At 39.2% G+C, this 72,089-nt stretch overlaps 2 protein-coding genes across 2 annotated transcripts in view; one reads left to right on the top strand and one right to left on the bottom strand.

The window, feature by feature from the left end:
* Window positions 1–2,765, bottom strand: part of LOC135462582 (putative cyclin-dependent serine/threonine-protein kinase DDB_G0272797/DDB_G0274007) — a 4,545-nt gene extending 1,780 nt beyond the window's left edge. Inside the window, exon 1 of the mRNA XM_064739806.1 lies at window positions 2,713–2,765. Coding sequence (XP_064595876.1) covers window positions 2,713–2,765 — 53 coding nt within the window. The remainder of the gene's footprint in view (window positions 1–2,712) is intronic.
* Window positions 2,766–17,100: 14,335 nt separating this feature from the next.
* On the top strand, window positions 17,101–46,140 carry LOC135462581 (ralA-binding protein 1-like). The gene is made up of 14 exons (XM_064739805.1): window positions 17,101–18,086; window positions 22,473–22,551; window positions 22,911–23,052; window positions 24,133–24,258; window positions 26,420–26,623; window positions 27,217–27,335; window positions 28,140–28,270; window positions 28,885–29,086; window positions 37,622–37,840; window positions 37,882–38,355; window positions 39,567–39,756; window positions 40,917–41,000; window positions 42,728–42,930; window positions 43,885–46,140. The coding sequence occupies exons 1-14, from the start codon at window positions 17,959–17,961 to the stop codon at window positions 44,017–44,019; spliced, it is 2,436 nt and encodes an 811-aa protein (XP_064595875.1). The 5' UTR covers window positions 17,101–17,958; the 3' UTR covers window positions 44,020–46,140.
* The last annotated feature ends 25,949 nt before the right edge of the window (window positions 46,141–72,089 follow it).

Raw genomic sequence — 72,089 nt, 5'->3', positions numbered from 1 at the left:
AAGCTATGTGATCAAAGAATACAGGTAAGCAGAGGACAAAGAACGCATACCCTAAATGACCAAAAATTTCAAATTTCAAAAATGCACTTTTGGAAGCAAATAAATGTCACTAAATATTATTTTTGGTATTGGGAACTCAATTTTCCAGTAGAATATCCTCCCATGTTCCAAGCAAACCTCAAAACACCTTTCTAAAATCAATAGAACTCTCAAAATCAAGAAAAATGGGGAAGTTAGTTATGGGAGAAATATAATGGTCATTCAGGTCAATCAAACTGACCAAGACTCGCAGGACACAACCTTAGGATATACATTTACATGTATAGGATATACATTACATGTATAGGATATACATTTTCATGTATAGGATATACATTTACATGTGTAGGATATACATGTACATTTACATGTGTAGGATATACATTTACATGTATATCCAGGAACTTCTTGGATTATCATTGCTCGAGAAAAGGTCTGATTTATTCAGTGATGTACATATACTTGTATGCAGGTGTATACCTATTGTGAAGGTTTTGGACTTCAGGTAAAGATACAGGTATGACCAGCACCACGATTCACAGTATGATCAGAGCTGCATGTAACTGTATAACCTGTGGTAACCAGATAGTCTCATTGTTTTTATATGTGTATATGTGTCAAGCAATGTACACAGTGTAATTCAACACCGTTTTTACTCTGCGGCTGTAAACCTATACATGTATATGGGGGATTTGGAGGTCTTTTGTAATACAATATGAGCATAGTACAATGTATAAAGCAAATACAAAAGTTGAACACACCTAGATATGTACTTGAGATATACCATGTATATTCCCTTAGGTTATAAGCATGTATTTGCACATACGCTGTATTAAATTGGGACCGGTAGATCCAGGATCCATCCTGGGTCGAGGTCACGCCTAAGACCTTAAAAGAGGAAGTTGTAACTTACATGAACTCTAAGGACTCCTTCGTTGTCATATTACTGAAAAATTTGTTAAGTACGACGTTAAAAACCAAGCACTCACTCACTCACTGTATTAATTGGCACATCTGAGAAACAAATGAAGACAACATGTACATTTACAATTCGTATATATATATATATATATATATATATATTATATATATATATATATATATATATATTATAGTGTATCCCTACTTGTTATTTGGTGTATATTTAGGTTTCATTGTTTGGGTGATTAGATTGGGGCAGCGACAGTATAGACTTTCCGTGCTTCAAACCAGGTACATGTAACATAATTCCTCCACCTTTTCGAATAATTTTCTTTCAGCGCATTTTACACATGCAACATTTCTAATTTGATTTCGGTAACAAAACTACATTGGTTGGATTGGCCAGAGCTTCACATAAAGTATAAGTTTATCCTGTTAAGTTTATCAGTTCACACAGGATGATGCCTTCAGAATATGCTTGAATATACACCTTGCAAATGCGTGAAAAGGTTGAAGAATTACAGTAGGTGCAAAATGACAGACACAGATATACATTATGCATGCAGAACATGTGTGCTGTCCTTGTATGCCATGTACAAGTTTCAGTAACAGCGCTTCAAAGACGAATGACATGGGAAAGTCTGCCAGCAACCTGATCATGGGTTTGCCCAGTTTCCTCCCACCATATGCCGGCCACCGTCCTGTAAGTGAAATATTCTTGAGTACGACGTAAAACACCAGTCAAAAAAATACATTTAAATAAATACAAATATATATTTATGATCATTAATGGCAAGTCTACACACTTGTGATTTTCTTCTACAGGACTTGTTTACTGGTAGCATTCTGGGTGTAACCCGAGGCAGGATGCTGCAGCTAGTAAAGCTTGGGCATGTCAGGATGTGAACACATGCTTGTGCCATGTTCATTTCCTGTTGCGGTTCCTGGGTTTTTTGATAGTTTTCAGGTGAACTGCTGAGTGTGCATGTGCTTCAGCATTGTGTGTGTGTGTGGTTAGTATTGTGGGATAGAGTTAGTGCTGACAGCAGGTCATGGCAGAGTTTGATAAGACTGTGATCTTTTAATTTGCTTTATAACGATCTACAGTGTATCTGTGGGCAAGGTGAGGGTTCAATCCCAGCCAGAGCCTTGAACAGAGAGTATGTAGATCCACCGCTGTCACTGTTCCTGTCACTTTGCTTGACACTGTGTCTGGCTCTACTTAGACATGTACATGTGAGTGGTCATCAATGCTTTTGTAGTCATTTGCATATTCCGGTAGAATTTTACTTCTTTGTGTATATTGTATTTCACCTAAAGTTTAGTATTTTCCACATGCCACGTTTTCTTTATTCCATACTGATTCATTTACCATAATGATGTATTGTTTTTTTTTTTTTTGTTTTTGGGAGTTTGGTTAATTTTCTTTATCAGAAAGGCTAATTGTTTGCAACAAAAGTTTCATTTTAAGACCTTCATGAAAGTGCTTTTTTTACATACCAAATTTTAGGTGAAATTTAGTATTTTTGTAATAGTACTAGTATTTTGAAAGGATACACAAAACACTAGGTTTTCATTTCATGCCTCATTAAGTGTTAGGAACTTAGGGTACAGTTTCCTTCTGATGTACACCTACATGGATCACCTATATCATGCAGTATCCCTATACAATTCTAAGTCTTCATCACCTTTAATTTGTTTTTAATGTAATATTTTGCAGATTCCCTGCCCATAGTATGCCAAGCTGTTTACCTTGATCCCCATGAGTCACCCCATGTGAAGAATCCCCCATCACCTTGTTCCATAACCACTCCAGTGCTCCCTAGCCTCCCACAGAGCAGACAAGATGAGTTTTGAAAGTCCTGACAATGAGAAGGACTTCCCAGGTCTCTATGCTCCAGATCAAATTTCAGGTATTAAAAACTACCACAACAAGAATGTCCATGAAGTACAGGAATTGTGTACATATGCTAGGGCTGGCTTTACACTCATGAAAACCTGCGGATGGTCGTGGGTTTCCCCCGGGCTCTGCCCGGTTTCCTTCCACCATGCTGGCCACCCTCGTATAAGTGAAATATTCTTGAGTATGGCGTAAAACACCAATCAAATAAATAAATAAATAAATACACTCATGAACTGAATTATGTTTGTCTTATGTAACATAAGTTTGTTGTAAATTTTTCTCTCGTTAATTTCTTGAATTTTTAGTTCATTATTAACGAGAATAAGACAAATTCCTTACCAGTGTATTGACGTAATTCTTTTATGCTTGGACTGGCTTACACCCAACTGATATTGTCTTAATGATAGCACAAGGGCCGTGAATTTGTTGTATCAGGCATGTAAATTTCTGTAAACTTGAAAGTTAATTTGAAGGACTAAACCAGGTGTTTATAGGTAATTCTTTTACATAGATAGTAAATCCTCCAGAATATGAAGTTTCACATGTAATACCCGTTTAATCCATTTCACATAAAATAAAACGAATTAAACCTACCTATCCAAACAAAATTTTGATAAAAAAACAACAGATTTGTTTTCACGTTATTTTGTTTCAAGTATGGTTGCTATTTGTATGTGCCTAAAAAATGTATAGTGCTCACAATTTAGGGCAGGTGCAGAGATCCTCTTGTGAAAAAGACCTATCTGAGCATACGATGTGGTTGTCTCCCCTTGTATTAGATCACTTGTTGTGGCCTTGATGGCATTTTGATATGGAGACTCTTGTGCATGTTCTGTATTTTTCTTGTTTCAGTTACAGAAGAAGACCATGATAAACAGAGTAAGAAGAAAGAGGGGAAGAAAGAGAAGAAGGAAGGAAAGAAGGACAAGAAAGACAAGGGTTTATGATGTTTGAGGAGGAAGATTCGGAGGATGAACTTGTCATCACTGATGATCTTTCCATGATCAAGTAAGTCATCATCATCATCATCACCATCATTATAGTAGATCTATGACAGAGCCGGTCAAATAACCAGGGCCCAGTTTCACAAAGCGAGCAGGAGTAAGACATGTTTTTGTCATACATTTTTGCCGTACGATATTTTGAACATCAGTATTACTGTACCACTGTCCTGATGTGTGATTATCATACATGTACGACTGTAGGATGTGAAACTAGGCCTTGCCCTGTCACTCTGCCTTTTAGCCCCTCCATAAAGCTACCTCCAACGTTTAAACATCCTCATGACCGTGTTCGGTCCTTTGACACTGAATATTGCAATTTATGAATCATTCATCCATAGATACCATTGTTGACATGGTCAAAATTTCAACTTTTTATATCCCAACAGTATGTTCTAAATTAATATCTGTAATTATGTATTGAAGTCAGAAATGGCTTTTTCTGTGTTAAAGAATAACACTACCTGGTACCACAATTCCTGAACCTTTTCACGTATGAAAGAGCAACTTTTAGTGCAGTTTGTGCACATTTATAATTTACATTTACATGGTGACAAAACCACTTTCGTTGGATTATAATTTTGTCAGTCTACACACAATAATGCCTTCAGAATATGCTTGAAACAACACCTTGTAAACATGCATAAAGATTGAAGAATTACAGTAGATGGTGGGTCAAACAGGTGAAATGATGGGGCTCATTATTTGATAGGCTCGGTCTATAACCAGTACAAGCCAGACTAGAAGTGTTCTAGAGGCAACCCAGTGGTTTACGTTTGGAATTGTAGTTGTGACTCCTGTTGATAATGGCAAATATAGTGAAATATCAAGTCAACGTGGGTGTCACATAATTACACTATTTACACTACTTGTGGTCTACAGTGCAGACCACGAAAAAGTCAGGGAATTACACTACGTGTAGATTTCTTGTCTTCATACATGTGTATGTTTGATCAACAGAGTTATCCCCCTTGGATATCCCCCCCCCCCACCTGTTTTTTTTATTTACATCAGCCTGAATGTATTTTACAAAGCTCCATACACAAATGAAGTGCATGGTCATTGTATATATAAACCAACATGTCAGATGAATGCCAGTCAAAACCACAAGTTTATTAAGCCTACATGTACGTGTTCAGAGCTTCGTATCTTCACCAGAGGCAGGGTGTTGATTACCAAGCCTCTCGTTTCCAACGAAATAAAAACTACACCATCAATATCTGACTGCCTTTGTGTGAGTGAAATATTCTTGAGTACAGCATAAAGCACAGATCATATAACTAAATCAGTCAATCAGTCAATCAATCTATAAATCAATATCTTCAAGTCACCGATCGCTCACCGATGGAATTTGACCTGGAGTCACCTTCTGACTTTGTTCAGTCACTTTTATACCTTTATACAACAATAACAGGTGACGGCTTACAATTGCATGATCATTCTGGACTATGTTGATTATCAATGTGTATCAGATTTGTGTATCAGATTTGTGGTCTTTTTCGGCAGAGTTTTAATACATGCAGTACACAGAAGGCACTAGAAAGCAAAGGGTATGTACATACACATACCCAGGTATACCAATTCATAGGTTTGCAGTGATGTCATAGCTGCTCTGAGCCAATCATAATCATGAGTGCAAGGGGTGAAAATTTAACCCAGCTCAGATAGGCAGTGAGGAGAATGTTAACATAAAAAAAGAGTAAAAAAATAGCTAGTTTCAGTGTCCTAAACATTTTGAACTTCAAGAATAGGCAATTTTGCCCGTTTTGCCCCATGTTGTTTATCAGCCAGGAACCTGGGTGCTCAGAACTCTGAATATCAGACTGTCTGTAGATGATATTAGTTTTGACCATTTAACACCTTCTAGATGTATTTAACCTTTGATGAGGAGTGAATTATGCTTTGTCTTGATGTGGAGAAGTGCTTGTAAATAAACTGTATAAACAAACTGCATACTTACATGTTAAACACTTGTTATCTGCATACTGTATAATGTGATAATGTATATGTACCAAATTTTTGATATAGGGCGTATTAACCAACATTTGAAAAAATGGAGACAGAATTGAAGGGAATTCACCTTTAATTGTAATACTTTTGCTTATGAAATTAAGGGGGAATTTCAGGGTCCACCTTTTGTACAGTATACAGGTACATGTACATTCTATTATTTATATATGTATTATTATAACAGGCTGACAATGTTTATCCCTTCTGTGAAGGCCTCAGTGTTTAATGAGAGTCTGTTGTAAACATAAAAACATCTGTTTGTTGATGTCTGTTTTCACAGGGACAACCCAGCCATAAATTTGATGAAACGAGCAGTGCAGCTCTCAGACCCCACCCCACCCAACCCTGTATTTCCTGCAATTAAAACTCTCCACTGCACATGTGTGCAGCTTAATACATGTGATAAACTGATGTCGTAAATTATAAAGTTTGTTAATTTATGTCACCTGCAATTATATGTGCATGCTATCAGGTTTATGGACGCTGATGATCATGGCTGTAGATGCTGCTTTGTTGGTTTCCATGGCAACATGTTCTGTTTTCGCTGATATTTGTAAGTGATAAATTTCTGTAGAGTGACGTATTAATCTAGGCTGAAGAATGAAGACAGGAATTAGGTTGTCAACGTGTTATCATAAGGTCTGTTTGTTTTTTGCCGTATTTTTGGAAACATAAGTCAGGTACATGTTAATTTGGATCTCTCCATCAGTCTGTCTGTTTGTCTGTCCGTTGTCACCCTTGCAATGAGTGCTTTCAGTCAGACATATCAGATATGCAGAAGGTCTCATCCCTAATATAAATAGTACTGTTAGTTATACATGTATATGCGGTCGCAGTGAATTCGAGTACAACTCATGCTGGCTTCGTCTCCGGCTGTACTTGGGAAGGTCTGTCAACAACCTGCGGAAGGTTGTGGGTTTCCCAGAGCCCGGTTTCCTTCCACCATAATGCCGCCGTCATATAAGTGAAATATTCTTGAGTACGGCGTAAAACACAAACCAAATAAATAAAATAAATATACCTGTATATGTTGTGTGTCAGGTGTGAGTTACATTGTTGACATCTAAGTTGACATGAATTATTCAGGGGGTTCCTGTGGGGTAGGAAGTGGTTTTCAATGAAAACTGTGTAGGGCAAACAGTCACACGATGCTGTCAACCCCTTCAGTATTGTCAGCAAGGCCTCAAGAACAGTGAGGCTAGAGGAATCTACAAATTCCTTGTTCAGCGCCGCGTTTGAACTGGCACTTTGTCATTTACAAAATTAAAACAATATGAAAACATAATTCCCAGGGGTAAGTACATGTAATACCCCCTTCTTGAGCCTCCTCATCAGTATTCTCCTCTACCTTACACCTATGACAGAGTGAATTGATTTTCTCTGCTGAGTATATTACAGAATCAGATTCTGTGACATTTATCTTTCAAGACCCATCCCTCAGGACCCTCCACTTGACATATATCATGACACTCGAAGTAGGTGTGCTAGCATTGCATTGATTTCTGGGTAAATTCGGAACACGTGTCTGAAGGTGCAAGTAGACCAAGTTAGGGACAGGATTTCTCCTTTCGTCAACAGGAATTTTGGAGAGGATTATTTTATCGTGCGTTCATTTTCCAGGTTCTGTTTTAGGGAGGTGTAATTCCTTTCTGATTTGTGTATGAACATTGTTCATGGTGTGTTGAAGTTCAGGAATAGTTTGTGGTGGATTTTACCAGTTTCCTTTTTGGGGTTTCCGTGGATACCATTGAGTGGCTGCTGTTTCTGTGAGAAATATTAGGTTAAGAGTCAATTGTTTGTGATGCAACAGCGGGTGTGTGTTTGGCGAATGAGGCAGGGGATTTTGGAGTGATTCATGGAGTGTGTGTGTTATTAAGAATGTGGTTTCTTGCACAGCTGCAGGTTGGTGGAAGAATTCTGTGATTTTTCCTCATGGTTGTATACATGTACATTAGTTTCAAACTCAGGTAGGTTTTCTGAGAATTGTTTTAGTCTGACAAATGACATGTGCTTATCTGCAACCATCTGATTGGTCTGTTGTAGATACTAGGAATATTATGGATAACTTACAATTTCATGTAGTTTTTCATTGACTTACGCTTCTATTGTTCAATCTCTCTTCCCGGTTTCCACTCACCATAATGCCGACTGCTGACATTTAAAGTGAAATACTCTTGAGTACGACATAAAACAATACGGTCAAAAAAATCAAATCATATATTGTTCAAAATGTAGCACAGAAGGGTGATCAGTTGATGAAAAATCATACATGTACATAGTTATGTGTGGTTTAATTATTGTTAATTATTTAAAATTTGATTTGAATCATCTTAAAAATCATTTTTAAATATGTTTATCTTCAACATATAGCAGGGTGATTGATCAGCAAAAGATTGCGTGAAATTACAGGTGATTAATGGAAGCTGTGTGGTGTTCTTCATCTGGCACACCAACATTTAGATCTGTGCGTAGTTTGCAGACATTGTCAAACTTTTATAAATGAAAGTGACGAATACCTGAAGAAGGACAAACAAATGTCTTGAGTTGCCCTTTATTTTTCTAAAACACGATCGTTAGTTGGGACCAAGACAACCCCAGCCTTAACTGAAATGTCAGGCCTGATCCGCTATGTCAATATCCCAGCAGGGTTACGCCATAACCTACATACCATCTAGACATGCTCTCTACCTGTGCAGACACATGATCGTTATAAAGGCTTGCTAATTACAGGTAATTCGTTAATAATTGCAGGTGTGGTAACGATTTAATGCGTTCAATTATCATTTGATCAGTGTCTGATGATAATTTGTCTAACAAGTCATTACCTTTCTGTAATTTGTTTTCAATTTTTGTGTAAATTTTACTTATTTTTCTTCTGGCAAATTTCAGATCTGAACTAACCCAATAAAAATTCCCACTGAAATTTTTTTTTTCAAAATTATTTCTGTTTCTTTTCATTCTTCAACTTTTTTTATAGAACTACGATATCTAATAGAAGGCAGATTACTATTACATGCAGATGTGGGTAGTGACAAGAGGCTGGTTAGATATTATAACGCATGGTTAAATTCATTTTTTGACATTCCAAGTATTAATCTACATCCAGTTATGTAATCAGACACCAAGAAAATGAACTACAGTTCTATTCTTGCCAGATTATATATATTGCATGCATATTTAGACCTGGGCTGAAATTGACCTCGAGGTGTTTGTTTTAGCGATCACCTCCTGTCTACCTGGCATGTGGTTTGCCCATGTCTTTGCAAATGCTTTTAAACCATCTTTTGAATGCCTGTGGTGAGGATAATACCAAAGTTATACCTCACACACATTTCAACAGACATTACAAACAACCTTATCCACTGCGGATGGTCGTGGGTTTCCCCCGGTGACTACCCGGTTTCCTCCCACCATAATGCTGGTCGTCGTTGTATAAGTCAAATGTTCTTGAGTATGGCGTAAAACACCAGTCAGATCAAATATTCATTTTTCAGTGACCTTGACCAAGCTTTTCAAGGTCATTTGGGGGTCATTTAACTTGTTTGCAGTGACAGGTTTGTTGATTTAAACATGACTTCTCTTGACACATCTACATGTATGTCTTCCAACAGTTTTCATCAAACTTGTACGACATGTGCAACAAGTGATGTAGAAGAACCATATTGCCTTTCATTGACCTTGACCTTGACCTATGTTTCAAGGTTTTGGGGCCTCTGCCTCAAGCAGCCTGTCTCTTGCAGTGGGAAACTCGTAAAACTCCTTCCCGCCAAAATGGTCCAAAGCTGTGAACTCATTTGTCCTTTCCTTTATTACGTCGGTGACGTAATTTATTATCGTTATATATTATTTATTATAATTTATTATCGGTGACCGGAGTGCTTATATAACACATATAAAGTAAACATGCACTGAGACGTCACAGAAGAAAGCAAAGCGTTCAACTGTCATTTGGGCTGCCTGTGTAGCTTTTCGTTGAGTCTTCGATTGTGGATTGACATGGTTGAGGAATATTTACACATGCTTTGCACAGTATTTTTGTCTTATTAGCCTTCACCAACAACTTATTCAAGTACATGTGCATTTGCAGGTTCATAGTTAATGTGGAAATTAATTAAGTGCACTGCAATCTACTTACCTGCAACCTAACACCTAGATTATAATGTCTGTATGGTAACTGTGGCAACTGTGTGATCAATTTTGTCTCTTGTATTGTGTGATGTTATAACCTGATTTTGATCAACTGCCAGTACTCACCTCTTACCACCTGTTGCCTAGGTTACATATAGATCTGTAGGTGCTCCACCAATATTTCAAACCACCGTACAAACACATTATTTTTATAGGTCAAGAAAGAAAAAAATCAATCTTCAACTTGTCTAGTGTGTTGAAGTGACAGGTAGCATGTGTTTGTGATGATTGATTGAAATCAGGGCATGGTTTGAAAGGTCATGTGTTTGTTTGTGTATATGGGAAGCTACTAAGATAGCTGATAAATACGCCAGCATTATAATATATGGGTTTATCTTAAATTACCAGATTAATAGTTAGTTAGGGAAAAAGTTTTGATACATTAATGTTTTGATAGGTCTTTTTGTTTCAACTCCCCAAAATTGCCCATAAAGACACACAAGCTGCTAGTTGAATCTCAACCTTTTGACTATAAATCATTAAGATCCCCCACCCCCACCTCCCCACCTCCCCTTGTCCGGCTTTTACACCTTTTGAGATCAAGCTTCTGCTACACAAGAATATTTATTTATTTATTTGATTCGTGTTTTACGCCGTACTCAAGAATATTTCACTTATACGACGGCGGCCAGCATTATGGTGGGAGGAAACCGGGCACAGCCTGGGGGAAACCCACAACCATCCGCAGGTTGCTGACAGACCTTCCCACGTACGGCCGGAGAGGAAGACCGCATTGGTGAGAGACTCCTGGGTCATTACGCTGCGCAAGTGCGCTAACCGACTGAGTACACAAGAATAGAACAAATTCATGTTAGCCTATATTTATTTAATGACTATTTATTATACACCAAAATTCAATTAACTCCCTCGTAGGGAACAAAATGCAGTTGCCCAAGCTGAGAATTTAATACAAAAATTTAAGATAGTAAATCTCATAGTAATATTAGGATGAAAGGTAGAAGAATTTTTACAGGTAGAAAAGATGTGAATGCAAGATGAAGTACCCTTATATTAAGTCATCACCCTTTTTAACCACCTCTGCAACCAATATTAGAGAAATAATTTGCACAGTTTTATGAAGTCTGCATCCAACTTTAGTCACAAAAACAAATCAACTTTGGTGTTATGTTCATAATAAAATTTGTATGTATAAATTGCACTGGAAAAAAAGTGCTTCAGTTGTTGCAAAACTTGAAGATTTATAGTAATGCTTCTCTATCACCATAACTTTGAAAGATAGTGGTAAACATGGTTGGTATATAGTAAGTAAATACATGGTGCTTCTCTATCACCATAACTTTGAAAGATAGTGGTAAACATGGTTGGTATATAGTAAGTAAATACATGGTACATTCAACTTCTCAGGCTTTCAATCTGTCATACGCAGTGCTTAAAGCTCTATATTGTGTCAGTTTGTAGCAAATTAAATTTGTGATATTAAATTGTGATTATTATTTGTGATCCCAAGCTGTTTCAGCATCTGTATTAAAACCAAATTGGGTCTTACATCTAACTGTCAATCAGCTTGGACATACGGCCTCCGGATCAGTTTCGGGATCACAAGGCAATCTTAGGCTCGAGTTAAAATTACAGTCATTAATTTTCCTACATTCCTTTTGGTTATTTTAGATGAAAATTGCTTTACAGTATCTTACCACAAATTTATGGTGTCAGGCAATATTGGACCCTCAGTGGCATGAGAAATAACAGTTTTAAACTGATTTGAAATTTTGACTAAGGTCTAAGATTGCTTCATGGCCCCAGGGCCATTCTCCAAGAGCTCTTAGACTTTAGTCAAAATTTCAGTCATTAAATTTGGTATATTTCTTTGGGTAATTTTAGCTGAAATTTGTTCTACCATAACTTACCCAGAATTTATTGCTGTCAAGCAGAACTGACTCACAGAAAGTCTTAATTCTCAGGACTCCACCAAAGTCACTGACTGATGTGATTACTGAGTTTTAACTTGATCTCCAGATGTCTGGTGTTATGGAGGCAATGGGTGATAATGAGATTCTAAGTGGAGAAGAAACATCTGGAGGTCTGTTGGTGTGATTGGGAATGTCTACACAGAAACCACAGTTTGGTTTAATGTGAAGAACATGGCATGGTACATGTGTATGCCAGAGAGATACATGCCCACGTTGGTTACCAACACTGACAGGGCATCAGGATTGGATCCTGTAACATTAACCTAGTTTAAGTCAGAATGTGCATTTAAAACTAGCTTTGACTAAAAATGTAAGTCGGGTTGTCAGGAGTTCAATTTAGATAGATTTGTTACCATACATGTGTATTAATTAGATTGATGCCACTGAAAAAAGTGCTTAAATGTTTGAAAAGACTAATGATTTCAGTAGCTCATTAGGGTCTCATTCCCTAAAGTATTTCTAACCTGTCAAGGCATTTATAAAGGTGTATGTAATTACCCCCCTCTCTTGACCCTCATTCAACCCCAATTAATTATTACCCCATATATCACTTGGTAACCCTTATACATGTATGTCTAATTAGTGTTATCAGAAACAAGCCTATTTACTAGTGTTGTGCTAATTTGACATGGCATTTTATAGCATATGCTTCAAGAAGAATAGTTGACTATACACATGGTTAGATGGCTGATTTTATGTTGTCTTTTTTTTTTTTTTTGTTACAGTTTTTGTAGTTACCTGTAACACATGTGTTATTAAAGCCTGTGGGTTGGTTGCTGGTACACCTGGCTTCTAGGCTTCACAGTATGAATCACAGTCAGATAAAGAAACCAATGAGCCAAGGCCAATTTTAGTTTCTCTTTTACAGACAAACCAACACCAAAAGTTACAAAACAAAATTATAGATCGCGACACTAAAAATTACAAAACAGAATTATAAATCGGAAAGGGAGGGGAGGGGAGAGATTTGTTTTATAAACTCCTGGCAAACCATGTGCATGTAGTTTTCTTTACATATAAATATAGGTTTTGGGGTATTTTTTTTTCAAGTATCCCATCTCCCCTGTATAACTACATTCCTACATTTTCTGATGAGACATCTAATTAGCTGTTTTCCTCCCTGTTTTTACCGCCTCCTTATCAGCTATAAAGTCTAATTAGACCTTTGCATCCTGGGTCTTCAAGATTGATTCCAGCTGGAAGGGTTTCTCATCAGTCAAAGTCAAGATAATGTGTTCTCTTTCCTTCCTGGCCTTAATTGGAGGAGCATCAAAACAGTGGTGTGAATAGAACCTTACACATGTGGCTTTGTGTGTTAACCCTTCAATGTTATCATCACTAGAAAGAAGGAACTTGCCCAGAGCACATACTGTATTAGAATCTGTGTACACAAGTATTCATTTACCTCAACTGGGGACAAATCCAAGGTTTTATAGATAGGCATGTTTGGGTAATTTAGTGTTACCAGTGGAAAGAGAGAATTCATATAGAAGGCATACAGTGCTCATGTGATGCTTGTGGGTACTCACCTGAAACCTTAGGGATATATATCTGAGGGTTTCACACAGATACCTGTTTGGTTTTTGGCCAAAATGGTTGAAGTCTGATTGAAATTATTATGTCATATTGGCCATATTAGGTCACACCAATTTCAATTTTTCTTTTACTGGCAGAATTTGTGTATTTTCAGTGTAGGAGAAGGATGTTTTTCTTGACAGTTTTTTTTTTTGTCAGTGAGTAATTTATTCATGAAGTTCACAGGAACTATGTACAGTCTTAATCAATGCAGGTGTTCAGATGGGCTTATGATGAATGGATAGAAGTGAAAGGGCAGTGGGAAGTTCTTAAAGGAAGCAAGATTCTTCTTTAAAATAATTGCATTTTTTTTTTTTTAATTGATGATATCTTGATTGATCATGTATTACCTTGATGGGGGCGTGGTCAAACCAGCGTTGAACAGTTAAAGCTCTATGGACCCTTTAGCAGGTCACAGTCATCAATTATTGCATTTTGGGATTTTTTTGTGTGTGTTTTCTGTTATAACATTCTTTTATGCTCAGTGTCATCTGAAAGATAATGAATCATAAGAATGTTAAAGGATGATACCTGTGTAAGTTTTTTTTAAAGAGAACATAATTTTGATTAATACCATGATGTTTTAGGAGGTTCTAAGGCTATACCAAGATAAATTGCTGTTTTACAGGCAGAATGGAAGATGAAGTTGTATAAAAATCAAAGTTGAAGGTCATCTAATTTGTGGGTAATGAGTACTATTCCAGCAATGTTTCCTGTTCTGGACTTATTTTTGTGATCAGAAAGTCTTGAAAAACAAGGAAATCATAAAAACAGCAGGATCAGACAAAATAATAAATTGAATTTTCAGTTTTATTTTTATTCCATTTTATAATTTTTGTTTTTTTTAGTCTGGCTCACCTGAAAAACAGAAAGTAAAATTGGCATTGCCTACTATACCGAAGATCAGTTTCCATAATCTTGTACTGGTTATGAATACCAATTAAAGTCCAGGCTCTCTAACTTGTTAAAATCTATGTGTTTTATGTTTTTGATTAGTTCTGTGACGGTGCAGCTGAGCCCAAGGTCAGTTTGGATTTCACATCCTTGTACAAAGTACACATTATAAATATCAGTTTCCTTGTGTTTATAGCAGCGTTGAGAATTCAGTGTGCTGTTATGATAAACAAGATACGAGGAAAAAAACATTATATGCAGATTATCTTTTCAAACATATCATAAATCTTACTTACATTCATCTGTTACCATATTTCTCCTAAGTTTTGGGACAATATGTACATGTAGCAGGAATGTTGAGTTTCCTCTTTCTCACACGGTTAGACCATCTAATGAACAACATAACTCATATCTTTACTTGTCCAAAAGGCTGGTAAAAAAAATGTGTGATATTGTACTTACAGCACTACTAATATCTGTCCCCAAAAAATTAAAAGAATTAGGGTAGATTATAATGGCCTTTGGTATATTGGTCAATTCTACGAAGTTTTAGTTTCTGTTTCACACCCTTAAATTTATTGCACCTGTGAAAAGATCAGTGCCTACATGTGCATGTATATATTAGCACAAAATTTCTGAGAATATGTATGATAAATAAATATATGTGCAATAATATTCAAAATCTAGGGTACATGTAAAGCCAACAAAAGATTAAAAGATAAAATATAAGGGGAGATAACCACTCCAATAGCATGTTTGGCTGAAAGTAAGCTGCAAACAACCCTAGGTTAAGTTATACTGTAGGGCACAAAAGATGAACAGGACAGAATATGCAGAAGGTTCCAGGTTCACAATATTTTCTTATGTAGCAGTGTGGGAGAATATGCAGGTGGGCTTATATGAAAGCATAAACAAGTATGTAGTAATAACATTCAAAACGTGAAATTAAATCCAGCTTGTTTTATGGTGTTTATTTAAAAAACAAAAAAAAAAAACAAGGGGAGGTAACTATTCAAGCAAATGCATGTTGGGTCATCCATATAAAGCTGGAAACAGCCCAAGGCTATGTCATAATGGAGAGCATAGAAGACAAGGCAGCATCTGTTTATGGACGTTGTTTGACGGGCAGCTTCCTGTGTCATGTATGTTAATGTGCCGATGATGTGAAAGTCGTTTACCTGTGCAGGTAGAGGGGTCAATGAACCCAAAACTCACCTCTGTAATATGTTGATATACCTGTACGTGCAACTCTCAGGTGTTATCATTTATGTTACCTATGCTTAATGAGGTACTGTAGTAGGGAGCGTCCAGCGTCCAGGTGAGAAGGTGTGGATGTGTATGTGTAATCATGTACAGGTGGTAATTGATAGGTGGTAGGAGTGATAGTAGATAAGCTGAGAAAATAGTTTGTGTTGTTCATTGATTGTGTATATAGGTGTGTAGTCACGGTTCAGATCTTGCGGAGTTGTGACAAGGCTTTAATCAAGGAGCAGAATTCTCCTCAGTACAGTAGATATTGTCAGTATATTAGTTTGGCCATGTAGTAAATTCAGAAAGCCTTGTTTAAAGCCTTTTTGTGCTATGACTTAACGTGTTTTTAATATTAGGAATTTTATGAATAGTATCCCCTTTGCTTTTAGTACAGCATTGCTTGTTGTGCATTTAACTAGGACAAGCTGTTGTCAGAGCTGATATGACAATTGTTGGACATTTTAACGCTGAATTCCTTAGCTATACAGAAGTACATGTGTACTGCATTCAGATAACGTCTATTTTTACACATAATTTAATTATTTATTTATTTATTTATTTGATTGGTGTTTCACACCGTACTCAGGAATGTTTCACTTATACGACGGCAGCCAGCATTTTGGTGCAAGAAAACCGGGCAGAGCCCAGGGGAAAACTCGCGACCATCTGCAAGTCGTATTATTACACATAATCATCCTTTGCGGACAGGAAGATGGTAATACCCCTGCCACTGTTTGATGCGACACCATGGCCGCTAACACAGGGGTATCACTCCTAAACACACAACTAGGAAACTGTATTCCTTTAGTACTTCCTGGGCTGCTTCTTTATAAAGATTGTAAGATAATTACAGATGGTAGAGGAAAGTTTCTTATGCTGTCAGTTGTTCACTCAAAAACCAGAATTTATGAGGATGGTTTTTCCCTCTATAAGCATAACAGTGCTCCTTATAAATTTTCTTGTGCTGTCAGTTGTCCACTCAAAAACCAGAATTTATGAGGATGGTTTTTTCCCTCTAAAAAAGTAACAATGCTCCTTATAAACAGTTGGCTGCCTTATTTTTTTAATGTCTTTGTTTTTGTGCAAAACGGCTGAATTGAGATAAAATTGGTTCATGTAATGAAGGACATGTTTTTTTTTAATGTGGTCCCTTGAATATGGGTATAATGTAGAGTTTACCCAGGCTTCCCCCCCCCACCCCCTTTTGCTTGTAGAATTTTGAATGTCCTGCAATGAATTTACATTGAGAATTTTCAGAAGATGATTGAAAAGGAAATGGTTTTCAGAGTTACTGTAATTCTCAAAGCTTTTCACATGTTTGTAAGGTGTTTATTTAAGCGTATACTGTATTCTGTGTGGACTGATAAAACTATTGCTTTTTTTTTTTTTTGAAGCCCTGAAATTGGCAAATTCAACCAATGTGGTTCTGTCTTCAAAATCAAATTAAAAATGAGCATAAATTGCAGTGAAAGTTGCTCCTTTATGTGCAGAGAGGTTTTATGTGGAGTAGTTTTGTCTGGGATAAAATGGGTTTTGTATATTTTCATGTAGAGATTTATTTTGCCATGTTCCATAGTATATGAGAAGTTCCACGTTGTCTTTGAATTTGATGAATTATTTGAATGTCCTTTGAATAGTGGCATTATAACTAGCACCAGGATAAGCTAGATGTGACCTTTAATAAGAAAAAGTATTAAATTTTAATGGAATTGATTCGTCTGTGTACCAAAAAAGGTGTATTACATGCAATATTATTTTTCCATACGGTGCATGGGTGATTAATTATTGAAGACGGAGGAAATAATGTAGGTCGAACAAAGGAGCTAGCTTGTTAGACGAAAGGAGTGGTTGGCAGTAGAACCATGCAGATTTACAGCCCAGGAAGTCTTTATTACGCTGGGCATGGTTAGGAATCTAAGTACTAAGGAGGAAGTTACAAATACGTAAATGATACAAGTGTGTGCACATGTGTGTGAGTATTTGTGTATTGAAATTGTTGGTAGAATACAGCGCTGTGATCGACATACCTGCAGCTACCTGGAGGGATTACAGCTGTGACATGACTGGAGGGATTACAGCTGTGACATAACTGATGTTGTTCCTCGATCACAGGCTGTATTATAAAGGATGTGCCCATGACACTGAGTCAACTCTGACGTAATCAATCAAGACTCAGATCATCACCTCGATCATGGTGTAATTTTGTGGTTGGAGAACTTTAACAGTTTATGAAAAGTGAATAGCCATGCCGTTGAAAAGGGATGCAGACAAGAAGTCTGCCCCAAGGCAGGTATTCCCCGAGATTGGGTGTCGGCTGTCTGTGGGGTCGGCCATTAACGAGGAATCTGTGGAGACAGTGACAAAACAAGACAGGTATATGTAATCAGTTATCTTTTCTTCTGTCAAATGACTTTTCTAATTTATTTATTTATTTGATTGGTGTATCACTGCGTACTTAAGAATGTTTCACTTATACAACGGTGGCCAGCATTATGATGGGAGGAAACTGGGCAGAGCCCGTGGGAAACCCATGACCATTTGCAGTATTCTGGCAGACATTCCCACATACGACAGAAGAGGAAGCCAGCGTGAGATGGAATTGAACTCATAGTGAGCACATTTGTGGAAAGAGTCCTGCGTCATTGCGCCGCACTGACATGCTAACTCCCTTAGCCATAGAGGCCCTGAGTTTCTAATTGTTTATTATATTACCATTATGCTGTTTATTATATTACCATTATGCTGTTTATTATGTTACCATTATGCCAGCAATCATCAGCTGGGCTGGCCAAGTTGTCTAATGAGTCATCTGACAAGATGGCTACAGTCCTAGACCAGAGAGGATGTATGGTCGTGAGGGTTAAGCTGTGACTTTTATTCATTGTGAAATTCTGCCAACAAGGAAATTAAGGAAAGTAATCGCTAGAATCCTGTTAAAACAAAAACACTCTATAAATATCTGCTGACAAGTTGTTATGTACCTTAATCCCTCAGCCTTTTTTGCATATTAATGAGCAACTTTCAGTGCAATTTACGCATACGTTTTTATTTGATTTTGGAGACAAGACTGTGTCGGTTGGATTGGCCAATTTGAGGACTTCACAAAAAATATAATTTTATCAGTCTACGCAGAATAATGCCCTCAGAATTGGCTCTTATTAAGTCCTTGCAAACATGCAAAAAGGGTTGAAGAATTACAGTTCCTATACAATGAAATAAATTTTTTTTTTTATTTGGCAAATCAGTAAGCTCTGAATAGGAACGGCTATCAATAGTTCTGTTGGTCGCAGTAAATGACATATTTATGTACCTAAGCTATTTACAACCAAGGAAATTACACACACCGAAAAAAAACCCAACAAGACAGCATTGTTCCTTCATGGTGTTTTTACATTATATGAACATAGTTACTTGTTTGTTCTATTTTTTTTTTTATTAGTTCTCAATATCGATGACAACACTTATAAATATTCATGAGATTGTTCGTGAATATTCATATATTAGACTTATCTACCAGTGCATGTGTGTAAAGAATACATTGCTCTGTTTCTAGTAGAGGTTAAGCTTTTATCCGGCATTCCTGGGTCATGTTTATGCTAATGTGTCTTTATGACTGTGCACATTCAGGGACGTTAATTCTACCAACATCGGAACTTCCTCAGATATGTACACGAATCATATATGTAGACCCCTTTTTTTTCCCCAGAAATTAATTAAAGCTATTCTATGGTGATGTGTTATTATTAATTGGAGAAAATAGAAAGAACGTCATAGAGTGTTGAGAAAAAACTAGCCCTACAATGGTAGGTGTGGTTCTGTGGTCATAATGGGTGGCATAATTACCACTGGGAGAAAATGAGAATGAAGACAGGCCTTGTGTTTTTACATGAGCCGTTTTGATAAGATTGAAATAAAATATATTATTCTTCCTTACATGCATGTAGGGGCCTCCGTGGCTCAGTCGGTTAGCGCGCTAGCACAGCGTGATGACCCAGAAGCCTCTCACCAATGCGGTCGCTGTGAGTTCAAGCCCAGCTCATGCTGGCTTCCTCTCCGGCCGTAAGTGGGAAGGTCTTCCAGCAACATGCGGATGGTCGTGGGTTTCCCCCGGGCTGTGCCCGGTTTCCTCCCACTATAATGCTGGCCACCGTCGTGTAAGTGAAATATTCTTGAGTACGGCGTAAAACACCAATCAAATAAATAAATAAATAAATACATACATGCATGTATGCTGAAATGGTAAGGAATTAGCTTATGTCGTAAAGAGTGAATCTCCTAATGTACACTTCAGCTTGAGTAGAAATATGATCTCTTTCAGCCTGGGGAAGTAACTCCAGCCCAAGCTGCATAGTTCATTCCTGCCATAACAATGTCAGGTGTATGGCATACATAGAAAAGACACAATTTCAGACCACATAGTCAACAGTTAAATAGGAATAAACACGTCCTTGGTGTACATTTGTGTTGAGTTCAGGTACATGAATTTCTGGCATGATAACATTTTTTAATTAAGGCACATCTAATTAGCGTTACTTAGACTTGACACCTCAGGTCATGCTTATACATGTAGATGAAATATTCAGACTGAGTAAACATTACCAGATCAGCTGATAACAATGTAGCTATAGTGATAGCTAAGTCATGTTCTCATTAGACGAGTTTTAAGTCAAACTCTTGTTAAAGGTGAAAACAGTCATGAGACCGGCGTTTTGTGACTTGTGAAAATTGGTAGTCAACCTCTGTTGACATTAATGTACCAATCGCTTTGTAGGCCTCACTGTGTTCCAGAGGGACAAGTGACATGCACTTCTTTCCATTAGAAACTTCTCAAGTTCATAAATGTTCAGCTCCTCAGTTTTCTCCATCATTTGTCTATTCTTAATATCTTTTTAGGAAATTTTTTTCAGACATCTATGTTATAGTAAGTGCGAATCTGCAATAGTTGCCAAACATTTTCGACAGGTCACATGATATGGCCAAGGACTTTTCTATTTACCTTTGGCAATAAAAGAGTTTGAACTCAGAACTCCATTTTGATGGCAGATACATGTTTGACATGAAGTGACATTAAGGAGCCGTTTGGGACAACATACAGAGAAAGAAAAACCATGGTTTAAACTGATAATGATAATTTTTAAAATGCTATAGACCACACAATGCCCAAGAATAGAACTTTTATCCAGGTTATAGCGACTGGTTACAAATTAACCATTACCTTCTGTAATATTTGCATGTAAGTGCTTCATTGCCAAGCAACTGGGGATCGGGTGGTAGCTCAGTGGTATGTAGATCTCCCAACCACTCACACATGAGGTATGAGTTCAATCCCAACTATGGGCAGGAGATTTCGGCATTAAGGACCACCTGTTTTCCTCCAAAATGGCATGCAGCTCTGTATGTCAAACAAAAGATTGGTTTTATAACCTACATATCACAATTTTGGTGGTTATCCTCCACTCCTGTCCTAGAGGGTTAGTCCACTCCATGAAATGGACTCTCCTTGTAGGGTACATGTATATTTGTAGCGAGATATCATCAAGTATTGTGTCAAAAACCAATCATATAAATAAATACATCAATTCCAGCTGACCACAATGTAGCTACAATACGCTGTGGTTTGAACCCATATACATACATGCAGTCATCACTCAAATCAATACTGTTATCATGCAGAAGAAATGCTCATAGCTAAATGTTATGTTGGAGTTATGTCCCCTTGAATGAAGCTGTTATCTGGCCGCACACCACAATTAATTTCCCATTTACTTACATGCTAACCTTTGGCCTCGCAGCACTGTCCCTAAATCTGTGAGCCCCTAAGGCCCCAGGCCTCACAGCCATCGTCCCCTAAGACAACTCCCGTGAAGTTCCTGTTAAAAGGTTGACCAATGAAATTTTTCACAAAACTGACAAACAGCTTGTAGAGATCAAACCCACCCAGGCAGAGGCCAGTGAAACAGGACTTTTCACTACTTTTGCCTAGTGTGCATCCGCCACCATTCTCACTGAACAACAAGCAAATTTATACTTAGAATGAAACTTTGAAGCCTCTGCTACAAAATGATACCACTCTATAACAAGCAGAAAAAACAACAAACATCAGCCTACAGGAGCAAAGGAAAATATACCAAAAATAGCAGGAGATTACATTCATCCTGTCTAACCGGGAAGCATTATTTGTGGAGTATAGCCCTCTGTGTACCTGTGAATGTGTTCCTTCTATATTTCACGTTGGCTTCTCTAACTTCCATTAACTTCCAGAATTCAGTGCATGACTTGTGGTTTGCATGGTTTTAATAAACAATTTCACTTTCAGAATTGACTTCAACAGGAAGATATGCTTGTATGAAATTGCCAGACTCATTCCAGTGTCTTGACAGTGTCATGGTATGAAATTTCCAGATTCATTCCAGTCTCTTGACAGTGTCATGGTATGAAATATCCAGATTCATTCCAGTCTCTTGACAGTGTCATGGTATGAAATTTCAAGACTCATTCCAGTCTCTTGACAGTGTCATGGTATGAAATTTCCAGATTCATTCCTGTCTCTTGACAGTGTCATGGTATGAAATTTCCAGATTCCTTCCAGTCTCTTGACAGTGTCATGATATGAAATTTCCAGATTCATTCCAGTCTCTTGACAGTGTCATGATATGAAATTTCAAGACTCATTCCAGTCTCTTGACAGTGTCATGATATGAAATTTCCAGATTCATTCCAGTCTCTTAACAGTGTGGTTACATTTTTTTGTCTTTTCAGAAGTCCCTCAAAAGGCAAGAAGATCAAGCCAACCTTTAGATTCCCCAAAAAAGACATCTTTCCAAAATCCAAAGAAAAAGTAAGAGTTATGTTAAAAATCTCATTGACATTGTTTGTTTTGGCCTGTTTGTAATCACCCAACTTCTTCTTATGTAGCTAAGGTGTTAAATATGATGAAATATGACTTTACCTTTGTTTATACCCTGTCTGCCCCTCTGTTCATCCATCAGTTTGTCAAATCCAGGACAAAAACTTTTTTTTGCACCTTTTTTCAAAATAATTTTTCTATGCTGAATAAATTGGTAACATGACAAATTAATGACCAACTTTGAATGTCGAGTGTTTTGTCCATTTTTAACCAATTCACAGGTGTTTTGTTATGTTTTCTGTGTTTAACTTGTATATGTAGGGTGCTGAGATGTTTTGATTGCCTTACAGGAGGAGAAGAAGGAAAAAGAAGGTCGCAAAAGTGATGAGAAGAAAAAAGAAGACAAAGAGGAAAGGAAAAAAGAGAAACACAAGCTGAAAGAAAAGAAGAAATCTAAACACAGAGAGTCTGCTGTGTCTGGTGGGATCAAAGGTCAGCTGGTTGTGTTGGGTGTTTAATGATGATTAGATACCCTAAATGACCTAAAATTTTACCAACAAAAGTGTACTTCTAGAGGCAAATAAACATTACAAAATTACAAAATATTTCAGGACCAAAATATTATTTTTGTTCAGAAATTTGCATTTTTTCAACAGAATATTACCCCATGTTCCAAGCAAACCTCAAAACACCTTCATGTACATGTACACCTAAAATCAGTAGAACTCTCAGAATATTACCCCATGTTCCAAGCAAACCTCAAAACACCTTCATGTACATGTACACCTAAAATCAGTAGAACTCTCAGAATATTACCCCATGTTCCAAGCAAACCTCAAAACACCTTCATGTACATGTACACCTAAAATCAGTAGAACTCTCAGAATCAGGAAAATTGGACAAGTCAGTCATGGATGAAATTTATGGTTTTTTAGGGTATGTACGTTTTATAATATTTCATATTTCCCCCCCAACATAGTTATTCATCCGTATTATGGCATTGTTCATCTGTCTGGTCACTTATTACAGTTCACAGCACTCAGTACTGAGTGTGTCTGCTGTGAGCTTCACAAAGAGGGTGAACTGCGGTGGAAATTGAAGCCACAATTGGTAATGAACACTTTACTCTAATTGTTGAGTTAAGATGTTATGTAATACCATATGCTGGTTTCTTCTCCGGCCGTACATGGGAAGGTCCTGCAGCAACCTGCGGATGGTCGTGGGTTTCTCCTGGTCTGCGCCCGCTTTCTTCCCACCGTAATGCCTGGCTGCCGTCGTACAAATGAAATATTCTTGAGTACAGCATATAACACTGCTGTGTTATATGACATAAATAAAATAAATATTTAGCACTAAGAGAAAACAGTATGATAATTGCTTCATGTATTTGTGTTGAGTACACGTACATGAGGTGTGATGGATACCCTGAACACCGTGCTGTTTCTTCTACATCTTTATTTCTTCACGACTATGTATTGAACTTAAAATGTTATTTAGCACTTGCACATTGTCTTACACTGATCAGTCAGCCTTTCAAATAAATAATCAATACTGTAATCTGTATTTTCACAGCAGGTGTCCCAGACAAGCCAGTGTTCAGCGTCGCTTTGTCAGTTGCTGTGGACAGGAGTAAATGCCATGATGGCATAGAGCTGCCAGCCATCTTCAGGGAATGTATAGACTACATTGAGGAGCATGGTAAGTCAGTCAAGGGAGGTAACTCTCAATGCCTGATGGCATAGAGCTGCCAGCCATCTTCAGGGAATGTATAGACTACATTGAGGAGCATGGTAAGTCAGTCAAGGGAGGTAACTCTCAATGCCTGATGGCATAGAGCTGCCAGCCATCTTCAGGGAATGTATAGACTACATTGAGGAGCATGGTAAGTCAGTCAAGGGAGGTAACTCTCAGTGCCTGATGGCATAGAGCTGCCAGCCATCTTTAGGGAATGTATAGACTACATTGAGGAGCATGGTAAGTCAGTCAAGGGAGGTAACTCTCAATGCCTGATCCAACACATATATATGTATGTCCTAGCTCGTTCTGTAAGTGGCAGAAACATTTTGTAATAGCTCATCAATGTCATGGTGTAAGCTAATTTAACTTCACAGGCCACAATACAAGGATGAACTTGGAGATCGAAATATCGCTCGCCTGGATTATCGGTCAGCAGATCGAAGTTTTGATCACCTGTACAAGTCCAGGCTGATTGGCTGAGCTGCTCATCGTTTTCTTGTGGGCCCTATGTAAAAACTTCTCCATCATCTGGAGGAATGTCACCGTCCAGAAAGGTGTATGGGAACCCCAAACCCATACATTTATTTAACTATCTGAGTACCGAGAAGTTGTGTACCAACATAGTTACTTTCAGCTACATATACACACATTGCCATGTAAAGATAAAGGGCTACCACATTTTACAAACCATATGTTTTCTTCATTTTAAAAGAACCAGGTTTGATCACATTTGAATGAAAACTCGTACATATAATTGTCATATATATTGACTGTTTTTAATAATATCGTGTCATTGAGTAATTTATAACATTGAAATAGTGTTAATTAAAATATTAATCATTAAATTACATTCAAAATTCTGTATATTTTTGTATGATGGGACAACATTGTTGTTTTCACCCCGGCCTCCGCCCACCATAATGCCGGGCGCGATCGTATAGGTAAAATATTTTTGAATGCAGAGTAAAGTGTCAATCAAATACAAATATTGTTACGTCACAGGTTAGTTATATAACCGTAACGATCATTGTTCAGGACAATATACTCTTCGTGGAACAACCATTTGTTAAATATGTTTTGATGAATGGTTTCCGTCTTTTTCAAGGTCATTTATCAAACCATGTGTATCCACGAACTCCTCGGTGTGAACATTTATTTAGGATTAAGAAACCAGACATTTCATTGGTCACGGAATATTCGTTGAGCCAATCATAGGTCACATTTAATATAAGTAGTCTACGCTCACTGATGCAAGCAGCCTTTTTCACGTCAGTTACTGACTTAAATGATCATTTATTTTTTAAACTGGCGCAGAGACAGATTTTCTTGTTAGTAAAAAAAATTTATATATTTGCGACCAACTGTTGTACTTGACAACACATGAAATTATCGTTCCCCTGCAGTTTACATGATGAACGAGAACTCTTATGAAACTGATCGGCCAGTTCGATCGCCTCTTATGTCGAGACCTGACTTCAGTATACCCCAGTCCATGTGGAAATCTAGACTATTATCGCTTTCTGGTCTCAGGGTCTGGTTTTGGATACAGGTATAGAAAGATGGTGTAAAAGCGTGGACTAAAGTTGACGAAACGCCCAGTGCTTAAAAAATACATAATGGGGATTGTGATCATACACTGCTGATTGGCTCTACTATTGTCACAGTTGTGAGCTTTTTAAATCTTTGCCAATAGAGGAAGTTGGAGATCGAAAAACATCGTGTGACATTCTTTGACATCAAAAATGTTAGGCGACTTTTCTTGTCATTGATTTACCAATCATTCGGCACACAGTGTTATGAAGGCGCATATAATTAGATCTCTTTCTTTTAGGAACCTGTAAGTTCGCAAACTTTCAGTTCCTCCGTTTTTTTTTCCGTTTTTTTTTTTTTTTAATTGTTTTTGTACTCATACTCCCATGTTTTAGTAAATGTAATCAAAAAGTTGCCCAACATTCCTGAGAGGTGTCATGGTACAGTTACACTTAATATACTCATCAAATCTGAAGTCTGGTTTTTGCTAGGCAGTTGTATATACCTTTCTCAATTTCAGGTCTTAAGTCACCAATCAAATCAAAATTCAGTTCTTTTTTGGCCAGTTACATACGTCTTTCTTAATTGTCAGGTCTGAACTGTGAAGGTATCTACAGAATCTCAGGTGTGAAATCTAAGGTACAGCAGCTTAAGGAGTGTTACAACAAAGGGTTACCTGCGTACCTGTATGAACATGAGCCTAATGTGGTGGCCAGTCTACTGAAGCAGTTCCTCAGGGAGCTACCTGAGCCTGTCCTCACCACCTCCCTCATGGCCAAATTTGAGGAGGCCTCCAGTAAGTGAACACTTTTTCCCTCACTTACAGTTCTTTGATGTTCCCAAATACAAATGATGTACAAACAAGACCCTAACATAGTGGCCGGTCTACTGAAACTGGAGCTGATTCTACATAGCTGTTAAACTTCTTTACAAAGCTTACTTTTTGGTATTGGAAGTTGAAATTTTGATGGATTTCTCTTAAAAATAGATAAAAATAGAAGGAAATATGCTGTCCCTAAAACTGCCATGACAACCTAAACTGGTGCATGAGTATGACCCATAAACCAAAGCAGTGATGTATCATGTGGTGGGGGCGAAGTCTAGCAGTCAGCTGCCACCATTTCAACATTTGGCATGATGAGTTGCTAAACTGAAGTCTGAGGATGCCGGTTTGGAACTCAAAAGTGAATTATTTTCTGTCAAAAATTTACCATATTAATTTTGCAACATAATGTTTAGAGGACATCTTGTACATGTCTTGTAAAAAAGGGTTCTTCTTTTGGTTTGTAACTCTCTTTGGTTTATCATATCATTTCCGCACTGAAGATTTAATTCCGTCTTCATGGCCTTAACTTGAAAATGTGGGTTTAATTTCTTGTTTGATTGTAGCTCTGAAGACAGACGCCAAACGTCTGGAGGCATTCAGAAAGTTGCTGGAGGAGCTGCCTTTGTGTAACCGGTTACTTCTGTCCTGGATGATTGTACACATGACTCATATCATAGAACATGTAAGTTTGCATGACTCATATTGTAGAACATGTGAGTACACATGATTCATATCATAGAACATCCAAGTACACATGACTCATATCATAGAACATGTGAGTACACAACTCATATCATAGAACATGTGAGTACACAACTCATATCATAGAACATGTGAGTACACAACTCATATCATAGAACATGTGAGTACACAACTCATATCATAGAACATGTGAGTACACATAACTCATGTCAGAACATGTGAGTACACATGACTCATATCATAGAACATGTGAGTACACATGACTCATATCATAGAACATGTGAGTACACATGACTCATATCATAGAACATGTGAGTACATATGTCTCATACATATACTCGCAGATATGAGTTCTGCTTGTCTATTTCAGGGTAGAAGAACAAAATGTAAGTACATACAGATGCATTAACTCTTGTTCTGTGTCTGAATCCCGAAGCGCCCAGAACATGCATGTATATGTACCCACATGCAAATCTACTAACTCTTTCCTCTCTCGGGCCGTAAGTGGGAAGGTCTGTCAGCAACCTTTGCATTGTCGTGGGTTTCCCCTGGGCATTGCCTGATTTCCTCCCACCATAATGCTGACCGCTGTCATATAAGTGAAATATTCTTGAGTACGGCGTAAAACACGATTTAAATAAATAAAAAAAAATGAATCTTTCCTCTCTCTCTGTCTGTCTTTCTGTCTGTCTGTCTCTCTTGTCTATTCTCGAGAAGGCTCAAAACAAATAAACAGTCACACACGAATGTACTACTGCTTAACTCTCCCTTGTCCATTTTCCAGCAAGCCCAGAACAAGATGTCCCTTCAGAACGTGTCCATTGTCCTCAGTCCTACCATGCAGATCAGCCACAGAGTCCTCAACGTCTTCTTCTCACTGGCCACTAAACTCTTTGGGGACACACAGATCAAGAAGTGAGTATATGAACACTAAGTCATAGATTCACCAGCTGTTATCGCTTGTTGGGCCCCAGTAACAATAAAAAGCGGTTGACAACACATGTGGCTGTTTTGCCATTTGTTGATGACCTCTGTTTTCTACAGAGTCTGTAAGTCACATAAGGGTAAAAAGTTTGTCAGTATCTTGGCAAAGCCTGACAAATTTTCAGTATGGCATTAAGTATTAAGCAGAAATCAGATAAATGAAAAAATTAAATTAAAAACATGATAGGTAGAGAGAATCTGTGAGAGAGACCAGGAATTCATTCACGGTAGATAGCATAATCCCAAGATTATCTCCCCTTGTTTCTCTACCTCTATATCAAGGGTGCTGAATTGTTAATTTTCATATCTGCTCAAGGCTTTCAGTCCCCACCAGAAACTTTGCCCTTAGCCCAAGATTTAAGATTTAGGAAACTTATTAAGAATGACCAAATTTTAAGAAAAACAATTTTGTTTTTGTATTATTTCAGGTCTGTTATTTTCATTGTTAAATGAACAAAATTCACTACACTGAAAATAAGCGAACAGGGTCATAAAATACACTCTTTAAACTTACCATGGGCTAATTTCCCCACCTTACCCCTCAGGTACGTCCCCCCGCTGCGGCCAGCTACCTCTCGTTGGTCCCTGGAGTTGCCAGACAACCCTGCAGCCTTGGAAGAAGAGCTGCACAAGCAGGAGTCCTTGCTGAACGCCTTGCATGAGGAGATAAAGATGGGTGTGGAGGATCCGTCCAAAGAGGAGCAGCTGTGGGAGGTGCAGAGAGTGGTCACTCAGCTCAAGAGGAAGGTCAGTTCTCCTCTTAACTGTTCATCAACTAAATTTTTCTAAATGACTGTTGTACATTTTGACTGATTCTGAAAGCTCTATTGATCCTAGAAAGGTGTTTTGATGTAGATATCCTCCTGCAAAATTTTAAGTTAGTTAATTGGGGGATTTCATGGAGGGTTCTGCAAGTTTAGCACTGTTAGACAGGTGTAGAAAGTTTGACCTGATTTCACTAATTTGGATTCCCTAACTGAGACTGACGTTCAACATTGTGCGATGAGCGTTATCAGACTCGACTTACGATTACGATTATTTTGGGGAATTTCGGACAATTCTGTATTTAAATGGCCATACTGCTTTGGCACCAGTCAGAGTTAGGGGGTTACACAGCCAGTCTATAGCCCTGTGAGCATTGTCCATACCCATGCCATCCGTCACGCGGTCTGCTGGCAAGTGTTCAACCTTGTGAAAACAAGTTAGTTCCCCTATGCAAGGCATAGGCTTTTATGTTTGGATAGCTTGGGACAGTGTTGCAGAGTTGTGAGGTCATAACAGCAAACTGCCTCACCTCAGCACCTTCTGAAAAGCTTGCAGAAATGCCATTATAGTTTATGACATTTATTTGCCTGGAAAAATACACTTTTTTGTGAAATCTCATGTCATCCACCATACTTTCCACGTGTACAGCATCATTTGTCTGTATGTCGGCCTGCCTGTTTGACAGCAACTTTATGTGAAAGTTACAAGATGAGTTGAATCAAGTGTTATTTGATAATGAACTGGGTCCTGATGCTGGAATTTTTTGAACAATTCTTCAGCGTTGCTAGATTGGGACAAAAATGCGAAGTGTTGTGCTTTTAGCTGTGAAGGAGGTTTACTGATTCGAATGCCTTCTGGTTTGTCTTGTTTATTTGATTGGGATTTCAGGGCATCTTCAAGAATTGAGTAAATAACAAGTAAATATTCAACCACTTTCACCATCCCAACCCTTCCCCCCCACCCATCTCTTCCCTCCCACCCATCTCACCACCCCACTCCATTCCAACCCTTCCCTCCCACCCATCTCTTCCCTCCCACCCATCTCACCACCCCACTCCATTCCAACCCTTCCCTCCCACCCATCTCACCATCCCAACCCTTCCCTCCCACCCATCTCTTCCCTCCCACCCATCTCACCACCCCACTCCATTCCAACTCTTCCCTCCCACCCATCTCACCATCCCAACCCTTCCCTCCCACCCATCTCACCATCCCAACCCTTCCCTCCCACCCATCTCACCACCCCACTCCATCCCAACCCTTCCCTCCCACCCATCTCACCACCCCACTCCATCCCAACCTTTCCCTCCCACCCATCTCACCACCCACTCCATCCCAACCCTTCCCTCCCACCCATCTCACCACCCCACTCCATCCCAACCTTTCCCTCCCACCCATCTCACCACCCTACTCCATCCCAACCCTTCCCTCGCAGCCATCTCACCACCCTACTCCATCCCAACCTTTCCCTCCCACCCATCTCACCACCCCGCTCCATTCCAACCCTTCCCTCCCACCCATCTCACCATCCCAACCCTTCCCTCCCACCCATCTCACCATCTCAACCATCTCACCACCCTACTCCATCCCAACCTTTCCCTCCCACCCATCTCTTCCCTCCCACCCATCTCACCACCCCACTCCATCCCAACCCTTCCCTCCCACCCATCTCGCCACCCCACTCCATCCCAACCCTTCCCTCCCACCCATCTCACCACCCCACTCCATCCCAACCCTTCCCTCCCACCCATCTCACCACCCCACTCCATCCCAACCTTTCCCTCCCACCCATCTCTTCCCTCCCACCCATCTCACCACCCCACTCCATCCCAACCCTTCCCTTCCACCCATCTCACCACCCCACTCCATCCCAACCCTTCCCTCCCACCCATCTTACCACCCCCATTTCATCCCAACCCTTCCCTCCCACCCATCTTACCACCCCACTTCATCCCAACCTTCCCTTCCACCCATCTCACCACCCCACTCCATCCCAACCCTTCCCTCCCACCCATCTCACCACCCCACTCCATCCCAACCCTTCCCTCCCACCCATCTCACCACCCTACTCCATCCCAACCTTTCCCTCCCACCCATCTCACCACCCCACCCTAATCCCTCACTTCTGCCCACCTCACCTCTCACACCATCTCAATCCCTCTGTCTCATCTCACCACCCCACCACCCCAATACATCCCAAAAACCTCCCTTCTGTCCCTCTCACCACCCCCCTCTATCCCAACCCTTCCCTCCCACCCATCTCACCACCCCCACTCCATCCCAACCTTTCCCTCCCACCCATCTCACCACCCACTCCATCCCAACCCTTCCCTCCCACCCATCTCACCACCCCACTCCATCCCAACCTTTCCCTCCCACCCATCTCACCACCCTACTCCATCCCAACCCTTCCCTCGCAGCCATCCCACCACCCTACTCCATCCCAACCTTTCCCTCCCACCCATCTCACCACCCCGCTCCATTCCAACCCTTCCCTCCTACCCATCTCACCATCCCAACCCTTCCCTCCCACCCATCTCACCATCTCAACCATCTCACCACCCTACTCCATCCCAACCTTTCCCTCCCACCCATCTCTTCCCTCCCACCCATCTCACCACCCCACTCCATCCCAACCCTTCCCTCCCACCCATCTCACCACCCCACTCCATCCCAACCCTTCCCTCCCACCCATCTTACCACCCCCATTTCATCCCAACCCTTCCCTCCCACTCATCTTACCACCCCACTTCATCCCAACCTTCCCTTCCACCCATCTCACCACCCCACTCCATCCCAACCCTTCCCTCCCACCCATCTCACCACCCTACTCCATCCCAACCCTTCCCTCCCACCCATCTCACCACCCTACTCCATCCCAACCTTTCCCTCCCACCCATCTCACCACCCCACCCTAATCCCTCACTTCTGCCCACCTCACCTCTCACACCATCTCAATCCCTCTGTCTCATCTCACCACCCCACCACCCCAATACATCCCAAAAACCTCCCTTCTGTCCCTCTCACCACCCCCCTCTATCCCAACCCTTCCCTCCCACCCATCTCACCACTCCACTTCATCCCAGTCCTTCCCCCCTCCACCCATCTTTTCCCTCCCACCCATCTCACCACTCATACCAACCCAACACATCCCAAAAACCTCCCTCCTGTCCATCTCACCGCCCCACTCCATCTCAATCCCCCACTCCTGCCCATCTCACAACCCCACTCCATCTCAATCCCCCTGACCTCCTCCCACCCATCTCACCACCAAACCCAATGGCCATCCAAACCAACACGCATAAAAAACTAACCCTGGGTTCCAACATCCTCATGAAGAAGGTGTATCGCATGATTGTTAGGTGCTTCATCTAAAGTTTGGTATGTAAAAGTTTACTTTCAAAAGCGCATAAAGGCCTTGAAACAACATTTTGCTGACAGTCCTTACAATGCCTATTAATATCATTCTGTACATTCCCTCGCTGTTGACCAAAGTGTGACTGGACGTTGCTTCTTGTTAGCATCCTGCACATTGTCTTGCTGGTGAGAGCAAAGTGTGAAACATGAGGAATTAAAGAAAATAATAGGATGGTTTCAAGTGTACACAGAGCTGGCTAGACTGCGAGACATCACCCAGTCAGTGAGAAGTTGCTGAAAATAGCACATGACCAGGAAGAGCCACTTAAAACCACCGTACTTGACACACTTATCTTATGTACTTATCCTAGGCAGGATTTGCCACTCATGTAACACAAGCTCCCTGATACTTGCTACTATTCTTTAAATTAAAAGAGCAACTTTGGTGGTATTTTTTTATTTCACCAGATATTTACAACATATTTACGTTAGATGACAGTTGGAAGTGTAGGAATAAAACCCCAGGGGGCTTGTCCTGTCCCTGTAGTAACTTTAATAAAATTTGTTTTAATGGAATTGAAACAAAGGTGAAAATTAGTAATAATGTTATTCTCATACAAATACTACTGTCTGTACAGTATAAGAAACAAATATTTGTAGTCTAAAGTATCCTTTCTAGTAAGTATGGTTCTAAGGTTCCTTTTGTAAGCAGATTTTCACGGGCGTACTTTAAGATTGTGAGGCAATTTATTCCATTGGCTGGGGCCTTTGGCGCTCAGTGAAAAAGAAAGAGAGATTTGTTCCGTGAAACTTGTTAATTCATGCAGTGGATTCGTTGCATTTTTAAAGTGCTCTGAAAAAGCCAAATTAAGCAGCAAACAGAAATGTAAATTTATTTATTTATTGGATTGGTGTTTTACACCGTATTCAAGAATATTTCACTTATACGACGGCGGGCAGCATTATGGTGCGAGGAAACTGGGCAGAGTCTGGTGGAAACCCACGACCATCGGCAGGTTGCTGGAAGACCTTCCCATGTATGGCCAGAGAGGACACCAGCATGAGCTGGACTTGAACTCACAGCGACTGCATTGGTGCAGAAATATAAATTACTGTAATTTCTTTTTTGTTGATTCCCTGTGTTTTATTGACCTGACAGTGTTGTTTTGGGGTTTGTTTGGAAGGTAGGATGATATCCTACTGGGCAAACTTTAGGTATTGGGACCAAAACAATTATTTTATGACCTTTATTGTAATCTATATATCCAGTGTGCTGAAGTTAACAGGATAACAGCTGTAAGTTTTAGAATGTTCTGAACTGTGGAATGTGACAGGAAGTCAAAACTTGTGAGAAACAAGAGTAATGCGTGCTTAACTTCTAATCGTTCTCAAGCACTTCAGTGTGCATGCCTGGACAGTTACAGTGTAAGTTGATATCAGAGAAGGACTTTGGTTCCAGAAGTGTGTATAAGAGTTTTCTTTTTGGTGTCAGTCAGTCACTGGCTCAGTCCTGCATCATTGAGTATATTGTAGAAGGCAAAATTTTTGAAGAAGCTCACTGTAACTTTAATAGTATAAGACTTCCGTGGCTGCAGAAGGTAAGGATTTCATCATAACTTTATTCTGTCTATGTTGATGCCGAACAAGGTACAAAAGTAAATTTGGGTTCTGAAGATTTTTTTATGCATTAAAATGGGGAGAATTAAGTGAAGAAATTAAAGGCATTTGTTATTGATAATTTTTAATCCACTCTTGTGTCGACATTTCAGCATGGTTTTCATTAAGATTTAGGATGCTTTAAGTACTAAGTTATCCAGAAGAAAATGTCACTTGATAAAATATATGTGGTATGGTCGCCAGGTTTATGGGTAAAGGTGACGTGTATGCATGGTTACCATGGTTACTGCACAGTACAGAGCATAATGGTCACAATTCAGTTCAGCTTTAAACATTGTGCATGGCACTGCGCCGGCATGGCAGTGTGTGACAGTAGCCACAGCTACAGCATCACTGCAATCCTCTTATGACCTGCACTGTGCTAGTACTGTGTAGCCAGAGACTATGCGATACATACCTCACATGGAATTGCCACACAGTAATGAGGCACATCCATGTAGCACTTTTTGGACCTTTCTGAACTGTATCACTCAGTTCAGTACCGTCCAGTATATTATAAGGTCACAACTTGGCTGTGCATGTAAAGAAAAACATATTTCAGATGCTATGTTCGAACGGCATTATTGGCATTATTCCGTGTAGATTGATAAGTACTTCTTGTGAAGCCCTGAAATTGGCCAATTCAGAGTTCAAAAACCAGTGTAGTTTTTTCCCCAAAATCAGACTGAAAAGTTTGCTCTTTCATGTGGGAAAATAGTTTATGAATTAGGGTAGATGTACATACAGTTGATACATGTACTTCATGGTCTCACTAAAGTGTGATTTTTATTAGTTTAGCAAGAAAAAAAAGTAGCCTGTAAAATATGAGTATATAAAAATGCTAAAAATGCTAAGTGACGAGCTGTAGGAGTGTGACCTTTGCCCTTCAAGATCTGTATGGCTATCCAAACCACGGCCCCCTCCTCTTGACACAGATACTGTTATCAGCTTATCAGGACAGTATTAAATAAAAACAGGTTACGTCTGACTATACATGTACATCCACAACTAGAAGAAGGCTACATGCTGAAGCTTGAGCAAACATAAAGGTTTGGTCAGAAACAATTTTTTAAGTATGGGCATGTTAAATGAGTCTATCTGTTGATCAGCAAGTATTTATGTCATGGGGTAGTATTGTTAGAGCTACAGTAACTTTTGTTGGCATAATGACTAATGTCACTAGGTAGGTGTCGACCTCTCCATGGTTTTGGACGGTCTGGAACGTTTTCAAACCCACCTTGAACAGTTTGGAAAAAGTTCATTTATCCGTGTTACTGTGGGACAAATAAGGTATTTAGAGAAGCTTCAAGAGCAGTGTAAGTGAAACGGAAAATTAGAATACTTGACTATTAGGTTTATTGTGGGTTAGAGCATGTTATTTTTAATGGCCTAGTCACACCAATTTAAATTGTTGTTTTACAGGTGAAATAAAAGTTGAAAATCATTTAAATTGTGGAATGTGTGAGCTTTTCAAGCAGTTTATGTCATTCAAGATATATTTCATTGGAAAGTCTTGAAAAACGTGAAACTTAATGAAAACATGAAAATCAGACAAAATAAAAACTTTAAGGTGGATTTTCAGTTTTGTTTTTATTCCATTTTTGGGGATTTTTTTAGAGGAGAATCGCCTGTAAAACACAAATTAAAACTGTTGTCACTTCATGCACATGTTGTTTGATAGTTCCACCACTCTTTTATCTAGTGCTGCTTCACTGAGACGCCTTCCCGAAGGTCGACCAGTTGTTGCACTATCCCTGAACGCCTCTTATAAGGTCTTAAATGTAGGTGTGACTCGACCCAGGATTGACCCTGGATCTACGGCTCCCGAAGCGGACGCTCTACCAACTGTGCTATCGGGGCCGGTGATAGTTTATATGTAGAAAACTACATGTACTACTGTACATAGATTTGAAGCTAAGGCAGCTTTTCACCAATGTGAGAAAAAACTCCTATGGTTTAAAGTCACAGTGCTTCTCAGTGACACTGGCATATTCATTATCGGTGCTGAAGGTTGTTGTTATTCCCAGGTACATACATTTGTAGCTAAGATGTGTACAAGCTTGGAGGAATTACAGCAGTGAGCACATGGCTCCTGACGTGAACTCGAGCTTCAGGTACTTGTGATTGTACGCAGTAACTGGAGATTTATTCATTCACGAGCATAATACATGCACCTGGTTCTAATGTTGAAGATTTAAAGATATCACAGCTCATAACCTGTATTGTACCACTGTGAGAGCGTATAAAGGTAGGTAGGCCAGTGGAGGCTAAGGCTGGCCAAAAACATTGGCAAATTTGGCAGGGGTGGTGAGGTTGGGTTGTGAGTTCAGTTGTTTTGACTTTGCCATGCAGGTCATGTCTTGAGCCTTGAGTTGTTTGTTACCATGATATTTTGAAATGGTTTTTAACTCATAGCGTTCCCCCGTGCACAGCACACTTTTCTCCTCCTCCCCCTTCCCCCCCCCCCCATACTGCTAACCCACGTTGAAAATTCTTCAGTATAGCAATATAAATATATGAATAAATAAAAAGTAAACATTTCTTTTAGCTGTATTCATTGTAGTTCACTTTGTCTGAAATTAGCATCTCTCATGCCAAGCAAGCTTAAGGTGGAGCTGATTTTAAGGAAAATCAGGATTTTGAAAGCATCTAATTGTTGACCAAAATATCCCAAACTTATCACTTTACTAATGGGGGCTAGTAATAGAAGAAATTTCAACTGGTTTTAATGGAAAGATTTTCTTCCCTGCTAAGGTTATTGTGTCATGCCAATAGCTCACCACTGGCACATCAAAAACTAATGTCTATCTCACTAGACCTGATCTTCTAGCGTTGCACTTAGCCTTTGCCTAGTGTTTGGGTGTAGATTTGGTGGGGTCATCTCTAGATATGGTGCGTCATTCTACTACCAGTCATGCACTGTCAGCTCCACACATAAATGCTAACTGCAGACAAACCACCATTACACCTACACCACCACACCTACACCATCACACCTACACCACCACACCTCCACCATCGCACCATCACACTTTCACCATCACACCTCTACCATCACACCTCCACCATCACACCTCCACCATCACACCATCACACCTCTACCTTCACACCTCCACCTTCACACCTTCACCATCACACCTCCACCATCACACCTCCACCACCACACCTCCACCATCAGACCATCACACCTCTACATTCACACCTCCACCATCACTCCTCCACCACCACACCTCCATCACCACACCTCCACCATCAGACCATCACACCTCTACCTTCACACCTCCACCATCACTCCTCCACCATCACACCTCCGCCATCACGCTTCCACCAAAGTTTTAACCTGCCTTGTAATATTCCCATAGTGTTTTTAACACCAGATTATTTGTATATGTTTGTTCCTGCCACCATAATGCTATCTGCCGTTGGATAAGTCAAATATTCTTGAGTATGGCATAAAACACCAAATAAATAGCTGAATTTTATACATTTATGTTTGTGTTTCAGATCAAATTTGCACACAAGGCCACAGATGCCGCTGATCGCCGTAAGAAAGAGCTAGAATCAAAGAAGCCCAAAGTGGTTTCGGAACTGGATGAGTTGAATTTGGAGTTACAGCCTGTAGCGGAAGGTAAAGAGGACAGGGTCAAGGAAGCAGCCAAATCTCAACCTGAACAAGAAAGTCAAGAAAAAGAAATCATCAAAAAGGTTGAACCAGCAAAAGACGTTCAGGACAGTCACAGCTGAAATAAACACAGTTCCAGTAGGTGTCAACGAAGTGTCTGAAGGTGAAAAGGTTCCTGACAAAACTTCTGAAGGTGAAAAGGTTCCTGACGAAACTTCTGAAGGTGAAAAGGTTCCTGACAAAACCTCTGAAGGTGAAAAAGTTTCTGATAAAACTTCTGAAGGTGAAAAAGTTCCTGACAAAACTTCAGAAGGTGCAAAGATTCCTACAGCTCCTGAGGCTGCAGTCGTCGACGAACCAGCTCCTGTGGCTACAAGCGGAGTACGCTCTAGTGAGCCTGAGAAGGAGACCACTGAAATCAAACGTGTGGAACCCCCTGTGGCCAAAGCGATTGAAACCCACTGAAGTGGTGAAAAATAGTGGGCCAGAGACACGAAGAGTGACTACAGCAACACCAGCAGCAACGACTGCAACGCCGGCAACAATAATAACAGCAACAACAACAGTTGCAGATATTACAACAAAATCTCAGGTGAAAACAGCCGTCAAAGAACAGGTAAGTTTTTTAGTTACCATGTCATAATGAAAATCAATAATGTTTATGAGTATAAATTTTAGAAATGTTGTCTGTACTGGTTATAGTATTACAGGAAAAGATTACCTCATATGATATTAAGAACCCATGTCCCATCTGCTTGTGTATTGCCGTATCAAGGTCCATGCTTACAGCAGTCATGGGGGGAGCCATTTTGAAAGAGGATTATTCATGATTAGTTGGTGAAATATACCTTGGTATTACAGGTAATTTACGGTAAGGGAAAAACTGTATTTCACTTCGTTGTCCTGTAATAATGCTCGTCAAGAAGCATAGAAGGGCGTTAAAATACCTCAATGCCAACATTACGGCCTTAAAATGATACCTCAGTGCCAACATAATGGCCTTAAAATGATACCTCAATGCCAACATAAAGGTCTTCAAATGATACCTCAGTGCCAACATAAGAGCCTTAAAAAGATACCTCAGTGCCAACATAAGAGCCTTAAAGTGATACCTCAGTGCCAAAATAAGGGCCTTAAAATTATACCCCAATGCCAACATAAGAGCCTTAAAATGATATCTCAATGCCAACATAAGGGCCAGAAAATGATACCCCAATGCCGACATAAGAGCCTAAAAATGATACCTCAATGCCAACATAAGGGTCTTAAAATGATACCCCAATGCCGACATAAGAGCCTAAAAATGATACCTCAATGCCAACATAAGGGCCTAAAAATGATACCTCAATGCCAACATAAGGGCCTTAAAATGATACCTCAGTGCCAACATAAGAGCCTTAAAATGATACCTCAATGCCAGCATAAGGGCCCTAAACTGATCCCTCAATGCCAGCATGAGGGCCTTAAAATGATACCTCAGTGCAAACATAAGAGCCTTGAAAAGATACCTTAGTGCCAACATAAGGTCCTTAAAATGATACCCCAATGCCAACATAAGAGCCTTAAAGTGATACCTCAGTGCCAACATAAGGGCCTTAAAATGATACCTTAATTTACCTGATACCTAAATGATAGCCAAAATGCCAACACTTAATGTTTTTCTGACATTAAAGAAATCAATCAAACGTAAAAATAAGAAACAACTTTTATGTGGTCCTATAAAGGTGGATGAATCAATCAGAATCAACCAAAATGTGTCACTTGAAAAAAACAAAGTCACAGATTGAATTAATCATACCAATTACATAACAATATATACATTTTCAGCCACAACCAGTTCCTGTCCTTAAGCCAACGGGACCAATCAAGCCTCATCTGCAGATATCTCAGCAGCCTCTGCAACCAATCAACGTCTGCCCTCAGAGTCGATCGTCAACACTGGAGGGCTCCGACTCATTTGATCAGGACAAAATGGCTACAGATACAGATGTCAAGAAAGTGGCATCTACAAGTGAAGGTAGGATCAAACCCGGATCGGGTCACACTGAAAGGCTTTAAAAATGGTACTTGTTGCTGCCTCCCTTGGCGCTCAGCACTGAGAGGTGAGAGCAAGGAAACACGACTTGTTGTCAGGTGTCCGTATGATGTGACTGGGTGGGGTGTCATGTCTGGTGATACTTAAGTGGCGGCAGCACTTTGGCAGCATGGACTCGCCCTGTCAATAGAAGACACAGTATATGTACACACATCTAATGACTCCTCATCGTCATATGTATGAAAAACTGATAAGTATGATGTTAAACCCCATGCATGCATGTAAGTGTACATATATACATACAGTTGAAGGTAAGATGATGTTAAACCCCATGCATGCATGTAAGTGTACATATATACATACAGTTGAAGGTAAGATGATGTTAAACCCCATGCATACATGTAAGTGTACATATATACATACAGTTGAAGGTAAGATGATGTTAAACCCCATGCATACATGTAAGTGTACATAAATACATACAGTTGAAGGTAAGATGATGTTAAACCCCATGCATGCATGTAAGTGTACATATATACATACAGTTGAAGGTAAGATGATGTTAAACCCCATGCATGCATGTAAGTGTACATATATACATACAGTTGAAGGTAAGATGATGTTAAACCCCATGCATACATGTAAGTGTACATATATACATACAGTTGAAGGTAAGATGATGTTAAACCCCATGCATACATGTAAGTGTACATATATACATACAGTTGAAGGTAAGATTCACACAGACAAACTGTTTGTGAAAATTTTATGGCAGAAATGCTGAAAAATTGTTGAGAATGACCTGACAAAGCATCCCTAAGTTGGTTGTTCTGATCTTCCTATGTATGACCACAGAGGAAGCCAGTGTAAACCGGACTTGGACTCACAGTCACTGCGTTGGTGAAAGACTCCTGAATCATTGGGCTGGGCTAGCGTGCCAACAACCCAAACACAGAGTCCTCAAAGCACTGGAGTAGCTCTATAAAATCTTTGGAATGCACCTTGTGAATACAAATGTATACAGCTCACCACTTTAACTGACCACTCACTCACTCACAACTTTAACTGGGAACACTTGAAGAGTGTTTAAACTGTGAGAATTTATTACTTCATGGATGAAAGGTCGCTCAATCTGTTTATAGAACCAGTTCAGGATGAAGAGACCAAAAAGCTGTTGGAAGAAGAGTACGCCATGACACTAGAGGAAGAGGAACTTCTGGCTATTGGTGAGTTCACACTTTCCATAAAGCTGCAAACTTTTGATATTAAATTCCACATTTGATGCTGTCCAAAGTCACTTGGAAAACAGCCACAAAGCTGTAGATGTAGCACATTTACATATGCCTTTGTCTGATCACATCCTAGGTTGACACAACATGTGCAGCCAAATACATGCATACCCGAATTCCTCAACCTTTTCGCATATGAAAGAGCAGCTTTCATTGCAATTTATGCACATTTTTAATATGATTTTGGAGACAAAATTACATTGGTTGGATTGGCAAGATGCAGGGCTTCACAAAGAGTATACGTTTATCAGTCTACACAGAATAATGCCTTCAGAATATGCTTGAATAAACACTTTGCAAACATGGGAAATGGTTGAGGAATTAGGGTATCCAAATAGGGTATTCAAATGGGGTAACCAATTGGGGTATCCAAATAGGGTATTCAAATAGGGTATCCAAATAGGGTATTCAAATAGGGTATCCAAATAGGGTATTCAAATAGGGTAACCAAATGGGGTATTCAAATAGGGTATCCAAATAGGGTAACCAAATAGGGTATTCAAATAGGGTATCCAAATAGGGTAACCAAATAGGGTATTCAAATAGGGTATCCAAATAGGGTAACCAAATAGGGTATCCAAATAGGGTATTCAAATAGGGTAACCAAATAGGGTAACCAAATTCAGTCTCGGAATGAGGCGAAAATTTAAAGAGGCATTCTTCTTTCCAAATTATTTCTTTATTTTTATTTTTCTGTTGGTGTACATGAGTCTTGTCACACAGAATAGTCTACCTATATACTTGTTGTAAAAGAGAAGAAAACTTTAAAAAATGACACTCTAGGCTTAAAAGAGCACATTTTTTTCCATCTGGTTGTGCCTGCTGCATAATTCTGCGATTTTTCCTCACCATACACGTAAAGCCTCACAACGGGAAAGCTGGCATAAATCGCTGAGCCCATTGCGTCCTCCATCTTTAACACCCTGTAATTTATGCTGGGTGTGTGTTGCCTCTCAGCCAATGAGAGTCGTTACAACTGCTGACTTGTTCATGTAAACTCAGAACCTACGTCCAACATTCCGGTTTCACGATCGTCTAGCGGAAAACAAACTGTACTCTTCGCTACCTTCTGGGAAGAAGAGTTTTACCGGAAATGTACGAACTGCACTTCGGCGGTTTCCTACGGCAATTCTCCTAACACAGAAGACTTCAGGACTAGTTCTTAGACAAAATGGAGTCGTCTACAGCAGATTTTTGCACTGACTTTATTTATACTTTATCAACTTGAGGTACATATTAGAATTTTTTTATGGCATGTACCTGCCAGGATACTCTTTTCAATGGTAAATTTGTTTGATATTTAAATTTTCTTCTCCTTTAAGGCATGAAATTTTTGCCAGAACCAATGATATTTAAGCATGGTTTCCATGACAACAAGTGATTGGCTGAAGGTTTTATAAGGTGATTAAATCAGTGATCTGTCAAATACAAACCTGCGGATGGTCGTGGGTTTCCCTCAGGCTTTTCACGGTTTCCACCCACCATAATGCTGGCCGCCGTCGTATAAGTGATATATTCTTGAATACAGCATAAAACACCAATCAATCAAATAAATAAATCAATCAAGTACAAGCCTTGTTTTTCATGATATGGAGAACTGAATGTTTTACGGCTTCATTATTCCAAGAATCAGTCAGATGTATGCATGATTTCCATGACAACAGGGGATGAGCTGAAGCAGAAGATAGAGACTGAGCAGAGCGAGATTGAGCGCCTGAAGCAGGAGATTGTTGAGCTTCAGTACCTGCGGCAGGACTCCGATCTCGAGGATTACTCCTCGACGTCGGAGAGTAGCGATGAGAGCGAGGATGAGGAGGAACTGACGGAGCTACTGAACTCGCTGATTGCCGAGAACGAGGAGCTAGAGGTGAGGAATTCTGCCGAAAGGAGAAAACATTTTGGTATCATATGGCAACAAGAATCTTGAGAGCCATGTTAAACCCCTCGCGAACAGACAGAGATTTCATTATCCTGTGCACAAACACACATTTTAATATTCTGTGTGCAAATGAGCAGACAGATTAATGTTCCATTTGCAAAGAAATAGATGTTTTAATACTGGTATGCAACAGTTTTAACATTCAGTGTGCAAACAGATTGGTATATTAGTATTCAGTGTGCAAACAAACAAACATTTTAACATTCTAAGTGCAAGTGAACAGGCATTTTAACATTCTAAGTGCAAATGAACAGGCATTTTAACATTCTAAGTGCAAACAAACAGGCATTTTAATGTTCTAAGTGCAAACAAACAGACATTTTAACGTTCTAAGTGCAAACAAACAGACATTTTAACGTTCTAAGTGCAAACGCAGACATTTTAACGTTCTAAGTGCAAACACAGACATTTTAACATTCTAAGTGCAAACAAACAGACATTTTAATGTTCTAAGTGCAGACAGGCAGACATTTTAACATTATAAATGCAAACAAACAGACATTTTAATGTTCTAAGTGCAGACTGACAGACATGTTAACATTCCAAGTGCAAACAAACAGACATTTTCACATTCTAAATGCAAACAGGTATTTTAAGGTTCTAAGTGCAGACAGGCAGACATTTTAACATTTTAAGTGCGAACACAGACATTTTAACATTCTAAGTGCAGACAGACAGGCATTTTAAGGTTCTAAGTGCAGACAGGCAGACATTTTAATGTTCTAAGTGCAGACTGACAGACATGTTAACATTCCAAGTGCAAACAAACAGACATTTTAACATTCTAAATGCAAACAGGCATTTTAAGGTTCTAAGTGCAGACAGGCAGACATTTTAACATTCTAAGTGTGAACACAGACATTTTAACTTTGTGTGTTACAGAAAAAGAACTCTGAGCTTTGTCAGAAGATCCACGATGAACGGATGGCCTGCCTGGACTGTAAAGTGTCTATACGACTCATACAACAGAAGCAGCTCGACAGCGACAACATCCTTGATCGTGACAATCCAATCTGAGGAAGAGTGCTCCGCAAATCGGGAACACTCTCGGGGAAGGTTTGGAGCTGTCAGGCAATGTTACAGCGTTCTCTGTCTGGAGAATCAGATATGATGCCAGTTTGATTATTTGAAAAGGACTCTGGGAGATTGTGAACTGTTCAGCAGAGGAGCCTATTTGGGATTGGGATTCTTTCACTTGAACAGAATTACGTTATTTTGGTTAAACAGAGGATTTAATGCTAGTAGATAGTAGCCTGGTTATTGTTACACTTAAGAAAAGGTGGCAGTGTATAAAATAGTATGGTAAACAGGGAATTAAAAAGAAAAGGATCCAAATCTTCACCATTGGACTGTAACTGTGCAAAGGAGTGAATAGGAACAGATCTGGTGGCATTGAGATTTTGAAATGTGGCAAAAACAGAATTATTCAACAAAGATGAGGACAAAGTTGGTATGTTTAATGAGTCAAATGGGCAAAAGGTTAAAGGATATGTCTGATGAAGTGTGCTTTGTTGCATACAGTGTGGGATATGTGAACAGAGATGCATTGTAAAAAAAAAAAACATGTTGTGCATATATATATATATCTGTGCTTTTGATGAGCAAGAATTAATTACAAATTATAATTAATTACAATGTTTGCATTAGTCGAGGTACATGTGCCTATGTGCATTTTGAAGCGTCAGTGGTACAAGAGCAAGAACTTTTTCATTGTGCATTCTTCAACGCATTGTATCTGTTTTACTTATATTCTTTCAAAGTGCCATTCGTGCTTTCATTTGCCTTGGTTTCTGGTGCTTAATTTACCTTTTTTTTGGCATTCGTCTACATGTATATAAGTTTAATATTAACCATATGCTAGGTTACAATCAACCAGTGGGACACTGTGAGCAAGTGTTACTATTTAGTAATTTATAACTCCGTAACTTCATTTTATTGCATGCAACTAGAAAGCTGCATATACACCAAGTATACATGTGTTGAAATTACACAGTAGGTAAAACCGCCCTGTTATGGTGGACTTAAACATCAAATATTTCCTTGAGTTTTTGTCTACGTTTTTTTTTTTATATGGCAGTGGAAGTGTGTATCTTTGTGTATCACATGTTACAGTTTAATTTATCATTGTGCTCATAATACTATTTATTGTTACCCTGTCAGCAACCCTGATTGGGCTAGGTAGATGTAACTGTGTAACCACGTAGCCAATATATCCTGAAAAACACCCATCGGTTCAGTAAAGACCGAATGTGAATTGCCTCAGTGAAGTGATCATTGTTTTCACAACGGAACAAAGGGAGTTAACTTAGTCAACAGACACATATTACATCAGCAGCAGGATATGGGAATAGCCATGTTCCCCCAAGTGACCCACGCTGTCCAATAAAAAGTGTAGTACTTTGTCTGATGGGGGATAAACGAAGTAGCATTTTCTGTGAGCCTTTCAAGCAGGCAACAATTGAAATTATTTGTCTCTGCTTATAGATCTTCACCAATCTTGTCTATAATACAGTAGGCTGTATTTATCATTTGGAAAAACCCTCGACCCCCGTGAAAACCCTCAGGATCAAGCTGGAGTTTAGAGTCAATTTTCTAGTCAAACCAACCCTCATTTCTCACACGATGGTGTATCTATACAACATGATTGGTAAACGGTCTAGTGCTCTGGACTGTAGATTGAAATAACAATTTCTAAATTATTCAAATATGATTGGATGTCTTGAGGAGGACTGAAGAGTGACTTCAGAGCCCTGTGAAAAGGTGATTTAAAGGGAGATAACTCTCATGCAACAGTATTTGCCTTGTGCTTAATGGCGGGTGCTGAAAGATTTTTTAAAACGCTTGACAGATAGACGTGTACAGTCATTACATGAAATTTGAAACTTGTCATTGTCTGTGTTTGTAAATAGTGTACATTCTATGGACCATTCTTGTTACACATGCCAATGTGTTCTGTTACGTGTTGTCAGTCTAAACACTTCTTATAGCTCTAAACGTGTGTAGAAAGTAAACATGCTTCTTTTTATGTGTACATACTAGAGGTCATTTTAGTGCTGACTGTGTAGACTATTAGGTTTTGTATATAGTGGTAGGTGGTTATGGACCAATGATAGATACTCTTAGAAAAAATCATGGAAACCTGGAAATTTGTCACCTAACCTTCCATTGGTTGTTTTTACAGAAACTCTCCATGTGATGAGTCTCAAAAGTTGAAAGTTGAATAAAATTCCACTTGCTGAACTATTAAAACATTTTAAAATTTTTTTAGCGTGCATGGAAATTTTACCATATAAAGACAAGGCCAAAGCAAAACCTATTTAAAACATTACATTGAATAAGAACAAACCATCAATACAGTAAGCATAATTAAACATTTTATTCAACTTTACAAATTTGATTCAATTCAAAAGCCTCCCTTGGATGTATGTTAAGTTTAAATAAGGCAGATATGTTCATCTTTGCTGTGTACAACAGCATTAAAATAGATTTACCTTGAGCTTTTTGTACGCAAATAGGCTAACCGTATAACTGATATAATCGAATGCTAGCAGAAGTCCGAAGAATAACGTACTTCAGGATAAATGACCTAGAGTTTCGCCCTGGGGCTCGGAAAGCCTGTCACAGGATTCATTCCATTGGTTGTGGTTGTTACTGACTGAGCGCCGCGGGAGAGCTCCGGGGGAGGGGGTCAGAGGATTATACTCGCAGCTCAGGAATGTAATAAACAAGCCCATGCTTCACTGAGCAGTCAGTCTATTTTCCTACCACCAACAATTCGTGTTTTCCCCAGTTTTAATCATAATGATTTTAGCACATGCACTCCGCAATAGGTTGATTGTTTTATTATCATTATTTTGTGATAAAGGGGAATTTGGGAGAAAACTCTGTGGAGATAAAGCGTGACTATCCAGTACCTTTACGCAAGTAGAGTGTCATGTCAAATGTCCGTTTTTTTTTTTTTTTAAGTTGCAGGGATCTTCATATACAAAGCCGTAGCAGAATTTAGCCCACCGCTAATCCATACTTGCAAACTAGTCCTACCAGCAGACGAGATGAAGGTGTCAAATTGCGCTCAAAGCGACACCTACACACGTGCGTTTTTGATAAACATTTCTTGTTCAGTCTGGTGTAATTTGAAAGTCTGTGAACTTCCGCCTGTATTTGATTAACGTGACTACTTGGTTTACTTAGTATTTAATCAAGTCCCCTCAGGTGAAATTTTAGTCACAGAGATTGGTTTTAGATACTTGCCACTTACAATCACAGAACTCAAAATTTCCACGTGTCTACCCATCGATCACGTGGTTTTTGCTGGAGAAAGGCAAAACTGTAATCTTATCTGTCGCTGGCGACACTTAAATCACGTCTGGGCAAAAGTGTGTACAGGAAATCAAAACATTTTGTTTATAAAAGAAGTGAGGGTGTTCTGCGAAGGCCTGATGTGGTAACAACTGAAACAAATCCTGTCTTCCAGTATGCTTGACTCGCACACAGTGCTACCGAATAGAGGTAAAAGTAAATCGTGGTAATTCTCGGAAACTTCGTGTGGAGTATGTTTTCTTTGTTAAATGGATGTTCACGATATAAAAACGCGGGAAAAGGAACTCTTCTGCAATAGGAGGACAGTTCCGACTGTAAAGAAACAAAATGTGCGTGGAGACTGACATACTAAATTGGAATTACATGGACACGGAAAGCTGATGACAGATATTTCTCAGTGAAATTCGTTTTTTAGCTAAAATACATTTGTGCACATATTAGTTGCACAATGAAGGCTCTCGGCAGACAACCGTTCATCAGATAACGGTGTGAGGTGACTTCCACGTGGGCCTAACCCGATTAATTGGTTCGTCTACATTGTAGATTGTTCATGTACGTTCCTTGTTTGGCCTGGTCATGCATTGAAACAGTGTTTTCAAGTTTGTAATAGTTATCGCCTGTCTTAATACTTTCTTCGATTTCATCGATGGGTATATTTAGAGATGTACATGTAGGCCTACTTGTCGGGAGGCCTGCACACCTTACTGTCAGTGGCTTGACACCATGTGGCAAGGATTAGCAACCAGAACTGCTAAGTGCCAAGCAAGGTAATGAAACGTGCGGGGGGCTAATCATTCTCTTCTGTCATCTCGCCGCGAACTCATGTCGCACGAAAGTAAACGACAGTAACTCACGTGCGAAACTTTAGGTCATTTACCGAACGTCATTTCAGTGAGGCTGGAGATTCGACGACGCCACAGTGGGTAGATCAAAAGCGCCACAGATGCAACTACAGCACACAACATGTTTCGTGTCGCGCAACAAAAGACTTGTGATGTGCAAGTCCAATTTTTGTGAGAGGAAAAATATTCTCAGTTAGAAATCACTGAAATGGAATAATATGTCCCTCTGGATATCTGTTGGTTTCTCATTAGCAAGAAAACGCAAGTTTGGCAATAAAGTCTGAATATAGTCAAAGCCAGTACGGTATATGTACGTGTAATTTCTAGTCAAATTGCTCCTATAGGAGTCCTGGAGAACGAACAATGGGTATATTCAGATTAGGTTCCACCTAACGATTCTAGACAATATTGATTTAACTGCCATGGTTACAGATGTTGTGAACATGACATGTCATTATAGGTAAACAATATAGATTGTAGCTACCATGGTTACATGCGTCTTGAATATGACTTGTCATTGTAGGCAGGCAATATTGATTGTAACTACATGTACCATGGTTACAGGTGTCTTGAATATGACTTGTCAGTGTAGGTAGACAGTATAGATTGTAACTACATGCACCGTGGTTACAGGTGTCTTGAATATTGTAGGCAAAAAATATTGATTGTAACTACCATGGTTACTGGTGTCTTGAATGTGACTTGTCATTGAAGGTAGACAGTATAGATTGTAACTACCATCGTTACATGGGTCTTTGACATGACTTGTCATTGTAGGTAGGAAATATAGATTGTAACTACCATGGTTACATGGGTCTTTGACATGACTTGTCATTGTAGATAAAGATTGATGGCAATGTCAGTTGATTGTAACTACCATGGCATCGTAAGTCTTACACTTTTGTCACAGTGGTAGTTATAATCAGCATACTCTCTGATCACTTTCAGTTTGTGAAATGAAGCCTAGGACATATTCTAAAACTTTTTCATTACATGTGTCATTAACACGACTAGTCATTGCAGGTACAAAATTATTGTAAGGTAAGTTGATTGTAACTATCATGGCAGTATAGGTCTTAAAATTTGCTACCCTTTGTGGAACAAAGCCGGACAGAGAATCTAGAACTATTTCAGACAAAGACGAGCAAGAGAAGTCACAAATGGGTATACTGGTGTGTAGATATTATACGTCTACACTTGTTAATTTTGTAAACGTGTGATTATTTTGTTAATTGGGTTGTTCTTATTTCGGTATTGCTTATCAGATGTGTTTTGATCATAACCTGTTTTGGTATGTAGCAGGTATGTCAACACAGCTAGCCCTGAAATCATTGTTTTTTTAGGTGTAGGAATATCGTAAATCAGCAAGCCTTTCAGTTGATTAAGAACTGTATTTCATCTAAAGTTCGGTATTTAAAAAAAACCTTTCAGGAGCATACAGAGGCCTTAAAATGATACTTTTATTTCCAACAGTTAACTTTTTCTGATGGCAAATTAAACAAACTTCACAGAACAAAGCACCCAAGTTACCAAGCAAGCAGTTTGTGTCACGTGAAAATGCTAAACTTTGGGTGATATATACGGTAATTAGTAAATGGAGGTACTTAATATCAGTACATATAACAGTTCACGTATAAACGTTTAGTTATGGAGGTACTTAATATCAGTACATATAACAGTTCATGTATATACGTTTAGTTCTACCAAGGGAAAATGGTTTTGCCACTTTTTGCATAAACCACCCAGACTAAATGCTACATTGTATTTTAGTGTTTGCTATGGTTACACAAATACAGACTTTCGCTATATCCCCAACTTTTTTTTGCATATGAAAGGTCAGGTTTGAATTCAAGTGATGCGGTTAGATTTTTGTCACATAAAAGGTCAAGTTTGAATTCAAGTGGTGCAGTACCTGTGTAGTTTGATTTTTGAGACAAAAATTGTTGAGGAAAAAGGGTATGTGTCGAAGTGTGCGCGTGAATTTTTTGGACCGGTCATGTCCAGACGAGCGGAGATTGTTCTCAAACATAATGGTCTTTATGCCATTTGCGCTGAGATATTCATGTTGCCAAAACGTTTAATAGACTTGTAAATATTTTCTTGTATATAGACATGTGGGTGTGTGGAATTACCAGTCAACTTTACGTACATATATTCGTGTACCACTACTATAGACATGGCAAACATTTAAAACCAATAACGTTGTATTCCAAACAAGTATTAACTCAGGCACATACCTTAATATTTAATGTTTTCCATTTTTGGACCATACCAGTGAGATTTGTAAGTTGGGAGTTCAGTCCCAGCTTCCAGTCACAATTTTCATGATACCTGTACTAAAGAAAGCTGTAATCATAACATGCAAATGTTACGAACGCATGTATTTGTTTTGACTAATAAAATATAGATGCATGTAATATACATGTATGCAAGTCGTAATTTTGACTTTGGCTATTTCTTCAGTTCGGAGGTTCAGTGTAGCACAAAGACACAGGGCTCTCCCACCAATACGATGGCTGTGAGTTCAAGTCCAGCTCATGCTGGCTTCCTCTCAGGTAGTAAGGTCTGTCAGCAACTTGCTGTGGACGGTCGTGGGTTTTCCTTGAGCACTGCCCGGTTACCTATCACCACAATGCTGACCACCGTCGTATACGTGAAATATTCTTCAGTTCGACGTACAAACACCAACTAAATAAAGAAAGAAATATACCTCCAGTTCATTGGAAAGGGAATGTATGGCTTCCCTCAGGCGCACAGTTTATATGCCTTGGTGACAATGAGCAGTTGATGGCGCTCGTGTAAGCAATCTAACGTTCGCTGAAGACCACGTGTCTTTCACCAATATGGCCTATTGGCGTGAACGTCACGTGTGAGAAAGATCGTCAGTAATTTGCCCAAGGTCTGTGGGTTACCCCAGACAAAGCCAGAAAAAATCCTTTAGCACATTGTTGGTGTTGATGTTTACAGAGATGGCTAGATGCGCCGTGGTATTAACTAATACTGATGTCACGTTCGCTTATTCACGAGCTCTTTTTTGTAAAACAGCATGTATTAAACTGCATATCTAAATTAACTAGCATTTTCACTTCACCGTCTTGTCATGATTTGTCTGAAATATTACCGATGTGGCCTTTGGCTATATCCAATCATTATACCCTCTTCCATGAAGAAGAGACCGGCCCCGATAGCACAGTTGGTAGAGCGTCCGTTTCGGGAGAGGTAGATCCAGGATCAATCCTGGAACAAGTCACATCTAAGACCTTAAAAGTAACTTCCTCGCCTGGCATTCAGCGTGAAAGGGATAGTGCAATGACTGGTTGACCCGTATCAGTATAATGGCTCGGGCTGGGCGGCTTACTTGCCTTCGGTAAGTCATTTCAGTCAAGCAGCACTAGATAAAAGAGCGGTTGAAATCCGTCCTGCTACAAGGAGGAACATTACATGCACTCTAAGGATGCTTTCGTCGTCATATGACTGAAAAACTGTTAAGTACGACGTTAAACCACAAGCGCTCACTCACTGACTCCATGAAGAAGGAACGAGGTCGCGTGTTCGAATATAGCTATAGGTTAAAGGTTCAGCTTCTTGTGAAGAAGGTACCTGCATTGCGAACGAGGTTTCCTCCGGACACACTGGTTTCCTCCGGACACACTGGTTTCCGCCGGGCACACTGGTTTCCTCCGGGCATATTGGTTTCCCCCGGACACATTGGTTTCCTTCGGACACACAGGTTTCTTTATCCATAACCGGACTATAAAAGGTAAAAATTTTGAGCACTGAATTAAACTCCAATGAATTAATGAATTACATTTGTGATAAGATACAAGAAAACCGACATATAATATAAAAAGACAACAGCACACAGAGTAAACCCAGAGCAGCGTCGACAGTGTGATACTTGGTAACACTTAACAGGTGAAATGCGAGCTCTTGTCAGTTTATCTTAGTCAGGGTTTTACTATATTCTTAATTCCTTATTTTCCCTCACGGTTTACGCATAGTACCCCCATTTTGCTAAACTAAAGAAAGTGAATTTCACAATATTTGCAAAGTAAACAGTTCTGTGGCCATTTGGTACCATTGCAACATAATGATATGTTTTCAACATGTGTCACCAACATTCCTCTTAGCGTACGGTCACTTTGTGCAATCGTCCCATGTAGCCGTACAATCACCAAGTAGCCTCGTGGAAGGATGGGTAAACGATTCAAATACACGCTATATGCTTACAGGGCAAAATGGCCCAATTTGATACTGATAAACAATTTTCATATTGCAAGGCGTGAAATTGGTTAAAATGAAGCTGGATGCTTACGACGAAAGAATGGGCCACATGAAAGCTGACTACTTCCGAGGAAAGAATGGACCACAGGCAAGCTGGATGCTTACGATGGAAGAATGGACCAAATGCAAGCTGGATGCTTACGACGAAAGAATGGGCCACATGCAAGCTGAATGCTTACGACGAAAGACTGTACCACATGCAAGATGAAGGCTTACGGCAAGAAACAGTCCAATTTAATTACTGATAAACAATCTTCACAGAAAGTCGGGAAAGTTGTTCAAATCCAAGCTGTATTCTTACAGAAAAAAATGAACCGATTTATAATTGATAAACAATCTTCACAGAAAAGGGGGTAATTGGCCCAAATGCAGGATGCATCCTTATACCGTGAAAAAAATGATCCGATTTAAAACCGATAAACAATCTTCACACAACGGCGGGGAATTCGTCCATATGCAATGTGAATGCTCACGGCTAAAAATCGACCAAGCGCAAAATGGATGCTTAGGGCGAAATGTGATTCATTTTAATACTGGTAACGATCTTCAGAACACAATACATGTAAATAAAGGAAGAGACATTCAATGCCATAATTGTAACATTCTAGCTATGATTTCGTTTTGATTCCTATCAGATTGACAATATTTATCCAAATCAAGGAAAACATACCTTAAACCACTAAAACTTTCTTCAAAATCTCGCCTTTCTTCGATTCACAGTTGTTGACTGACCACAAATTGCCAAGCATGTCAGTTCATTATTTTTATTGCATCCAACTAGAAAGCTGCATATACACCAAGTATACATGTGTTGAAATTACACAGTAGGTAAAACCACCCTGTTATGGTGGACTTAAACATCATACATTTCCTTGAGTTTTTGCCTACGTTTTTTTTTTTTATATGGCAGTGGAAGTGTGTATCTTTGTGTATCACATGTTTTAGTTTAATTTATCATTGTGCATATAATACTATTTATGGTTACCCTGTCAGCAACCCTGATTGGGCTAGGTAGATGTAACTGTGTAACCACGTAGCCAATATATCCTGAAAAACGCCCATCGGTTCAGTAAAGACCGAATGTGAATTGCCTCAGCGAGGTGATCATTGTTTTCACAACGGAACAAAGGGAGTTAACTTAGTCAACAGACACATATTACATCAGCAGCAGGATATGGGAATGGCCATGTTCCCCCAAGTGACCCATGCTGTCCAATAAAATGTGTAGTACTTTGTCTGATGGGGGATAAACGAAGTAGCATTTTTCTGTGAGCCTTTCAAGCAGGCAACAATTGAAATTATTTGTCTCTGCTTATAGATCTTCACCAAGCTTGTCTATAATACAGTAGGCTGTATTTATCATTTGGAAAAACCCTCGACCCCCGTGAAAACCCTGAGGATCAAGCTGGAGTTTAGAGTCAATTTTCTAGTCAAACCAACCCTCATTTCTCACACGATGGTGTATCTATACAACATGATTGGTAAACGGTCTAGTGCTCTGGACTGTAGATTGAAATAACAATTTCTAAATTATTCAAATATGATTGGATGTCTTGAGGAGGACTGAAGAGTGACTTCAGAGCCCTGTGAAAAGGTGATTTAAAGGGAGATAACTCTCATGCGGGTGCTGAAAGATTTTTTAAAACGCTTGACAGATAGACGTGTACAGTCATTAGGTGAAATTTGAAACTTGTCATTGTCTGTGTTTGTAAATAGTGTACATTCTATGGACCATTCTTGTTACACATGCCAATGTGTTCTGTTACGTGCTGTCAGTCTAAACACTTCTTATAGCTCTAAACGTGTGTAGAAAGTAAACATGCTTCTTTTTATGTGTACATACTAGAGGTCATTTTAGTGCTGACTGTGTAGACTATTAGGTTTTGTATATAGTGGTAGGTGGTTATGGACCAATGATAGATACTCTTAGAAAAAATCATGGAAACCTGGAAATTTGTCACATAACCTTCCATTGGTTGTTTTTACAGAAACTCTCCATGTGATGAGTCTCAAAAGTTGAAAGTTGAATAAAATTCCACTTGCTGAACTATTAAAACATTTTAAAAATTTTTTAGCGTGCATGGAAATTTTACCATATAAAAACAAGGCCAAAGCAAAACCTATTTAAAACATTACATTGAATAAGGACAAACCATCAATACAGTAAGCATAATTAAACATTTTATTCAACTTTACAAATTTGATTCAATTCAAAAGCCTCCCTTGGATGTATGTTAAGTTTAAATAAGGCAGATATGTACATCTTTGCTGTGTACAACAGCATTAAAATATATTTACCTTGAGCAAATAGGCTAACCGTATAACTGATATAATCGAATGCCAGCAGAAGTCCGAAAGATAACGTACTTCAGGGTAAATGACCTAGAGTTTCGCCCTGGGGCTCGGAAAGCCTGTCACAGGATTCATTCCATTGGTTGTGGTTGTTACTGACTGAGCGCCGCGGGAGAGCTCCGGGGGAGGGGGTCAGAAGATTATACTCGCAGCTCAGGAATGTAATAAACAAGGATATGCCATGCTTCACTGAGCAGTCAGTCTATTTTCCTACCAACAATTCGTGTTTTCCCCAGTTTTAATCATAATGATTTTAGCACATGCACTCCGCAATAGGTTGATTGTTTTATTATCATTATTTTGTGATAAAGGGGAATTTGGGAGAAAACTCTGTGGAGATAAAGCGTGACTATCCAGTACCTTTACGCAAGTAGAGTGTCATGTCAAATGTCCGTTTTTTTTTTTTAAGTTGCAGGGATCTCCGTATACAAAGCTGTAGCAGAATTTAGCCCACCGCTAATCCATACTTGCAAACTAGTCCTACTAGCAGACGAGATGAAGGTGTCAAATTGCGCTCAAAGCGACACCTACACACGTGCTTTTTTGATAAACATTTCTCGTTCAGTCTGGTGTAATTTGAAAGTCTGTGAACTTCCGCCTGTATTTGATTAACGTGACTACTTGGTTCACTTAATATTTAATCGAGTCCCCTCAGGTGAAATTTTAGTCACAGAAATTGGTTTTAGATACTTGCCACTTACAATCACAGAACTCAAAATTTCCACGTGTCTACCCATCGATCACGTGGTTTTTACTGGAGAAAGGCAAAACTGTAATCTTATCTGTCGCTGGCGACACTTAAATCACGTCTGGGCAAAAGTGTGTACAGGAAATCAAAACATTTTGTTTATAAAAGAAGTGAGGGTGTTCTGCGAAGGCCTGATGTGGTAACAACTGAAAACAAATCCTGTCTTCCAGTATGCTTGACTCGCACACAGTGCTACCGAATAGAGGTAAAAGTAAATCGTGGTAATTCTCGGAAACTTCGTGTGGAGTATGTTTTCTTTGTTAAATGGATGTTCACGATATAAAAACGCGGGAAAAGGAACTCTTCTGCAATAGGAGGGCAGTTCCGATTGTAAAGAAACAAAATGTGCGTGGAGACTGACATACTAAATTGGAATTACATGGACAAGGAAAGCTGATGACAGATATTTCTCAGTGAAATTCGTTTTTTAGCTAAAATACATTTGTGCACATATTAGTTGCACAATGAAGGCTCTCGGCAGACGACCGATCATCAGATAACGGTGTGAGGTGACTTCCACGTGGGCCTAACCCGATTAATTGGTTCGTCTACATTGTAGATTGTTCATGTACGTTCCTTGTTTGGCCTGGTCATGCTTTGAGACAGTGTTTTCAAGTTTGTAATAGTTATCGCCTGTCTTAATACTTTCTTCGATTTCAACGATGGGTATATTTAGAGATGTACATGTAGGCCTACTTGTCGGGAGGCCTGCGCACCTTACTGTCAGCGGCTTGACCCCATGTGGCAAGGATTAGCAACCAGAACTGCTAAGTGCCAAGCAAGGTAATGAAACGTGCGGGGGGCTAATCATTCTCTTCTGTCATCTCACCGCGAATTCATATCGCACGAAAGTAAACGACAGTAACTCACGTGCGAAACTTTAGGTCATTTACTGAACGTCATTTCAGTGACGCTGGAAATTCCACGACGTCACAGTGGGTAGATCAAAAGCGCTACAAATGCAACCACAGCACACAACATGTTTCGTGTCGCGCAACAAAAGACTTGTGATGTGCAAGTCCAATTTTTGTGAGAGGAAAAATATTCTCAGTTAGAAATCACTGAAATGGAATAATATGTCCCTCTCGATATCTGTTGGTTTCTCATTAGCAAGAAAACGCAAGATTGGCAATAAAGTCTGAATATAGTCAAAGCCAGTACGGTATATGCACGTGTAATTTCTAGTCAGATTGCTCCTATAGGAGTCCTGGAGAACGAACAATGGGTATAGACATATTAGGTTCCACCTAACGATTCTAGACAATGTTGATTTAACTACCATGGTTACAGATGTTGTGAAGATGACATGTCATTATAGGTAAACAATATAGATTGTAGCTACCATGGTTACATGCGTCTTGAATATGACTTGTCATTGTAGGCAGGCAATATTGATTGTAACTACATGTACCATGGTTACAGGTGTCTTGAATATGATTTGTCAGTGTAGGTAGACAGTATAGATTGTAACTACATGCACCGTGGTTACAGGTGTCTTGAATATGACGTTATTGTAGGCAAGAAATATTGATTGTAACTACCATGGTTACTGGTGTCTTGAATGTGACTTGTCATTGAAGGTAGACAATATAGATTGTAACTACCATGGTTACATGTGTCTTTGACATGACTTGTCATTGTAGATAAGAAATATAGATTGTAACTACCATGGTTACATGGGTCTTTAAAATGACTTGTCATTGTAGATAAAGATTGATGGGAATCTTAGTTGATTGTAACTACCATGGCATCATAAGTCTTACACTTTTGTCACAGTGGTAGTTATAATCAGCATACTCTCTGATCACTTTCAGTTTGTGAAATGAAGCCTAGGACATATTCTAAAACTTTTTCATTACATGTGTCATTAACACGACTAGTCATTGCAGGTACAAAATGATTGTAAGGTAAGTTGATTGTAACTATCATGGCAGTATAGGTCTTAAATTTTGCTACCCTTTGTGGAACAAAGCCGGACAGAGAATCTAGAACTATTTCAGACAAAGACGAGCAAGAGAAGTCACAAATGGGTATACTGGTGTGTAGATATTATACGTCTACACTTGTTAATTTTGTAAACGTGTGATTATTTTGTTAATTGGGTTGTTTTTATTTCGGTATTGCTTATCAGATGTGTTTTGATCATAACCTGTTTTGGTATGTAGCAGGTATGTCAACACAGCTAGCCCTGAAATTATTGTTTTTCAGGTGTAGGAATATGGTAAATCAGCAAGCCTTTCAGTTGATTAAGGACTGTATTTCATCTAAAGTTCGGTATTTAAAAAAAAAACCTTTCAGGAGCATACAGAGGGCTTAAAATGATACTTTTATTTCCAACGGTTAACTTTTTCTGATGGCAAATTAAACAAACTTCACAGAACAAAGCACCCAAGTTACCAAGCAAGCAGTTTGTGTCACGTGAAAATGCTAAACTTTGGGTGATATACACAGTAATTAGTAAATGGAGGTACATCATATCAGTACATATAACAGTTCACGTATATACGTTTAGTTCTACCAAAGGAAAATGGTTTTGCCACTTTTTGCATAAACCACCGAGACTAAATGCTACATTGTATTTTAGTGTTTGCTATGGTTACACAAATACAGACTTTCGCTATATCCCCAACTTTTTTGCATATGAAAGGTCAGGTTTGAATTCAAGTGATGCGGTTTGATTTTGGTCACATAAAAGGTCAAGTTTGAATTCAAGTGGTGCAGTACCTGTGTAGTTTGATTTTTGAGGCAAAAATTGTTGAGTGGACAGGTTTAGGAAAAAGGAAATGTGTCGAAGTGTGCGCGTGAATGTTTTGGACCAGTCATGTCCAGACGAGCGGAGATTGTTCTCAAACATAATGCTCTTTATGCTATTTGCGCTGAGATATTCATGTTGCCAAAACGTTTAATAGACTTGTAAATATTTTCTTGTATATAGACATGTGGGTGTGTGGAATTATCAGTCAACTTTACGTACATATATTCGTGTACCACTACTATAGACATGGCAAAAATTTAAAACCAATAACGTTGTATTCCAAACAAGTATTAACTCAGGCACATCCTCTAATATTTAATGTTTTCCATTTTTGGACCATACCAGTGAGATTTGTAAGTTGGGAGTTCAATCCCAGCTTCCGGTCACAATTTTCATGATACCTGTACTAAAGAAAGCTGTAATGATAACATGCAAATCTTACGAACGCATGTATTTGTTTTGACTAATAAAATATAGATGCATGTAATATACATGTATGCAAGTCGTAATTTTGACTTTGGCTATTTCTTCAGTTCGGAGCCTCAGTGTAGCACAAAGACACAGGGCTCTCCCACCAATACGATGGCTGTGAGTTCAAGTTCAGCTCATGCTGGCTTCCTCTCAGATATTAAGGTCTGTCAGCTACTTGCTGTGGACGGTCGTGGGTTTTCCTTGAGCACTGCCCGGTTACCTATCACCATAATGCTGACGACCGTCGTATACGTGAAATATTCTTCAGTTCGACGTACAAACACCAACTAAATAAAGAAATAAATATACCTCCAGTTCATTGGAAAGGGAATGTATGGCTTCCCTCAGGCGCACAGTTTATATGCCTTGGTGACAATGAGCAGTTGATGGCGCTCGTGTAAGCAATCTAACGTTCGCTGAAGACCACGTGTCTTTCACCAATATGGCCTATTGGCGTGAAGGTCACATGTGAGAAAGATCGTCAGTAATTTGCCCAAGGTGTGTGGTTTACCCCAGACAAAGCCAGAAAAAATCCTTTAGCACATTGTTGGTGTTGATGTTTATAGAGATGGCTAGATGCGCCGTGGTATTAACTGATACTGATGTCACGTTCTCTTATTCACGAGCTCTTTTTGTAAAACAGCATGTATTAAACTGCATATCTAAATTAACTAGCATTTTCACTTCACCGTCTTGTCATGATTTGTCTGAAATATCACCTATGTGTCCTTTAGCTATATCCAATCATTATACCCTCTTTCATGAAGAAGAGGCCGGCCCCGATAGCACAGTTGGTAGAGCGTCCGTTTCGGGAGAGGTAGATCCAGGATCAATCCTGGATCAAGTCACAGCTAAGACCTTAAAAGTAACTTCCTCGCCTGGCATTCAGCGTGAAGGGGATAGTGCAATGACTGGTTGACCCGTATCAGTATAATGTCTCGGGCTGGGCGGCTTACTTGCCTTCGGTAAGTCATCTCAGTCAAGCAGCACTAGATAAAAGAGCGGTTGAAATCCGTCCTGCTACAAGGAGGAACATTACATGCACTCTAAGGATGCCTTCGTCGTCATATGACTGAAAAACTGTTAAGTACGACGTTAAACCACAAGCGCTCACTCACTGACTCTATGAAGAAGGAACGAGGTCGCGTGTTCGAATATAGCTATAGGTTAAAGGTTCGGCTTCTTGTGAAGAAGGTACCTGCATTGCGAACGAGGTTTAATCCGGACACACTGGTTTCCTCCGGACACACTGGTTTCCTCCGGACACACTGGTTTCCTCCGGGCACTCTGGTTTTCTCCGGGCATATTGGTTTCCTCTGGGCATATTGGTTTCCCCCGACACATTGGTTTCCTCCGGACACACAGGTTTTCTTTATCCATAACCGGACTATAAAAGGTAAAAATTTTGAGCACTACATTAAACTCCAATGAATTAATGAATTACATTTGTGATAAGATGCGTGAAAACCGACATATAATATAAAAAGACAACAGCACACAGAGTAAACCCAGAGCAGCGTCGACAGTGTGATACTTGGTAATACTTTACAGGTGAAATGCGAGCTCTTGTCAGTTTATCTTAGTCAGGGTTTTACTATATTCTTAATTCCTTATTTTCCCTCACAGTTTACGCACAGTACCCCGACTTTGCTAAACTAATAAAAGTGAATTTCACAGTATTTGCAAAGTAAACAGTTCTGTGGCCATTTGGTACCATTGCAACATAATGATATGTTTTCAACATGTGTCACCAACATTCATCTTAGCGTACGGTCACTTTGTGCAATCGTCCCATGTAGCCGTACAATCACCAAGTGGCCTCGTGGAAGGATGGGTAAATGATTCAAATACACGCTATATGCTTACAGGGCAAAATGGCCCAATTTGATACTGATAAACAATTTTCATATTGCAAGGCGTGAAATTGGTTAAAATGAAGCTGGATGCTTACGACGAAAGAATGGACCACATGAAAGCTGACTGCTTCCGAGGAAAGAATGGACCACAGGCAAGCTGGATGCTTACGATGGAAGAATGGACCAAATGCAAGCTGGATGCTTACGACGAAAGACTGTACCACATGCAAGATGAAGGCTTACGGCAAGAAACAGTCCAATTTAATTACTGATAAACAATCTTCACAGAAAGTCGGGAAAGTTGTTCAAATCCAAGCTGGATTCTTACAGGAAAAAATGAACCGATTTATAATTGATAAACAATCTTCACAGAAAAGGGGGTAATTGGCCCAAATGCAGGATGCATCCTTATACCGTGAAAAAATGAACCGATTTAAAACCGATAAACAATCTTCACACAACGGCGGGGAATTCGTCCATATGCAATGTGAATGCTCACGGCTAAAAATCGACCAAGCGCAAAATGGATGCTTAGGGCGAAATGTGATTCATTTTAATACTGGTAACGATCTTCAGAACACAATACATGTAAATAAAGGAAGAGACATTCAATGCCATAATTATAACATTCTAGCTATGATTTTGTTTTGATTCCTATCAGTTTGACAATATTTACCCAAATCAAGGAAAACATACCTTTAAACCACTAAAACTTTCTTCAAAATCTAGCGGGTCGCCTTTCATCGATTCACAGTTGTTGACTGACAACAAATTGCCAAGCATATCAGTTCATTATTTTTGCATACATTGCTTCGCATTTCTTTCTTCATGTCAAGATGTCAAATTCAAGGAGTAACTGAAGATGGAGTCAGTCTCGGTCATATTGCATAAAGATGCAAGTCACATTGCATAAACATGCGAGTCATATTCATAAACATACGAGCTATCAAACACATATATTTCATTAACACACACTGACGCCGCATGCGGCTGTAGTGATGTTATTTTGAAATTAAAATGTATCCAAATTTTGTCCGTTTTTGACAGAGCTGTAAACTGTTTGTCAAGGGCATTTTACTTTCTGGCATTGCTGAAAGCTAAGCTGGGAACTCTGAAACAGATCTCAGATCTACCTAACCTACAACTACAACACACCGACCACATCACTACTCGCCATAAGAACTGCGGACGTATAAAATGATGCGTATTGTTTTGTGGCGTCGCAATGGGTTTTACCGGGGATGGAATGTAAAGTAACGTTGTCACGTGAAGGGTGGTGGGACACAGGATATGGTGAAACCATCCATTGCTGTCATGACTTGCTTGAATTTGAGCCCAGAGTCATAATACTTTTTCTATTTCTTCTTAATTTTTTTTTTACAGATTTTGTCATCCCTGAGGAAATGTGTTACCTTGTGGACTCCACCTCTCAAAAACTATTTCAAACAGAACTTTAAAGTTGGTACGCATACATTCTCGTCACTGTGGACATGATTTAAAAATACGAACACACGGACATTAGTTTTTTCATCTTTTCTTGGTTTTTACCGAAAAGGAAAGCAAAAGTACTTCAACAAAGTTCACCAGAATTTCTAATTATTTTGAGTCACACCTAAGACTTTAAAAGAGGAAGTTGTAACTTCCTCACTTGGCGTTCAGAATGAATAGTGCAACGGTTGGTTGGCCCGTATCAGTATAATGGCTGGGGCGGGGCAGCTTACTTGCCTTCGGTAAGTCGTCTTAGTGAAGCAGCACTAAATAAAAGAGCGGTGGAAATCCGTCCGGCAACAAGGAGGCACATTACATGTACATGCACCCTAAGGATTCCTTCGTCGTCACATGACTGAAAAATTGTTGAGTACGACGTTAAACCCCAAGCACTCACTCACTCTAATTATTTTTATAGTGGCTCTGTATTAAAACGCCCGAATAAACTGACTTATCAGCTTATTTTAAAGTTTTAAATGCTTTATTGCTTACAACAATGTCAACGGCAGCCCAACTTACAGGATCATTATGTTGATTTGTTTTTTAATTGCGTATATTTTGGCCTGTTAAAACTGACACTGAATGTCTACACTTTTTACGAAGTATTTGCCCAAAGTAAAAATGCCCCTTAGCACACCAGTGTGAACATCGAGTGAATAAAATTGCGAGAAGATTAACACCTTTCACTTGAGAATTATCTCGGGGATATAGAGACGCCCAGATGAAGATCTTGTAAGATATACACGACCCAGATTTATATCAACTTACAAAAATCACCAAAGGCGTTCTTCCACGCTTCACCGAAGTATGACGACCTACTTTTGTTTCGCTGGTGTGACGTCAAAGATTTGACCCGCCATGGTTGGACAAACCCGACCAATAACCAGCCAATCATAACAAGCAACTGTAAACAGTTGGATAGGGCTACTGTAGTAGCAAACCGAATGAACTACTCTCTACAAATCCAGTTTGACCACTGGCGTCATTTGTTATGATATACATGTACTTATACGCTTGAGTGAGAGATTGTTTGCGCAGACGTAAAATAAATATTTCGCTGAAAACTGGGTCAGTTGTTTGGAGTAAACAGTAAAATACTTAATAGCACTCCCCTTGTTATATGGGATTAAGGATGCACGAAACGCTTGGTTTTTATTTCTTAATACATAATATATGTCCTGGCCTAATATATAAAAGTTCAAAATAGATTATCAGCTGTCTTCTTGGGGCATACAATCGCTTTAAAATACGATTTTCATAAGGCCCCGGCAATCTAGAAATTAAGCAGCCTGCAGTGCTAACATCAACGGTGATAGCTGTCAAAACAACTTTGTTGGGTGGGAAGCGTTCTGAACCGATCTCGTGTTCCCAGCATGTTCGTTGATGATGTCATTTCCGAACATTCCCGACCATTAACGGAAAATATGTATAAAATAGGGCGGTTATTGAGAAATATTGAATACGTCTCAAAAAAGATTTTTTTTTTCTCCCTTTTTCGGCACACCTTTCTTCATGTTCCTTAACATAATACTCTTCGTTTTATAGTAGCTCTTCGTGTTTTCTTTCAGAACTACAACGAGGAAAATGAAGGACAGGTTATGACATGATGTATAGTTCTCTAAAATATGGAGATATATCGGGAAAAGGAACATATATAGAATGTAAAAGGTTCTAATGCATATGGAGATGGTTTTAATATGCTTCTTAGAATCTGTCAAGAATACAGGGGGTTTTTTCTTGTCTTTGGTTCCAATTTAAGGATATAGCTGTCCAGATGTAGTACAGCCAAAATAATTCCCGGATCAAGCTTTAGCTGAAAGCTTGATCAGGGTATTGATCATACCTACACATGTGATCAAGGATTGGCATGTACTTGTATATGCTGGTTGTCATGTTTTCTTTGTAGCAGAATATCTTATAGAAAAAAGTCTAGGCGTTGTTGTGCGATCTCCGCGGCCGAGAGGTGGTTGTCGTGCCAGTGCGCTGCAATGTATCAATGCACGAGCCTCTCAACAATGCGAGAGGCTCATGTGAGTTCAAGTCCAGCTCATGCTGGCTTCCTCTCTGATCCTTCATGGGAAGATCTTCCAGAAACCTTTAGTCTGGCCACCGTCGTATAAGTTAAAAATCCTTGAGTACGGCGCAAAACACCAATCAAATAAATAAATAAATGAACAAGTGACCTCTAACTTGCGTTAGACTATCCAAACGGCCAATAGCCTGTTGTCACCATTGCCCCACGGCCTGAGAGATAGACCGTTAATTATGCCAAACATCTTATCTTATATTTTTATATTATCGTTGAAGGCCTCCGCGCCCGAGGGGGGTTAGCACGCCAACGCGGTGCAATTACCTAGCATCCTTTCAAAAATGCGGTCGCTTAGTGTTCAAGTCCAGCTCACGCAGGCTTCCTCTCCGGCTGTATATGTGAAGGTCTGCCAGCAACCTGCGGATGGTCGTGCGTTATATACCCCTGAACTCTACCTGGTTTCATCCCACCATGACGCTGGTCGCCGTCGTATAAGTGAAATATTCCTCAGTGCGGCACAAATCAAACAAATAAAATAAATCTGTTATCATTGATTATCACACATAAGTCTCGTCGAATTTTTTTTTCTTCGACTTCGAAGGACAATGTCCTGACCGAGCGAGTCACGCTTGGCTTTAAATAACTCTAAATTGGACCTAGCCCTTAAGGGCTATATAATAAAAGAAAAAACGTTTAAGTGTTTTGAATGACCTGGAAGCTGGTCTTCGTGCACCAGTTAGCCAAGGTCAAATGTCACGACCACAACTGTGGTCAGTAACATTGTCTTCTTTAAAATATTCACCTAATGTCGTATATTCTCCTTCCGTTGGCAGAATGTAAAAAATAAATGTCAAGAAAGCTTTTATTCTGTATTTCACTGCAAAGAATGTAGAACAGATTATCAGTGTCTTTCTATGGTGTGCATATGTTGTATGTGGATAAGTTTGTCACCATCTTGCCAAAGGTCGATGGTTTTCTCCGATAACCGCGGTTTCCTCCACTCATGAATCTGACCGCCATCGTATGTGAAGGAATGTGGTGTATAGCGTTAACCAACAATCAGAAGAAGAAAATAAGAAGAAAGTAAACACATGAAATATAGAAGCAGTGTTGCAGTTGTCTTCCCACATGTTTGAATGAGTATAACACATGTACTCAAAAAATTAATCTGTTAATTTTAACATAAACTCTGTTGTAGGAGTGATGCTAGAATGCATTCTGTTATTATTCAACATTCAACATATCATCTTATTAGTCTAATAGGACATTTATGTTGAATTAATAGAATGTGTGTGTTATATTTAACAGAATAATAATAATAATAATAATAATAATAATAATAATAATAATAATAATAATAATAATAATAATAATAATAATAATGCTTTATTTCCGACACCAAGGCCCATATGAAAAGAAGGTTTTACCAAAAAAGTAAGAGAAACGCAAATTCGCTACAATAACAAAATACATTCTAGCATCACTCAGACCACAGGATTTCTGTTAACATTAACAAATTAACTTTTTGAGTGCAGAAGATGAGAAATCCGCATGAAAATGGCAAATGTCGTTTGAGTTTTTATTTGTCAGACTGGGATTTGAACTCTGTTGTTATATGGCAAAATCAATCCACCGCAAGTATTTAACCAGCTTACCAGTAAATGCAGCGTATATCCCGTCATGCACGTGAGGATTCCCGAGCTCTCGCTTTCAGCGGGGCCTTTATAATAAACGGCCCACGGCGATCTCAACACCATTAATTACATTCCTTAAAGACCATTTGTCTTTAAACAAACGCATGTAGTAATTAAAGTTTCTTTGCTGTCTAATTAAAGTTATACCAAACTACAGCCAGGAAAAAAGGCAAACGAACTATCAACAAAGACCCCCTAACGGAAAAGAAGGTTTAAAACTGAAGCAAGAAACTCCAAATATACCGGTACGGACTTAATCAAACTGTTCACATACATTATTTTGATCATATTTTATAAATTTCCCACCAATTAACTCTCCTAAAAATAAATAAATAAAATTATTTTGCGGCAGATTTTTTAGTTGTCCTTCTGAAAGAACCTAATTTCATTTTGTTTAGCTTTCTTTCACGTTAACAGATTTCTATAAACTTCAAATAACCATCTAGTTTTTATTTTAATTTTACTAAACTTACCGGCGGGCAGCTTATTATACAAACCTGGCTAAAAGATGAACTCTGATTCAACTTAGATTAAAGTGCAAACTAGCGACGACAAGTGGAACTTCCCATTAAACGTAATTCGGTGTTATACCTGACATGTGGTGAAAAAATGAATCCAGTAATTCCTTGTGTTAATGGAGAGTGTAAGAAGGTCTTATCCTATCTTTTAAAGACTTTACCTAAATCCTTTTTTTCTTCTTATGTCAGCATTATGAAGTAATTAACTGGGGGCTGTTGAAATAATTGTCAGCCTCTCTAAATTAGTTTTATTTTTGTAAAACTTGACAAAAAATTTATATCCGATTTATGAATAAAAGAAGCCGCTAATCAGGCAAAAAGCCGACAATACTCGGCTTATTTTTCTTCATTTTTTGTAACTTTTTTCTAACTTTTTTTCAGGCTATAGCTGTATGTGTATAGGCAGGCAACGCCTCAGTGGACTACAACCACAGGCAGAAACAAACCTCTCAACATATTCGCCTTGTGATATTTAGTGTATCTGCGCCAAGTTTGCTTATTCGCTCTTAATCAATTACAGACAGAAAAGAACGACAAACCCAACGTAAAGCAGCCTCCAGTCACCACCTACCTACACCCCCCCCCCCCCGTCCCCTCCCAGATCGTCCCCTCCCAGATCGTCCCCTCCCAGATCGTCCCCTCCCAGATCCCCTCCCAGATCCCCTCCCAGATCGTCCCCTCCCAGATCGTCCCCTCCCAGATGCCTATTTCAAGTCATCGCTTATTCAGCATAAATGTTATTTTACAGTATCTTTGTGAATTTTTTTTTTATTTTCAGCAGCGCCAATCACAGGATGTGAGCATTCTGATCTACCTTTCATTATACGTACATGTGATGTCAATGTATGGTTTTAGTTTAGAATCATTTGTAACTGTAAACCACCAAAAAAAACCTTACATCGGCAAGTTTTGTCCGTATGGAGATAAGTATGTCACTGATGTGTCACTTTGATTTATAGAAGTTTTTTGTCTTAAAAGGGTGATTTGTTTTTAAAACATACAGAATCAACAGCAAATTGAGATTACTGGAATATATGCCTTTTTTTCTTTTTTCTCTGACATTTTCTCTGTTGTTATAATAGCTAGAAATTTATAGAAGAGATTATAATACGCTCCAGTCTTGAGGTCATATCATCAAAACGAAAAATTTACAAAACAATAATAAATAAATCAACATTTTATAACTGAAGTCAATAAAGTATTTTTAACAAATACAATACTATACATATTGCAGTGTATTCGATACTACAATAGATCGGCATAAGTCCAGTGGTATGCCCAGATTACAAGATATAGGACTACTGTTTTTCACGTAAACTATCTATTTCTGATGCATAGCCACACTCCACTGCAACACGGATTTTTAATTAAAAGATTTAGACTTTCAAATAAAACGTCCTTAGTCCTGTATCATTGTATTTCATGGTGTCTGACAACTCTATTTTTTCGACATTTTGGAGCGTTGCTAATTTATTTTGACTAAAGGCATATGACTCTATAACCACAACGTCGAACTGTGTCTGGTATTAGCCCATCACGTGGACCCATGTTACCTCCCCTGTACTTATCAACTGGGTCACGCCTTTGGACTGTAATACGTCTATTCTTTAGGTCTATGAGAAACCCACGATCCTCCGCAGGCAGTTGGAAGACCTTCCCTTGTAAGGCCGGAGACGAAACCAACACAGCTGGACTTGGTGAGAGATTCTTGGATCATTGCGCCGCGCTGGCGTGCTAACCTCCACTACAACGGAGGCCCCATTGGTATATTTTCCACACATTTATAACAATACAATTAACCAGTGTTAATCTATTTTATGTATGAGCCCCGTTCATCTACATAATATCAAGACTGGTACAATTCATATACATTTAGGGTGAATATTTCATTCATTTATTTAATTGATTGGTGTTTTTCGTCGTACTAAAGAAATTTAGGGTGAATATATTATATAAGTTATTAATTCGACTGCCAATAAAAATATTAGGTGTCAGCATGGCGTACCATGCACAGTTATTTCTTTTTCTTTCTTAACTAATTATTATTTTTTCCTTAACGCCATACTCATGTAAGAGTTTTCACGTCTGCGATATGGCTTTGGCACCTGTGATTCAGACATCTACACTATTTTGGCGACGACAGGTGGTCTTCAATGGGCAGTAGACTGCACAGACGGCTCCAACAATAGTGAAGACCGAGAAATTGTAAATTCTCTGCCCAAGGCCGAGTTTGGAATCGTACTTCGTGTTTTCTATTGATCAAGAGGTCAAGTCCGGGTTTGTTACTGTCTGCTGCCAATTCCCGTCATCTGCTCAGTAATACTAGCGATGCTCTGCTGATTTGTCGTAAAAATTGGGAGAAAAATGAAAAAAAAAATATAAATAATATATATATATATATATATATATATATATATATATATATATATATATATATATATATACACATGTATATATATATATATACAAAGATGTAGAACATATATATATATATATATATATATATATATATATATATATATATATATATATATATATAGCAGTATTATAATTCAAGAGAGATGAAATGTAATTACAGTTAATCATCTACACCTGTAAAATTGTGAACACTGCAATTATCATAGAACACCTGTTTAAAAATACTGTCTACCTGAAGACCGTAAAAAAATGTAACCTACTGGCGGAGACAGAAAAAAAAAAGAACCATCAGGCTTAGCCTCTACTGTGGGCTTATTCATCTGGATTTTTTTATCCGCATAGGACTTCGGCTTTGCTACCTGCTAAATCATCAGAATTCTCCTGATAAAAATGATTTAAAAAAGCGCACAAAAAATAAATGTGGTACCCACCGTTATCCAAATTTGATTTTATTTGTTGATTCATGCGTATTCCGCAACTGAGGAATTAAATCGCGTGACTAAAAAAAGAAACGACTTTCAAAGTGTATATAAAGATGAGCAAATTCCGACGTTACAGAAAATACTTAGATCTTTACCCACAGATCACGGCTTACGGTAGAGGGTTTATACAGGTAAGTTGTACTCTTTTTCGCAAATCAAATCCAGGGCGAACATTTTTTGCTTTGGCCTGTATTCATTACAAAATTTATTGATTTTTTTTTTTTTTTTTTGATTGGTGTTTTACGCCGTACTCAAGAATATTTCACTTATACGACGGCGGCCAGCATTATGGTGGGTGGAAACCGGGCGGAGCCCGGGGGAAACCCACGACCATCCGCAGGTTGCTGGCAGACCTTCCCACGTACGGCCGGAGAGGAAGCCAGCATAAGCTGGTCTTGAACTCACAGCGACCGCATTGGTGAGAGGCTTCTGGGTCACTACGCTGCGCTAGCGCGCTAACCGACTGAGCCACGGAGGCCCCCAAAATTTATTGAGGTCCATTAGAAGAGGTTGTCGTAATACGATATAATGGATTTTTTTTTTTTAATTCTCGTTGAGTTTTGTTTGCGTGAAAATACCCTTGATCATTTACCTGTAATTTAAGAAAACTAGAAATACCGAAAGAAACGTAATGGGGAGGTGTGATAGATTAAAAGAACCAAAAACATCACGATATCCTAGATAAGGTAGAGGTAAAATAAAGCCGCATGGTAAATACGCTAAGCTTTGAGGCCAAACGTTGTTAACATATTTATTTAGTTGATGTTAAACGCCATATCCAGGACTTTGTCACGTATACTAATCAAGGCATTCGTGCGTGAATGGCGCGTTTCCGAAGTAAACGAGAACTCAAGCGCACCGCACAAACCGCCTGTCTTAAAGCTGCAGCCGAACCAGCGAAAACTGGGTTCGAACCTGCGACCTCACTGGTCAGAGAAGCAACATCAGTTAACAAGATGTATTTTGATTAACCTGTATAGCATTGTATGTATCCTAGCATGGCTTTCTGTATATGTAAACGTTCTTAAGCTATAACACCGGGGTACATATTCATGCTGATGATAGCTTGGGGAATTAGACATATCTCCTTTGTTTGGAGACAGCTATGTCGGTCAGCACGTCAGGCAGTACATGAATTATTCACGCTCCTAATACCATGGTTACGGAAAACCTCACTCTGGAATTTAAATCTTTGTCCAAAACCCCCAAAAGATATTTTAAAAATGGGAAACTACTAATTTCTGAAACACGATATTCCAGGATTTAGATTAGCGATTATATTCATAATTAAAGGCGATTAAGTAGCCTTGCTTGAAAACACCACAAGTCAACTTCACGTAGAAGTATGTTGTCGAAGAGTCGAAGATTTTTTAAGAATTTGAAATTCAATTCATTTATACCGTATTCAAGACGAATTTAATTATGCGATCGTGGCAGGAAACCGGGTAGAGAAGCGGGAAACCCACAACCATCTTCAGGCTGCTGGCTAAATTTCCTTAACCCCATACCCATTGTCATATTGTTTAGGTGTCAGTACATTCACATTTAATTTTAGACGTAGCTGAGTATGCCACTAATCCGCACTGATTCAGTGCAATGCATGGGAGAATTGCCCTTCGGCTGAAATATCCCACAAGAAAAGACAAAATGTATCCCGAAGGTGTTTTGAGGCGAAAATAATATGATCAGGTATGTCCGGTGAATCGTCTTACTCACAATCGTAGTACAAATCAGACATAAATTGCTAGGGTACCATCAGTCAGTCCGTTCGACTCTATGCGTTTTTAAAGTACTTTTCATATTGCGAAAGGTTTATCCCGCTTTTCTCCATCTGACCCTCGAAATAACGGGAAAATAATTTTAAACAGGCCAAATACCGCCCCCCCCACCACCACCTCACCACACACACACACAACGCTACTAATTAAAAAGCATACAAAATACTTGTATACAATGAAATCATTGATGAAGTTAATTCCATAGGCTCGTGAAGCCGTCAGACTAAACCTGACGTCATCATAAGGTGACAAATTCTGATGACTTTCAAGCCCAGGATGTTTTTAAATGGCTACAGTGAATTTATTCAGTTAAGATTATAGAAATGAACCAAAGCCTGGGGGAATATAGAACTAAATGAAAATAATAACAACAGCAACATGGATGATGTTTACATTCACTTCAATGAAAACTTTGTGTGTGAGAAAACCCGCCTTTGGGTGAAGAAACTGTATTTCTCTTGTTTTGTGTTTCCCTTCTGAGATCGACTCAATATAGGACAGATACCGGTATCATATGATGGGATTTATTTATTTTTTTATTTATTTGATTGGTGTTTTAGGTCGTACTCAAGAATATTTCACTTATTCCTGCAGATGGTCGTGGGTTTCCTCCGGGCTCTGCCCGGTTTCCACCTACCATAATGCTGGCCGCCCTCAGACCTTCCCACGTACGGCCGGAGAGGGAGCCAGCATGAGCTGGTGTTGCTGGTGTTGACCTCACAGTCACCGCATTGGTGAGAGACTTCTGGGTCATTACGCTACGCTAGCGCGCTAACCAAGTGAACCACGGAGGCCCCACTATGATGAGATCATGATAATTAAGTTATTGACGGACACTTGATAGTTTTATCTGTTTCCGGTGTGGGCTATCCGCTTTCTTAATCTCTGTCATCCGTGATAATATGAGCTCAGAATATTTTCAAAAGACATACGAGTTGACTTGAGATGGATTCAGCTGATATGCAGGGCTGTATAACCACTGGTCTGATGGAGTGGAGAATCCGAGCCTTCCCAGACTTCCTATACTCCTTATAGCGCATGCGTCGCACTCT

Source organism: Liolophura sinensis, chromosome 2 (assembly GCF_032854445.1).
Source record: "Liolophura sinensis isolate JHLJ2023 chromosome 2, CUHK_Ljap_v2, whole genome shotgun sequence".
Lineage (NCBI taxonomy): Eukaryota > Metazoa > Mollusca > Polyplacophora > Chitonida > Chitonidae > Liolophura > Liolophura sinensis.
This window is presented reverse-complemented; position numbering and strand designations above follow the sequence as displayed.

Coding starts and splice junctions, on each gene's coding strand:
- LOC135462581 (XM_064739805.1), top strand. CDS start 17,959: ATGCCGTTGAAAAGGGATGCAGACAAGAAGTCTGCCCCAAGGCAGGTA. Junction 23,053..24,132: donor TGTGTCTGGTGGGATCAAAG/GTCAGCTGGTTG, acceptor GTATTTTCACAG/CAGGTGTCCCAGACAAGCCA. Junction 27,336..28,139: donor TGACTCATATCATAGAACAT/GTAAGTTTGCAT, acceptor TCCATTTTCCAG/CAAGCCCAGAACAAGATGTC.